At 37.1% G+C, this 72,089-nt stretch overlaps 1 protein-coding gene and 1 long non-coding RNA gene across 9 annotated transcripts in view; one reads left to right on the forward strand and one right to left on the reverse strand.

Moving 5' to 3' along the window:
• Window positions 1-35,195: 35,195 nt before the first annotated feature.
• On the reverse strand, window positions 35,196-39,909 carry LOC145576475 (uncharacterized). Its single transcript, XM_081634232.1, has 4 exons — window positions 39,725-39,909; window positions 38,386-38,479; window positions 38,183-38,287; window positions 35,196-35,635 (listed from the first exon to the last, which is right to left on the reverse strand). Exons 1-4 carry the CDS (start codon window positions 39,850-39,852, stop codon window positions 35,372-35,374), a joined length of 591 nt encoding a protein of 196 aa, XP_081490358.1. The 5' UTR covers window positions 39,853-39,909; the 3' UTR covers window positions 35,196-35,371.
• Window positions 39,910-63,918: 24,009 nt separating this feature from the next.
• Window positions 63,919-72,089, forward strand: part of LOC145574683 (uncharacterized) — a 9,359-nt gene continuing 1,188 nt past the window's right edge. For 3 of the 8 annotated variants that reach the window (XR_014098127.1, XR_014098131.1, XR_014098130.1), the window contains exons 1-6: window positions 64,593-64,726; window positions 64,986-65,086; window positions 65,513-65,599; window positions 67,238-67,356; window positions 68,334-68,480; window positions 71,804-71,900. This is a non-coding gene — a long non-coding RNA (uncharacterized LOC145574683). Of the gene's footprint in view, window positions 64,271-64,592; window positions 64,727-64,985; window positions 65,087-65,512; window positions 65,600-66,054; window positions 66,164-67,237; window positions 67,357-68,333; window positions 68,481-71,331; window positions 71,408-71,803 lie in introns of those variants that run through there. The other 5 variants (XR_014098132.1, XR_014098133.1, XR_014098129.1 and 2 more) reach the window with 5 other exon arrangements.

The following is a 72,089-nucleotide window of genomic DNA, read 5'->3' on the forward strand; positions in this document are numbered from 1 at the left end:
CGAGAGGCAACAACGATTGACCCGTGAAGGTTACACCCCATTCATAATCCATGAGATTACTAACTCCATATGCTTCAGAACCACTGGGATGATGGTACGAAGTGAGTCATAGAGTCACATTCACCCGTATTGGCCTCTACTCGATTCTTATAGGGAAAAGTGATTCCTGCGATCTCAAAGGCATACAAACAAAGATTCAGTTTGCTCCAAACTATTATAAGGCTAAATTGGTTGAATATTAATGCAACACATAATTCTAAAATATTAGTGATCACTTAAATTAATAACAAGATTAAAAAGGAACCTAAACCGGTCACCCAAATTATCTTATTAGGCATGATTTTCAATTACATATTCCCTTTAAACATGCAATATTGTGATCAATAAATAATAATAGAATAAACATTAATATTGGAAGCAATTTAACCATAATAACGTTAGTCAAATCAAATAGAAATTAACCTAATCATGATACTAGCAATATTAAAATAAAATAAGTAATTAAATTAATTAATTACTCACATTACGCGCGTTCCTTTAAAATTGCTACATCATGAATAAATTGCTAGTAACTTCAATAAGAATATCAATCAAATTGAAATTAAATTAAATTAAAAGTAGAGTTGATTTGGTCCAAACCTTCAGTCAATTCTACCTTTCACGCCTTGGTTTAAGGACGAAACCTCGGGTTAAGTATGGACTCCTTGGAATGCTTAAGGGAAGGAATAATGTAATTAGAAATACAGGTTTAAGGTTTAGGATATGAGAGAGAGAAGAGAATGATTTTTGGTGTAGAAGAGAGGAAGAGAGAATGATTTGGTGCCCCGAACTGTAGAAAGGAGGGGGGTATTTATACGGAAAATGAACAGAGGGAACGCACAGAACCCTAAAAAGATAAAAACCTTAAAAAACAATGCCGCGACACGGCAAAATATACCGTGACACGACACACTTTAGTGTGACGCGGTGAAATCTAGTGTGACGCGGGATAGAATTAACATACGGAAGGTAAAAGTGCAGAAGGGTTCATGCGGAGAAAACACAGAACAGCCCCGTGTCACGGAATGGGCACCGTTACACGAGAAATTGTACCGTGACGCGGTGCGAAATCCCGTGGCGCGCAATTGTTCCCGAGACAGGTGGATTTTCACGCGAAAAAAACACGGAAAAAGCACCGTGACACGTTGAAAATTACCGTGCCACGTCTTTGACGTGACACGGTGTTTTTCCACTGTGCACGGTAATTCCAGTTTTTACGCGTTTTTAAAACCATGATAACTTTTTATCCGTAACTTGGAATAAGGCATATAATATATAATTGGAAAGCTTATCAAGTCTACTTTCCAACAAAATTAGAATCAGGTCAAAATCATTTTTAGATTTTAAGATATGGCCATTTTAGTGAAAGGGTTTTGGTTTTGGGTCGAGTTTAGTATTTTGCTCATATCTTCTTCGTTTTAAATCGGAATTGGACTTATGATATATGGTTGGAAAGCTTATTTCAAGGACTATCCAAAAAATAATAATTAGATCAAAATTATAGGGTCACAAAATCAGTTTCTCTCGGTTTTGTGATGTGGACACAAAAAGTGGAAAGCAAGTTATGGTTTAGGGAAATGAGCCAGGAATTGAGTTGGGTCATAAAATTTATTGAATGGAAACATGGATTTAAGCACTCCAAAGATTAAATACTCAACCCGACCAACAATGGCGGTGAAAGGTTGTTCATCATCGGGTTTGGTTTTGGAGAGACACTTTTAGGTGTCTACAGAAGCCCACACTTTGACTGAGTTTGTAGTAACGTCAGTTTCGAAAACGATAGTCAAAGTAGTCGATAGGGACAGAGAATGATTTAAGACGTTCTAGGATCCTAAATCACTGTGTATACGCCGATACCTGCAGAAAAATGTTAGTTCCACATATAAAAGAGCTAAGGAATAGAATGCTTATCTGACACCATTGTATCGGTGGAAAATATGTTCGACAGTATTTGACACTAGTTTATCGGTGACAAATGAGTTTGGTAGCTTTCTATGCTTGAAGAAATCTACCGAATGATATTTGTAGTGATACTTTCCATGCTTGAGGAAAGTCGACAAATGATTTTGGTAGCTTTCTATGCTTGAAGAAATCCACTGGATGACACTTTCCATGCTTGAGCAAAGTCGACAGATGATTTTGGCAGCTTTCTATGCTTGAAGAAATCCACTGGATGACACTTTCCATGCTTGAGCAAAGTCGACAGATGATTTTAGCAGATTTCTATGCTTGAAGAAATCCACCGGATGACACTTTCCATACTTGAGGAAAGTCGATAGATGATTTTGGTAGGTTTCTATGCTTGAAGAAATCCATCGGTTGTGATACTTTCCATGCTTGAGGAAAGTCGATAGATGATCTAATCGTTGACTTCTTCACCTTGAGAGGTGGCAACGACCGACAATTTTCCATGCTTGAGGAAAAACTTGTCTGATGATGAGATTATAAGTCTCTGTTTATCGAGAACCTTACGCCGTGAATGATCTTCCCTTGGGAGATGATCACTAAAATGATGATGATTCGATTGTCCCCGAACGTGGGCTGTAGATGGTCCGCTTGTCCCCGAACGTGGGCTGTAGATGATTCGCTTGTCCCCGAACGAGGGTTGTAGATGAGACCTGCAAAATGAAATTTGCCAAAGGACTCGCATATATTTTGATTGACTTGACCAACTGACTTGACTTGTCACGACATGACATGTGTATGATTTGTGATTGTGTGTGTATAAGTATGATTTGGGTGTATGAGCAGACACAAGCAATCGACAATGCAAAAAGCAAAAAATTTCCGTCATTTTTGTCATGAGTGGAGGGTACTGACTTTCTCCCGAAAAAGAAAGACGTGAAAAAAAAATTTTGTTTTCAAATTTCCCTTGATGAAAAAATTGAAAAAGTTTTTGAATTTCCTCAAAAAAATGAAAAAGGGAAGAAGTTTTGAACTTCCTCGTTGAGCAAGACGAAATGAATCGTATGGATTGAATTGCTTATCTTGAAAATAATGTATGCATGATGCATGTCCGTAGGCCAGGAGGCTAAGGACAATTACATCATGTGACACGATTGATGAATGAACTTAGGTCATGGAGCTAAGCATTATATATGGTGTAAAGAAACGATCTTGAACATCACTTAGGTCTGGAAGCTAAGCACGTATAGATGAAGTGATTATTGCATAATGAACGTTGCTTAGGTTAAGGATCTAGGCACGATATGCTTTGTATGATTACAAATCATTGATATATAAATGGTACTAAGCACATTATGCGATGCGTGAAACAATGAACATTGCTCAGGTCAGGAAGCTAAGCAAGTATACAACGTTTCTTCTAATGAATGTTGTCTTGAAAGATGATGAAGCATGTGCGGTAGGGAAACAAAATTTCATGTTAAAGGGTTCCTAAGGGAAAGATGATATGGCTATGTATGTGTGAAAGAAGTGTGTGAAAGTGATACTAAGGTGAGGCTGCAAAGGCTTTGGTGAGGGAAATAGATGTGAAAAGTGTCGAGATGGTGACTCTTTAGGCTAGGTAGGCTAGATGATGTGGGTTCAAGCCCCTAAGTCTAGCTCTAGATGGATAGGGTCATAAGGATAAGCACTAGATATTCTTTAACTCGATCATGCATATGAATGTGGCCGCACCTCAATGTGAGGTTGCCTATGTATCCGTTAGGAATCAGGCCAAACGTGGCTCTGACGAACTTTGCACAAGTGTATGCACACCTCAAAGAGGTCTTTCAAGGGTTGTAATGTGGTTAAGCTGAAGGTTTAAGGAAGAAAGGGGTAAAAGGCTCAAGACCCGAGCGAAGCCCCCAAGATATGCAATTGTGTATTTGAAAATTTGGACTTTGCAAGTTTTATTTTTCATATTTTTTTTTGTTTTGAATTTATTTTCTTTTCTTTTTTTTCATTTTTTTGAATCAATGTAGACAATCTCGGATCATGTGGTCCATCACTCACTTAGCATTCATGTTTCTCAGGCACGGTACCAAGCACTCGATGAGAGACGCAACTTGAGACGTGTTTATATCGAAGATATTGGAACACTTGCCTTTAGACATTGCTTTTTATTTACTTATTCTTTTTTTTTATTTGAACTTGCTTTCTAAATGTTACACAAATTGCACACCTTCCCATCCCAGGGTTAGGTGAATGTGGGTTGAAGAAATGAAGGCCAAACGTTAGACGAGACTAAAAGTGGTTTGTGTGAAGAAATGGAGTGTATGTTTGAATGGTTAGTGGAAAAAACGGGTTGCAAAGGTTCCTCAAATCATTGGTATACCGTGTGTTCGGTTCGGAATTTTTTTTTTATTTTTTTATTATTATTTTTTTTTCTGAAAATGATCGAGATGTAAAGAATACTCAATTTATTGATGAAAATGGTGATTAAGCTAACAAAATTATCAAATTACAGAAAGGAAAATCTATGTTAGACTTGAATTGGGGAAAGGGAAACTAATAAAAAGAAGAAATCATGAAATCTCAAGCGAAGGGCTCGCCGTTCGCCTTGTCTTCATTGCTACTTGTCACTTCTTACCACCTGGAGGGATGAGAAGTTTATTGGCATCTACTAAGTCTTGAATGGTGTCCTTCAAATTCCAGCATTGTTCGGTAGAGTGACCCCTTCCTTGATGGTACTTGCAATGGGCATTAGGATTTCACTTGGCGCTCCTTTTTTCAGGTTTTGGCTTTGGAAATGGACCAATAGGTGTGATCAAGCCTTGACCGTAAAGGCGATCAAAGGCCGCATCATAAGTCATTCCTAAAGGAATGTAAGTTCTCCTTTTCTTGGGCAATGGAGCATCAAGAGCTAACACTTCATTGAGATCGACTTGTCTTATATTTTTGGTAGTATTATCGTGCTTAGAAGACGAAGGAAGGTCGTTCTTCTTGTTTTTCCAAGTGTTATTATTGTTACTACCAGCAATCTTTATTAGCTCATCCTCGATATTGATGCCGATGTCGTATATAGCTTTGAAAGTGTTCAGTGGAAGAAATTTGAGATGTTCCTTATACTTGTGAATCATATTTTTGATGAAGAGGCAAACCATCTCTCTTTCTTTGGGAGGATCTACCAAGAGTGAAGCCGTTTACCTCCACCTTTTCAGATAAGCGGTGAAGCCTTCATTCTCTTTCTGTTTAAGAATGGAGAGTTCATGTTCAGAAGTTTTGGTTTGAATGTTACACTCGTAACGATTCATGAAACTGTCGGTGACATCTTGCCAAGTTGCAATATGCTTGGCATCTAGGGAATAAAACCATTGTTGGCAAGCATGCTCTAAGGAGAGAGGGAACACCGTAGGGAAGAGTGTTACGTCCAATCCCTTAAGAGCCATGGTTGCAGAGAACGCCTTCAAATGGAATATTGGATTGTCAGTAAGCTTGAACTTTGGAATATCAGCAGTGGAGAACTTTTCAGGGAGCCTGTCTTTCATATTCGTAGGAGTAGGAGGCTGTTCCACATAGGTGAAATTCTCAGAAATCTTGCTTATCTGTTCTTTTAATTTGTCAAGGGTAGCAACAGTGACCTTGTTTTGTTCCATAATAGTAACCCTAGTGGTAAGGGTTTGCATCATGGTAGACAGTGCCTCGATGGATTTGTTGATTTTCTCAATATCTTCCTTAGTGGCCATTGGAACGAATTGAAAGTAGTTTAAAGGTGATAAATAATGTGGAGATGGCGAAGTTTTCTTTGAACTCCTCTTAGATCTGAGAGATTGTTGCTGTAATGACTTGAACCATATTAATCTATCCCTGCTCCTTGACCAAGTACTAAAATAAAACAATTCGCTTAATTGTTTGACTCATTGCTCAAGATAGGAAAGGAAAGGGAAAAATGGACATTTGAAAACATGTGAGAAAAAAACTTCACTCTTTTTTTTTTTTTTTAAAAAAAAAGGGGTGCATGAACCTAGTATACGATCATAAACGACATGGTGCACGACTCGAGTCGAAAAATAAAGAAAGTATGTGGATTATACTTGACTCGTGAGTGATTAAGTGATGTTATAAGACTCATGGTATGATCGTATGGCTAGACATGTGAATAGTAACCAAAATGACTAACGCGAGGACCAAATTAGCACGAAAGACTAAAGAAAAAGATGACTGGACTTATTCCCTGGGCACCGTGACACATCAAACTGTACTGTGTCGCGGTACAACCTGCCGTGACACGACACTAATTGCCGTGACGCGGCTTTTTTGCTGTGGTGCGGTGATCAGTTCTAGGTGTTTTTGTGTTTTTGCTGTGGTGCGGTGATCAGTTCCAAGGTACCATGGTCAAGAGTTTGGACACGTTAGCAAGGCAGCCTCCCTTGAGGGTGTATGCCAACGGGCGTCTCTGCGAGTTCATGATGAAATCGAACTCGACTCCATGGAATGGGTGGATTTAATAACTCGGATGAACCCTTATTGCCATGACCGTTTTTGGGTTGATAGAGCTTAAATCCCCCGGGGCTAAGACGTATGTAGAACACAAACGTTTTTTCAGAAAAATCGAAGGAAGCTGACTGTGAGAAGAGAAATAAAGCCACTGGAAAGATTTCAAGACTACCGCAACACGGCAGAATCTACCGTGTCACGGTGCTGGACACCGCGTCACGGTGCCCTGCGCCGTGACACGGCAAGCTCTGCCATGGCGCAACAGTTAGGAAATCTGACTGGTGCCCCTATTTTCTTCGTTCTCGACCAGGTTATCAAATTTTTCCTACGGGCAGACCTAAAATACGACATTAAAACGTCTATGCATATGCAAAAATTCCAATTTAATCACAGGAATATTTTCAAGAATCTTTCAAGTCTCATCCACTCATCTTAATTAAATACCAATCACTCAAATCGATAAATAACCAAGAATCCTCCCTAGTGGAGTCGCCAAATTGTAGGCGTCGTTCGAAGTGCGCCTTCATTAAAGCATGTTGTGAATATGTTGGGCACTCATAGGAAGTGGGAATTGACATATACGATTAGAGACAAATAAAGTAGGGAGTCGCCAACAAGTTTTTAAGGAACTTGTAAACCGTTCACGGATCATAAAAGGCAACCACGAAAAAAGGGATAACGAGAGGCAACAACGATTGACCCGTGAAGGTTACACTCCATTCATAATCCATGAGATTACTAACTCCATATGGTTCGGAACCACGAAAGGAGGATCGGGGATGATGGTACGAAGTGAATCATGGAGTCACATTCGCCCGTATAGGCCTCTACTCGATTCTTATAGTGAAAAGTGACTCTTGCGATCTCAAAGGCATACAAACAAAGATTCAATTTGCTCCAAACTATTATTAGGCTAAATTGGTTGAATATTAATGCAACATATAATTCTAAACTATTGGTGATCACTTGAATTAATAACAAGATTAAAAAGGAACCTAAACCGGTCGTCCAAATTATCTTATTAGGCGTGATTTTCAATTACATATTCCCTTTAAACATGCAATATTGTGATCAATAAATAATAATAGAATAAACATTAATATTGGAAGCAATTTAACCATAATAACGTTAGTCAAATCAAATAGAAATTAACCTAATCATGATACTAGCAATATTAAAATAAAATAAGTAATTAAATTAATTAATTACTCACATTACGCGCGTTCCTTTAAAATTGCTACATCATGAATAAATTGCTAGTAACTTCAATAAAAATATAAATGAAATTTAAATTAAATTAAATTAAAAATAGAGTTGATTTGGTCCAAACCCTCAGTCGATTCTACCTTTCACGCTTTGGTTTAAAGACGAAACCTCGGGTTAAGTATGGACTCCTTGGAATGCTTAAGGGAAGGAATAATGTAATTAGAAATACAGGTTTAAGGTTTAGGATATGAGAGAGAGAAGAAAATGATTTTTGGTGTAGAAGAGAGGAAGAGAGAATGATTTGGTGCCCCGAACTGCAGAAAGGTGGGGGGTTTTTATATGGAAAATGAACAGAGGGAACATATAGAACCCTAAAAAGATAAAATCCCTAAAAAACAATGCCGCGACACGTCAGCAGCATGCCGCGACACGGCAAAATATACCGTGACACGACACAATTTAGTGTGACGCGGTGAAATCTAGTGTGACGCGAGATAGAATTAACATACGGAAGGTAAAAGCGTGTGAAGGGTTTACGCGGAGAAAACACGGAACAGCCCCGTGTCACGGAATGGGCACCGTTACACGAGAAATTGTACCGTGACGCGGTGCGAAATCCCGTGGCGCGCAACTGTCCCCGTGACACGGTGGATTTTCACGTGGATAAAACACGAAAAAAGCACAGTAACACGTTGAAAATTACCGTGTCATGGCACCAGGCACCGTGCCACGTCAGATTTTGCCGTGACACGGTGTTTTTACACTGTGCGCGGTAATTCCAGTTTTTTACGCGTTTTTAAAACCATGATAACTTTTGATCCGTAACTTGGAATAAGGCATATAATATATAAATGGAAAGCTTATCAAATCTACTTTCTAAAAAAATTGGAATCAGGTGAAAATCATTTGTATATTTTATGATATGGCCGTTTTAGTGAAAGGGTGTCAGTTTTCTGCCGAGTTTAGCATTTTGCTCGTATCTTCTTCGTTTTAAATTGGAATTGGGCTTATGATATATGGTTGGAAAGCTTATTTCAAGGCCTATCCAAAAAAATAATATCTGGGTCAAAATTATAGGGTCACAAAATCAATTTCTCTCGGTTTTGTGATGTGGCACGAAAAGTGGAAATCAAGTTATGGTTTAGGGAAATGAGCCAGGAATTGAGTTGGTTTATGAAATGTATTGAATGGAAACATGGATTTAAGCACTCCAAAGAATAAATACTCAATCCGACCAATAATGGCGGTGAAAGATTGTTCATCATCGGGTTTGGTTTTGGGGAGACATTTTTAGGTGTCTACAGGTCCCAAATCCCTATTTCAATTATTTAAATTAATTGTTTGATTTAATATTTTCCTTGAAGTTACTAACGTGTGTATTTTGTTATTAGAAAGAGATACGAGGCATCGAAGTAAGTAATTTAATTGCTTAATTATTCTTTTGATATAGAAATCATGTTCTTTGTATTATATTAATTCTTAGTATCATGTTAGGATGTCTTTATTGCTTTCTAGTATCATGTTTAGGTTGCTTCCTATTTCTTCTATCATGCTAGTATCATGTTAAGGATAAATCTTTGATCTTTAATGTTTAGTGACATGCTAGAATTTGTTATTAATCATTTTAGTATCATGCCCAGGATCTTGCTAATATTATGCTTTGATGAGATTGAGATTATTATGATTATGATGATTTGTTGTATCAATATTATGTTGCTTGATATATATTATTGTTATTGCTTGATCACGCCCTCTCTTGCAGGATTAAAGGGAATTTGTATTTGTAATCACACTTAATAAGATCATTAATAATCTTGTTTAGGCTAATATGATTTTAATTCAAGTGCCAATAATAGTTTTGTTTGTTGATTAATGTTCAACCAACATAGATTAAACAAGTTTAAGATTAATATATTGATTGTATGTTACTCAGAAAGCGTACATGAATATTAGAAGAATAAAGTAGAGGCCTATTGTAGGGAATATTTCAAGCCATCCCACACTTGAACCCCACTGTGATCATACACTTAAGCATGGTGGTGTCCAAAGGGAAGGAAGCTAGAGCAAAAGAGTCGCCAACAAGTTTTACGAACTTGTAAACCGTTCACAAGGTGAAGATTACACCCATTAACGATCCACGAGATCGTTAACTCCAAAAGGTCTTGAACCAAATAGGGTTCGGGGATGAAGGTACAAATCCAACCTAAAAGAGATTGAACCTGCCCTATAAAGGCCTCTACTTTATTCTTCTCGTATTCACGTGCGCTTTCTGAATAACATGCAAACAATAGGTTAACCCTAAACCTGTTTATCTATGTTGGTTGAATAATGCACAAATAAAACTATTATTGGCGATCACTTGAATTATAACCATATTATCCCTAAAGAAGATTATTAATTATCTTATTAAGCGTGATTACAAGTACAAATTCCCTTTAAACATGCATAAATGGCGTGATCAAGCAATAACAATAAATAAGCATCAAGCAACATGATAATCACAATAATCATAACAATTATAATCATGTTAATAACAAACCTTAAATATAATAGCAAGATCCTAGGCATGATACTAACAAGATTAATAACAAATCATGGCATGTCACTAAGCAATAAAAATCAAAGCTTTAGCCCTAACATGGTACTAACATGATATTAAAAAAGAGTAAAAGGCACCCTAAACATGATACTAGAAAGCAATAATAACATCCTAACATGATGCTAGGAATTAAACAAATTTAAACATGCTTTCTACAAGAATAGAGCAACAAGATTACATACTTTGATGCCTTGTACCTCTTTCCAATAACAAAATACACGCATTAGTAACTTCAAGGAAAATAATAAAATCAAACAATCAAATCAAATAATTGAAATAGAGATTTGGGACCAAACCCTCAAAAATTATAACCTTTCACGTCTAGGGCGAAGGCAACTTCGAACTCGGCTAGGTGTTTCTAAATCTCGTGAATGCGGAATTTTGTTTTTGAAAAGCTAGAGAGAATTTAGAGAATAGACTGATTGATGATGAGAATTGATGATTGTCGATGATTAAAAACGGAGGTTCAGGACCCTATTAATAAGAAAATAGTCCGGAAATAGGTAGAATTTTATAAGGAATAAAACTCCACGCTGTCGCTGCAAAACCGACCTTGTCGCCTGGCGACAGGGTCTGTCGCGTGGCGACAGGCCTGTCGTTTGGCGAAAGCCTGGACTCCTACGCGCTTTCAAACACGGAGTCCACTTATCAATCAAAATTGATTCGTAAAGTCCGTATGAAAATTGAAATCGTATTTTTCATAAAATAATATTTTATTCCAAGTAAAACTCATCAAAATATAATTATTAATTCTAATTCTATTAGGATTAAAGAGATCCTTTTAGAGAATTCTAGAAAACTATTATTAATTCTAATAACTTTAGGAATAATAATTATCATTGGGCCCTCCCCTAGATCATTGGGCCGCATGTAAAAATCAAACCGGGGCCAGTTTAGTATTTTTGCCATAACTTCCTCATTATTCATCGGAATTATGCTTATAATATATCGTTGGAAAGGTATTTGCAAGCCCCATCCAACTACACTATTATTGGACCCTTGTCGTGGACCAATATAAATTGGATTGGCTGTTTTCATAAAATAGAGTTGTTTTTCGATAACAGAAAGAAAGAATTTTTAATAAAACCAACCGCAACACCTGACCTTTCACACTTTCACTTTGTTCGATAATCAAATGACGTGAAGGTATTCATCACTGGGTTTGGTTTTGGGGAGACACATATGGGTGTCTACAGAAGCCCCCACTTTGACTGAGTTTGGAGAAACGCAAGTTTCGAAAACGAAAGTCAAAGTAGCGATAGGGACGGAGAATGATTCAGAACATTATGCGATCCTAAATCATTCTTGTAACGCCGATACCTGCAAACTAGCGTTAGTTAAACAAATAAAAGAGTTAAGAAATGCGTATCTTGCACTGTCGAGCACACGTCTCTAAAGGTAACCGATTTGTTGCATTTGTTGAAGACCGCTCTGCTTGAAGCTGCCTCCTATTTCATCGAAGATGACTCTGCTCGTAGTCATTCTCCGCCGCTTTTGACCATCTTTCACATCCTAGGGAACATCGTCGAAGATAACTCTGCTTGTAGCCATCTTCAGTTGTTTGTGACAACCCTCCACAATCTTAGCGAATGCCGTTGAAGACTGCCCATCTCGTGCTATTTTCTCAAATCTTGGTGACAACCTTCACAATCTTAGCGAATGTTGTCGAAGACCGCCCATCTCGTGCTATCTTCTCAAATCTTGGTGACAACCTTCACAATCTTAGCGAATGTTGTCGAAGACCGCCCATCTCGTGCTATCTTCTCAAATCTTGGTGACAACCTTCACAATCTTAGCGGATGCTGTCGAAGACCGCCCATCTCGTGCTATCTTCTCAAATCTTGGTGACAACCTCCATAATCTTAGCGAATGCCGTCGAAGGTAACTTCGCTTGAATTCATCCTCATTTGTTATGATAATGTTCCAAAGAAAATTACCGAAGACCAACACTTGTCGATCTTTAAAGCTCGCTTGAACTTTGCTTCCGCTATGCCAGTATGTCGGCGCATTTTTGCTGTTTGTGAACCATTATGTTGGTGCCTCTGTTGTTTATGAACCATTATGTCGGTGTATTTGCTGTTTATAAACCATTATGTCAGTGCCTTTGTAGTGAGCCAATGTTCAGGCGCTTTAAGCTAAGTGAGACGATCGTTCGTCAGGTCGATCACTTGATTTAATCGTGATCGAGCCGATAAATAAATCATGTCAAGCCGCTTAAAGGGGCTAACTGGCATACCATGGAACCAAAAATTGCTGCATAAGGTCCGCATAATCACTTACGAGGGCCATGTATCCTGTCGCCGCACCGGCGCACACTGGAACATATTGTCGCTGTAATTCTACTCTGTCGCCGGTCGACAGATGTTGTCGCAAGGTGACATCCTTGTCGTCTGGTGCTGGAGTCGGGTCTTCCTTATTTTGCTCTTGCTGCAGCTGTTTGTTGCTCGGTTTCGCTCCGAACTTTGAACTTGGTCGTTTCCTTTCAATCAAATCCGCTCAAATCTTTTGTAAATTAAAGCTCTTCATCTCTCATTTACTGATCTATGTAACTCCTCTCATCCTGGGAGAATCTCATGTGTCATATTCGCGGTTTTTCGAAAAAATCCGGGAATGTTCTTGCTTGCTCGGATGCTCCTGCATTTATATTTTGGACTATAGGACTTTGCTTATCTTTCTAATTATCTTAGGGTTGACCTAAGACTTAGTGTTGCTTGACTCATTGACTTGACACAACTCAAGGTATAAACTTGACTCGCTGATGACTCACTTCGTGTCACTCGTGTGTGCATAGTGTTGACTCATGAAGCTTGATATGTACATGACTCGAAATGTAGAAAAACTAAAATTTCCGTCATTTTTGTGGAGGGTACTTGTAGGGAATATTTCAAGCATTACCTCAAACTTGAACCCCACTGTGATCATACACTTAAGCATGGTGGCGTCCAAAGGGAAGGAAGCTAGAGCAAAAGAGTCGCCAACAACTTTTTGGAACTTGTAAACCGTCCACAAGGTGAAGATTACACCCCTTAACGATCCATGAGATCGTCAACTCCAAAAGGTCTTAAACCAAATAGGGTTTGGGGATGAAGGTAAAAATCCAACCTAAAAGAGATCGAACCTTCCCTAATAATAGGCCTCTACTTTATTCTTCTTGTATTCATGTGCGCTTTATGACTAACATGCAATCAACAGATTAACCCTAAACCTGTTTATCTATGTTGGTTGAATTTAATGCACAAGCAAAACTATTATTGGTGATCACTTGAATTATAATCATATTAGCCTAAACAAGATTATTAATTATCTTATTAAGCGTGATTACAAGTACAAATTCCCTTTAAACATGCATAAAAGGTGTGATCAAGCAATAACAATAATAATATATCAAGCAACATAATAATCATAAATCATAATTATAAAAACAATAATTATAATCATAATTATCATAATCATGTTAAAGCATAATATTAATAGCAAGATCCTAGGCATGATACTAACAAGATTAATAACAAACCCTAGCATGTCACTAAACAATAAAAATCAAAGCTTTAAACCTAACATGGTACTAACATGATATTAGAAAAGAGTAAAATGCACCCTAAACATGATACTAGAAAGCAATAATAACATCCTAACATGATACTAGGAATTAAACGAATTTAAACATGCTTTCTACAAGAATAAAGCAATAAGATTACACACTTTGATGCCTCGTACCTCTTTCTAATAACAAAATACACGCGTTAGTAACTTCAAGGAAAATAATAAAATCAAACAATTAAATTAAATAATTGAAATAGAGACTAGGGACCAAACCCTCAGAAATTATAACCTTTCACGTCTGGGGCGAAGGCAACTTCGAACTTGGCTAGGTCTGTCTAGTGCTAATGAATGTGGAATTGTGTTTGTGAAAAGGGTTGGTTTAGAAAGAGAGAGAGAAAGAAAGCTTCTAGCTTTAGAGAGAGAAAGATGATTGTTGATTGTAGATCGTGAATGAATAAAAACGGAGGTTCAGGACCCTATTTATAAGAAAACAATCCGGAAATAGGTAGAATTTGATAAGGAATAAAACTCCACTCTGTCGCTGAAAAACCGACCTTGTCGCCACGCGACAGGGTCTGTCGCGTGGTGACAAGGCCTATCGCGTGGCGGCAGCCTGGTTTTCTACGCGCTTTCAAACACGGAGTCCACATATGAATCAAAATCGATTTGTAAAGTCCGTATGAAATCTGAAATCGTATCTTTCATAAAATAATATTTTATTCCAAATAAAACTTTATCAAAATATAATTATTAATTCTAATCTTATTAGGGTTAAAAAGAACCTTCTAGAGAATTCTAGAAGACTATAATCAATTCTAATAACTTTAGGAATAATAATTAATATTGGGCCCTCCCCTAGATCATTGGGCCGCATGTAAAGATCAAACCGGGCCCAGTTTAGTATTTTGGCTATAACTTCCTCATTATTTATCGGAATTGGGCTTATAATATATCGTTGGCAAGCTCTTTTCAAGTCCCATCCAACTATACTATTATTAGACCCTTGTCATGGACCAAACTAAACTGGATTGGCTGTTTTCATAAAATAGAGTTGTTTTCGAAAACAGAAGGAAAGAATTTAATAAAAATTAACCGCAACACTTGAACTTTCACACTTTCACCTCATTCGATAATCATTCGACGCAAAAGGTATTTATCACTGGGTTTGGTTTTGGGGAGACACATTTGGGTGTCTACAGAAGCCCCCACTTTTACAGAGTTTGGAGAAACGCAAGTTTCGAAAACGAAAGTCAAAGTAGCGATAGGGACAGAGAATGATTCAGAACGTTCTGCGATCCTAAATCATTGTTGTAACACCGATACCTGCTAACTAGTATTTGTTAAAACAGATAAAAGAGTTAAGAAACGTGTATCTTCCACCGTCGAGTACACGTCTTTGAAGGTAACCGATTTTTGTTGCATTTGGTGAAGACCGCTCTGCTTGTAGCTGCCTCCTATCTTATCGAAGATGACTCTGCTTGTAGTCATTCTCCGCCGCTTGTGACCATCTTCCACATCCTAGGGAACACGATCGAAGATAACTCTGCGTGTAGCCATCTTCAGTTTTTTGCGACCATCTTCCACATCCTAGGGAACACGATCGAAGATAACTCTGCTTGTAGCCATCTTTAGCTCTTTTGTGACCATCTTCCACATCCTAGGGAACATGATCGAAGATAACTCTGCCTGTAGCTATCTTCAGTTTTTTGTGACCATCTTCCACATCCTAGGGAGCACGATCGAAGATAACTCTGCCTGTAGCCATCTTCAGTTTTTTGTGACCATCTTCCACATCCTAGGGAACACGATCGAAGATAACTCTGCTTGTAATCACCTTCAGTTGTCGTGATAATATTTCGAAGAAAATTATCGAAGATCAACGCCTGTCGATCCTTAATGCTACTTGAATTTGTTGTTGATGCTTTGGGTGATGACAATCCTCTTTTCTTCAGGAACAGTTATCAACACGACTCTTGTATGATGTATGACAATCCGATTTAGGGAAAATTGTCAATGCCACGTAACAATCCATCCTTGGAAATGTTGCCACGATGAAGCGACAATCCGTATCTCAGAAATTTTGCCAAAATCCAATTTTGGGAAAAGTTGCCAATGCCTCGTAACAATCTGTCATAAGAACCTTGCTACACTCTTGAAAGCAATCCACCTTGGAAATTTGCCAATATTATGCGACAATCCTTTTGGGAAAATATTGCCACAATTGACAATCCGCGTCTTGGAACATTTGCGAAAAAGAGTCGACCGACAATGCACTTCGGGAAAATTTGCCACTTACTGAAATGAATGACAATCCACGTTGAGGAACCTTTGCCGAAATTTATGATGAGTAGAGACCTACGACAATCCTTTGGGAAATTTTGCCATAGGGAACTATGTGTATGACAATAATCTTGAAAAACTTGCCAGAGACGACAATCCGAACTTGGAAAAAATTGCCAAACAGAGAAGGAGTACGACAATCCACGCTTGGAAACTTTGCCAGAGATGACAATCCAATCTTGGAAAAATTGTCATTTAAGAAGAATGCGCGACAATCCACTTTTGGAAATATTGTCAATTGGGGATGACAATCCAATCTTGGAAAAATTGTCGTATAAGTGCTTGCTTTTGAACCGATGCCTTGGTGCTTGTAATGAGCCAATGTTTAGGCTCTTAAGCTAAGTGAGACGATCGTCGTCAGGTCAATCACTTACTACGATTGTAATCGAGCCGACTACTAATCATGTCAATTTGCTTATAGGGGCTAACTGGTGTACCAAGGAACCCGAAATTGCTGTATGAGGTCCGCATAATCCAATATGGGACAACGCATCTCATTGCTGCTCCGGCACACGCTGGAAACCGTTGTCGCCGCGTCCTCGCTCTGTCGTCAGGCGGCAGCCTTGTCGTCTGACGCTGAGTCAGGTTTTTATTCGCGGTTTTTCGAAAAAATCCGAAAATGTTCTTGCTCAATGAAATGTACCTGCATTTATATTTTTGATTATAGGACTTTGCTTATCTTTCTTTAGGGTTGACCTAAGATTTAGTGTTGCTTGACTCGACGTGTAACTTGATGTACTCAAATCGACTCGTGTGCGTAGACTTAACTCGATGTGATAACACGACATGACTCAATGTGTACATGACTCGTGTGTGCATTGTAATGTGATCGTGCAACTCGAAAAAGCAAAAATTTCCGTCATTTTTGTGGAGGGTACCGACTTTCTCCCAAAAAAGAGAGACGCGAAAAAAGAAAGAAGCGAAGTTTTTGATGGTGCATGTTGAATGAGCTTATTCTGTTAACGTTGTCTCTCACAGTACAAGGATTGTAACATCTTAGACTATCCTGGTTGACTCGATAATAAAAGTATTTAGGTAACTTAGGTGCGGAGGCTAAGTACTTCATACTTTTTAATGCAATGATGATTGATTTTGATTTTGTCATGACAAAATATGCTCCAACGTTGTGTTAAGATTTCATGACAAATGGTTCCTAAGGGAAAGACTATTTGGTCATGTATCTGTGTAGTGTGTGAAAGTGACACTAAAGTTAGGCCGCAAGGGCTAAGTGTGTGGAAAAATATTTTGAAAATAGTCAAATGGTGGTGACTCTTAGGCTGGGTAAGCTAAATGATGTGAGGATCAAGCCCCCAAGTCTAGCTCTACATGGAAAAGGATGAGCATTGGAGATCCTTTGATATGATCATGGTGTGAGTGTGTGAATGTGAATATGAATGCATGTTTATTACGGTCGCACCTCGATGTGAGGTTGCCTACGTATCCGTTAGGAGTCAGGCCGAACGTAGCTCTAGCCGAACCTCGCACAAGGGTGTGTATACCTCAAAAAGGTATTTTAAGGGTTGTAACGTGGTTAGGCTAAAGGTTTGAAGAAGAGGGGGATAAAGGCTCAACACCCTAGAAAAGCCCCCCCTAAGGTGTGCAACCTTGCTTTTGAATCTTTGTATTTTTATGCTTGAGTGTTTTAACTCTTTATATTTTGCTCTCTCTTTTTGCTTTATCATTTTTTAAATTCAAATCTTTTTTTTTTATAAGCGTGGGCAATCCCGATCATGCGGTCTATCACTCACTTGGCATTCATGTTTCTCAGGCACGGTACCGAGCACTCGATAAGAGACGCAATCTGAGACGTGTTCATATCAAAGACATGTTCATGTCAAAGACATTGGAACACTTGCCCTTTTGTACACTTTTATTATTTCTATTTTGCTATTTTAATCTTTTGAAGCCATTCAAGCTTTTTATGAAATTGAAAATTGCATAAGTTTCACACCATCCCATCCCAAGGTTAGGTAGATATGGGTTGAAAAATGAAAGGTCTATCGTTAGACGAGGCTCAAAGTGGTTTATCAAAAAAGGATTGCATATTTAAAGGGTGAAAGGTGATATGATGTGGCTACAAGGGGTGCCTCAAATCATTGGTATATCTTGTGCTTATTTTGACATGGATATATATATATATATATATATATATATATATATATATATATATATATATATATATATATATATATATATATATATATATATATATATATATATATTTATTTATTTATTTATTTATTTACAATGCGATATAATGAAATGATCATATGCAAGAAAATAAATGCTTATTTTATTATAGGGAGAAAAGAAACATACAAAATAAAAAAAAAAATCTAAGGAAGAAGGTGCCTATTGCTAAACTTATTGGGGAAAGGAAAAATGAAAAAGAAATAGAAAAAGAGGTCATGAAATCTTGTCGTTGACGCTCGCCTCTTGTCTTGTGTCGTTTGCTTCAACATCACCTAGTCTTCTCACTAGCTAGAGGCAATGGGATCTTGTTTGCTTCTATGAGATCTTGAACGAGATTTTGAAACCTGTAGCATTTATCGGTGGTATGACCATTTCCTTGATGGTACTTGCAATAGGAATTGGGATCCCATCTTGAAGATCGCTTTTCTGGCGTTGGATCCTCGGTAGGGCCAATGGGTTTGATTAATCCTCAATCGTAGAGACGATCGAAAGCAGCATCGTAGGTCATTCCAATGGGTGTAAACTCTCTTTTGGGTTTCTTTTTATATCCTTGATTATCCATAGCTAAGACACCGTTATTATCAAAGGTGCTAACATTGTTACTAGAGTGGGCGTTTCCAGAAGAAGAAGGATTGTCGTTCTTCTTTCCTTTCCAACCACTGTGGTTACTATCGTTAGTAGCTTTTTGCTTTGCGAGGTCATCTTCGATTTCAATACCGATATCATAGACGGCCTTGAAAGTATTCAAATTATGTTGATACTTTAAATGTTTTGAATACTTCTCTTGGAGGTTCTTGATAAACATCCTCACAGATTCTTTTTCGGAGGGCACCTTAATCATCTTAGCGGAAGTTTCCCTCCACTTATTAAAGAAAGAAGTAAAGCCTTCATTCTCTTTTTGTCTTAGCATCTCAAGTTGTCTATAATCAGTTTCGACTTGAATGTTACATTTATATCTATCAATGAAAGCGTTTACAATAGCATCCCAAGTAGAGGTTTTCTCTTTATCAAGAGAAAAGTACCATTGCTGACAAACAGTTTCTAAAGATAGAGAAAACACAGAATGAAAATCTTTCTTATCTATTCCCTTAATATTCATTACAGTTTCAAAGGCTCTTAAATGAAAATAAGAGTTATCCATTACCTTGAATTTCGGGATGTCGTTGGCATTGAACTTCTGCGGAAGAAGATCCTTGTCCACCGAGACCCCTTGTGAGCTAATGCCCTGGAATCTATAGTCATTGGATAATCTGTTCAAACTTTCTTGCATGAGCTCCATTTGTTGTTGTCTCACAGGGTCATTGATTTGGAGAGTTAGATTCTTCAACATTTCAGCCATGTTAGTCACTTGTCCCTTGAGTTCGTTGACTTCTTCCTGACTTGCCATTATCTTCTTAGATTTCCTTTTTCGATCGATTGGCTTATCAAAAAATTTGAACTTGAATAAAGGTGTTGTCTTTGATTAGTCGTCCTTCTCTCCTTGACCAAGTACTGTGGAAAGGGAAAGAAGGGATATTCGTTGTTAATTATTCGACTCAACTCTATTCAACATGCAATAGATGGAAGAAGGTAGGAAGAATGAATATTGTGATATGGGGAAAGCATGTAGAGAATGGAAAGATGATGTAGATGGAGAGATATGAAAAAATTAGGAATAGAATGTACCCCCAACTCAAATGACGGAAAAAACCGACTCATGCACGAACCTAAGACATGGTCATGGTGACATATACAAAGTGTGTGCTAAGACTAGTGAGTGTAGGTGACATGTTAAGACTCGTGTCATGACCATGTGGCTAGACTATGTGACTAGACTCAAGCAAAGACTAAGTTAAGACCTCACATAGGTGCACTAAACTTGACAGGCTCTAGTATTTTAGTCATAACTTTTGATTTGTGAATCCGAATTGGACGAAACCAACGGCAAATGAAAGATAACACTCGGGGCTACAGATCCATAGGTTATACGACTCGTTACTCTTCCTAGAACTCTGGCTATGACCAAAACAAGTTGACATTTGTGTAGTATACGGGAATAAAAATCCGAGTTGACTCAAAGGAACTATGACTCGATTTTAGACATATCTATTAGCCAAATTAATTATCTAATTAATTAAGAAAAGTACTTTAGTCTTTGGTTAGTTTATTTAGACTTAAACACAAGTCAAACAAACGGTTAGCACATGTAGGGTATGCACAAGCAAATAATGCACAAATAGTTCAAATAGTCACAATATGATGCAATGAGTTTGCAACCTAACCATGGCTCTAGTTCTCTAAAGTTCAGGATATTGGTTAGTCAAAGAGGGTCCATGGTTATGAGTCCGGATGCACCGCGCGGAAGCCTTACCTTTGGAAGGGTTGGCGCGAGTGGATGGGACCCCGCGAGTTAAACTCGCTTCCATGGTTTGGTGGATTCACAAACTCGGATGTACCCGTCGTTGCCAGGAGCGTTCGATTGGGTAGATGGAGCGTGAACCCCCAGAGGGTTATGTCCATATGTAGAACATATATGGGTTTCAGAAAAGTGAGAAAAACTCAATCAAGAAGTAGAATCGAGCCAACAGTGCTAGAAATGGTCAAAACAAGAAGGCAGAATTGTCTCGGTATTGGAAGAACTTGGCGCCAGACTACAGGGACTGTCGCCGCAAAAGTACCCCTGTCGCCAAGCGACAGAAGCACTTTACAGGCGACAAACCTTGTTTTCTAGACGCTAGTTCCTACATGCCTCAGCACGTATCTACGTTCTTAGAATTTTCCAAATTTCCAAGTATTATTTCAATTCTAGTTGTGAAAGATATTTCTCAATTTTCCTAAATGTAAGAATCCTATGTTTTTTACTCATTTCGGATGGTCTATCCAATGAGGACCTTTTTTATGCATATGACAATAATGTTAATCAAAATTACGCACATGAAATACTTAGAACTTTTCGAGTCTCATCCGCTCATTCTAAATAATTGCCAAAATAAATTTCAGGAATTAAAATAGAAATCCTCCCCAGTGAAATCGCCAAAAACTGTAGAGAATATTTCAAGTATTACCTCAAACTTGAACCCCACTGTGATCATACACTTAAGCATGGTGGCGTCCAAAGGGAAGGAAGCTAGAGCAAAAGAGTCGCCAACAACTTTTAGGAACTTGTAATCTGTCCACAAGGTGAAGATTATACCTCTTAACGATCCATGAGATCGTCAACTCCAAAAGGTCTTGAACCAAATAGGGTTCGGGGATGAAGGTACAAATCCAACCTAAAAGAGATTGAACCTGCCCTAATAATAGGCCTCTACTTTATTCTTCTCGTATTCATGTGCGCTTTCTGACTAACATGCAATCAACAGATTAACCCTAAACCTGTTTATCTATGTTGGTTGAATTTAATGCACAAGCAAAACTATTATTGGTGATCACTTGAATTATAATCATATTAGCCTAAACAAGATTATTAATTATCTTATTAAGCGTGATTACAAGTACAAATTCCCTTTAAACATGCATAAAAGGTGTGATCAAGCAATAACAATAATAATATATCAAGCAACATAATAATCATAAATCATAATTATAATCATAATTATCATAATCATGTTAAAGCATAATATTAATAGCAAGATCCTAGGCATGATACTAACAAGATTAATAACAAACCCTAGCATGTCACTAAACAATAAAAATCAAAGCTTTAAACCTAACATGGTACTAACATGATATTAGAAAAGAGTAAAAGGCACCCTAAACATGATACTAGAAAGCAATAATAACATCCTAACATGATACTAGGAATTAAACGAAATTAAACATGCTTTCTACAAGAATAAAGCAATAAGATTACACACTTTGATGCCTCGTACCTCTTTCTAATAACAAAATACACGCGTTAGTAACTTCAAGGAAAATAATAAAATCAAACAATTAAATTAAATAAATGAAATAGAGACTAGGGACCAAACCCTCAGAAATTATAACCTTTCACGTCTAGAGCGAAGGCAACTTCGAACTTGGCTAGGTGTGTCTAGTGCTAATGAATGTGGAATTGTGTTTGTGAAAAGGGTTGGTTTAGAAAGAGAGAGAGAAAGAAAGCTTCTAGCTTTAGAGAGAGAAAGATGATTGTTGATTGTAGATCGTGAATGAATAAGAATGGAGGTTCAGGACCCTATTTATAAGAAAACAGTCCGGAAATAGGTAGAATTTGATAAGGAATAAAACTCCACTCTGTCGCTGAAAAACCGACCTTGTCGTCGCGTGGCGACAAGGCCTATCGCGTGGCGACAGGCCTGTCGTCTGGCGACAGCCTGGATTTCTACGCGCTTTCAAACACGGAGTCCACATATGAATCAAAATCGATTTGTAAAGTCCATATGAAAACTGAAATCGTATCTTTCATAAAATAATATTTTATTCCAAATAAAACTTTATCAAAATATAATTATTAATTCTAATCTTATTAGGGTTAAAAAGAACCTTCTAGAGAATTCTAGAAGACTATAATCAATTCTAATAACTTTAGGAATAATAATTAACATTGGGCCCTCCCCTAGATCATTGGGCCGCATGTAAAGATCAAACCGGGCCCAGTTTAGTATTTTGGTCATAACTTCCTTATTATTCATCGGAATTGGGCTTATAATATATCGTTGGAAAGATCTTTTCAATCCCCATCCAACTACACTATTATTGGACCCTTGTCGTGGACCAAACTAAACTGGATTGGCTGTTTTCATAAAATAGAGTTGTTTTTGAAAACAGAAAGAAAGAATATAATAAAAATCAACCGCAACACTTGAACTTTCACACTTTCACCTCATTCGATAATCATTTGACGCAAAAGGTATTCATCACTGGGTTCGGTTTTGGGGAGACACATTTGGGTGCATGTTGAATGAGCTTAGTCAAACGTTTTTTGATACTATCTCTCAAGATGCAAGGATTAACTCATCCTAGGCTATCTCAATTGTTGACTCAATGATGAAAGTATTTGGGTAACTTAGGCACGGAGGCTAAGCACTTCATACTTTGTGATGCAATGATGAGTGATGAGTGATTTTGTTATGACAAAGTATGCTTCAATGTTGTGTTAAGACTTCATGACAAAGGGTTCCTAAGGAAAGGGCTATTTGGTCATGTATCTGTGATGTGTGTGATAGTGATACTAAAGTTAGGCTGCAAAGACTATGTGTGTGGAAAAAGTGTTTTGATAAGAGTCAAATGATGGTGACTCTCAGGCTGGGTAAGCTAATAATGTAGGGATCAAGCCCCCAAGTCTAGCTCTAAAATGTAAAAGGATGAGCATTGGAAATTCCTTGATATGATCATGGTGTGAGTATGTGAATGTGAATATGAATGCATGTTTATTACGACCGCACCCCTTTGTGAGGTTGCCTACGTATCCGTTAGAAATCAGGCCGAACGTAGCTCTAGCCGAACCTCGCACAAGTGTGTATACCTCAAAAAGGTCTTTTAAGGTTTGTAACGTGGTTAGGCTAAAGGTTTGAAGAAGTAGGGGATAAAGGCTCAACACCCTAGGTAAGCCCCTAAGGTGTGCAACCTTGCTTTTGAATCTTTGTATTTTTATGCTTGAGTGTTTTAACTCTTTTTTCTTTTTTGCTTTTGCATTTTTTTTTTATTTTTATAAGTGTGGGCAATCCCGATCATGCGGTCTATCTCTCACTTGGCATTCATGTTTCTCAGGCACGGTACCGAGCACTCGATAAGAAACGCAATCTGAGACGTGTTCATATCAAAGACATGTTCATGTCAAAGACATGTTCATGTCAAAGACATTGGAACACTTGCCTTTTTGTACACTTGTATTGTTTTTGCTATTTTAATTTTTTGATTCACTCAAGCTTTTGAATTTGCATAAGTTACACATCATCCCATCCCAAGGTTAGGTAGATGTGGGTTGAAGAAAGAAAGGTCAAACGTTAGATGAGGCTCAAAGTGGTTTATCAAGAAAGGATTGCATATTTGAAGGGTAAAAGATTATATGATATGGCTATAAGAGGTGCCTCAAATCATTGATATACGTCGTGCTCAGTTTGACAAGGATTTTTTTTTTTAAAATGCAATGCAATGCGATGATCATATGTAAGGAAATAAATGCTCATTTTATTAAAAGGGGAAGAAATAATGATCATACAAAATAAATCTAAGGAGAATAAAACGGTGCCTATGCTAGACTTATTGGGGAAAGGAAAAAATGAAAAAAGAAAAAAAGGTCATGAAATCTTGTCGTTGAAGCTCGCCTCTTGTCTTGTGTCGTTTGTTTTATCATCACTCGCTCTTCTTGCTAGCTGGAGGTAAGGGAAACTTGTTATTATCGATCAAATGTTGGATAGCTCCTTTTAGCTTCCAGCAACTCTCAGTAGTATGACCCCTACCTTGATGGTACTTGCAATGTGAATCTGGGTTCCAACTAGGCAGTCTCTTCATAGGTGCGGGATCTTGAATAGGTCCAATGGGAGTAATGAGTCCCTTGGCATGGAGTCGGTCAAAAGCAGCATCATAGCTCATCCCAATGGGGGTGAAGTCTTTCCTTAGTTGTTTCTTAGATCCTTGGTTATCCATGGCTAAGACATCACTGAGATCAAAGGTACTAACATTGTTACTAGAGTGGGCGTTTTCGAGAGAAGAAAGATTGTCATTCTTCTTTCCTTTCCAGCCATTGTGGTTACTATTGTTAACAGCTTTTTGCTTTGCGAGGTCATCTTCGATCTCGATGCCTATGTCATAGACGGCCTTGAAAGTATTCAAATTGTGTTGATATTTCAAGTGCTTTGAATACTTTTCTTGCAAATTTTTGATGAACATCCTCACGGATTCTTTTTCAGTAGGGGTTTCGATCATGTTAGCGGAAGTTTCCCTCCACTTATTAAAGAAAGAAGTAAAGCCTTCATTCTCTTTTTGTCTTAGCATCTCAAGTTGTCTATAATCAGTTTTGATTTGAACATTACATTTATATCTATCAATGAAAGCGTTTACAATTGTCTCCCAACTAGAGGTTTTCTCCTTATCAAGAGAAAAGTACCATTGTTGACAAACGGTTTCTAAAGATAGAGAAAACACAGAATGAAAATCTTTCTTATCTATTCCCTTAATATTCATTACAGTTTCAAAGGCTCTTAAATGAAAATAAGAGTTATCCATTACCTTGAATTTCGGGATGTCGTTGGCATTGAACTTCTGCGGAAGAAGATCCTTGTCCACCGAGACCCCTTGTGAACTAATGCCCTGAAATCTATAGTCATTGGATAATCTGCTCAAACTTTCCTGGATGAGCTCCATTTGTTGTTGTCTCACAGGGTCATTGATTTGAAGGGTCGGATTCTTCAACATTTCAGCCATGTTAGTCACTTGTCCCTTGAGTTCGTTGACTTCTTCCTGACTTGCCATTATCTTCTTAGCTTTCCTTTTTCGACCGATTCGCTTATCAAAAAGTTGAACTTGAATAAAGGTGTTGTCTTTGATTAATCGTCCTTCTCTCCTTGACCTAGTACTGTGGAAAGGGAAATTAAGGGATATTCGTTGTTAATTATTTGACTCAACTCTATTCGACATGCAATAGATGGAAGAAGGTAGGAAGAATGAATATTGTGACATGGGGAAAGCATGTAGAGAATGGAAAGATGATGTAGATGGAGAGATATGAAAAAATTAGGAATAGAATGTACCCCCAACTCAAATGACGGAAAAAACCGACTCATGCATGAACCTAAGACATGGTCATGGTGACTATATAAAGTTTGTGCTCACACTAGTGAGTATAGGTGACATGTTAAGACTCGTGTCGTGACCATGTGGCTAGACTATGTGACTAAACTCAATTAAGGACTTAACAAAGGTACTGTTTATTAATAAAATAATCGAACTGATTAGCAAACTGTTTAATTAGACTCGTCGTGATGACTCGAGTAAAAATCTAGACTATCGCCGGAACCACAGAACTGTCGCCACAGTTTGAAGCTTGTTGCCAAATGACAAATTTGTTGTCAGGCGATAAGCAGTAAACTGCGGCGCCACAGCCCAAACTCCTGCGCATTTCTGGAACATTAATCTGGGACAGTCGTACTAAGTTAGATTAATTAATTTATTAGTCTTTAATTAGTCAAATTAATTAATTAATTATTTAGGCAAAGTCCTTTTTAGTCATTAATTAGTTTATTTAGACTTAAACACAAGTCAAACAAACGGTTAGCACATATAGGGTATGCACAAGCAAATAATGCATAAATAGTTCAAATAGTCACAATATGATGCAATGAGTTTACAACCTAACCACGGCTCTAGTTCTCTAAAGTTCAAGGATATGGGTTAGTCAAAGAGGGTCCATGGTTATGAGTCCGGATGCATCGCGCGAAAGCCTTACCTTTGGAAGGGTTGGCGCGTATGGTGGGACCCCGCAAGTTAAAAACTTGCTTCCACGGTTTGGTGGATTCACAAACTCGGATGTACCCGTCGTTGCCAGGATTGTTCGATTGGGTAGATGGAGCGTGAACCCCCAGAGGGTTATGTCCATATGTAGAACACATATAAGTTTCAGAAAAGAGAGAAAAACTCAACCAAGAAGTAGAATCGAGCCAACAGTGCTAGAAATGGTCAAAACAAGAAGGCAGAGTTCTGGCTCGGTATTGGAAGAACTTGGCGCCAGACTACAGGGACTATCGCCGCAAAATTACCCCTGTCGCCAAGCAACAGAACTGTCGCCAGGCGATAGAAGCACTTTACAGGCGACAAGCCCTGTTTTCAAGACGCTAGTTCCTACATGCCTCATCAGGTATCTACGTTCTTAGAATTTTCCAGATTTCGCAGTATTATTTCAATTCTAGTTGTGAAAGATATTTCTCAAGTTTCCTACGTGTAAAAATCCTATATTTTTGACTCATTTCGGATGGTCTATCCAAAGAGGACCTTTTTTATGCATCTGACAATAATGCTAATCAAAATTACGCACATGAAATACTAAGAACTTTTCGAGTCTCATTCACTCATTCTAAATCATTGCCGAAATAAATTTCAGGAATTAAAATAGAAATCCTCCCCAGTGGAGTCGCCAAAAACTGTAGGGAATATTTCAAGCCATCCCACACTTGAACCCCACTGTGATCATACACTTAAGCATGGTGGCGTCGAAAGGGAAGGAAGCTAGAGCAAAAGAGTCGCCAACAAGTTTTAGGAACTTGTAAACCGTTCACAAGGTGAAGATTACACCCCTTAACGATCCAGGAGATCGTTAACTCCAAAAGGTCTTGAACCAAATAGGGTTCGGGGATGAAGGTACAAATCCAACCTAAAAGAGATTGAACCTGCCCTAAAAAGGCCTCTACTTTATTCTTCTTGTATTCACGTGCGCTTTCTGACTAACATGCAAACAATAGGTTAACCCTAAACCTGTTTATCTATGTTGGTTGAATATTAATGCACAAATAAAACTATTATTGGCGATCACTTGAATTATAACCATATTATCTCTAAACAAGATTATAAATTATCTTATTAAGCGTGATTACAAGTACAAATTCCCTTTAAACATGCATAAAAGGCGTGATCAAGCAATAACAATAAATAAGCATCAAGCAACATGATAATAACAATAATCATAACAATTATAATCATGTTAATAATAAAGCTTAAATATAATAGCAAGATCCTAGGCATGATACTAACAAGATTAATAACAAACCCTAACATGTCACTAAGCAATAAAAATCAAAGCTTTAGCCCTAACATGGTACTAACATGATATTAAAAAAGAGTAAAAGGCACCCTAAACATGATACTAGAAACCAAGAATAACATCCTAACATGATGCTAGGAATTAAACAAATTTAAACATGCTTTCTACAAGAATAGAGCAACAAGATTACACACTTTGATGCCTTGTACCTCTTTCTAATAACAAAATACACGCGTTAGTAACTTCAAGGAAAATAATAAAATCAAACAATCAAATCAAATAATTGAAATAGAGATTTGGGACCAAACCCTCAGAAATTATAACCTTTCACATCTAGGGCGAAGGCAACTTCGAACTCGGCTAGGTGTTTCTAGATCTCGTGAATGCGGAATTTCGTTTGTGAAAAGCTAGAGAGAATTTAGAGAATAGACTGATTGATGATGAGTATTGATGATTGTCGATGATTAAAAACGGAGGTCCAGGACCCTATTTATAAGAAACCAGTCCGGAAATAGGTAGAATTTGATAAGGAATAAAACTCCACGCTGTCGCTACAAAACCGACCTTGTCGCCTGGCGACAGGGTCTGTCGCGTAGCGACATGCCTGTCGTTTGGAGACAGCCTGGACTCTACGCGCTTTCAAACACGGAGTCCACTTATCAATCAAAATTGATTCGTAAAGTCCGTATGAAAATTGAAATCGTATTTTTCATAAAATAATATTTTATTCCAAGTAAAACTCATCAAAATATAATTATTAATTCTAATTCTATTAGGATTAAAGAGATCCTTCTAGAGAATTCTAGAAGACTATTATTAATTCTAATAACTTTAGGAATAATAATTATCATTGGGCCCTCCCCTAGATCATTGGGTCGCATGTAAAGATCAAACTGGGCCCAGTTTAGTATTTTGGTCATAACTTCCTCATTATTCATCGGAATTGGGCTTATAATATATTGTTGGAAAGGTCTTTTCATGCCCCATCCAACTACACTATTATTGGACCCATGTCGTGGACCAACCTAAACTGGATTGGCTGTTTTCATAAATTAGAGTTGTTTTTCGAAAACAGAAATAAAGAATTTTTAATAAAACCAACCGCAACACCTGACCTTTCACACTTTCACTTTGTTCGATAATCAAATGACGTGAAATGTATTCATCACTAGGTTTGGTTTTGGGGAGACACATTTGGGTTTCTACACCTATTTTTAGGGCAGGTTCAATCCCTTTTAGGTTGGATTTGTACCTTCATTCCCGAATATCCAGTCATGGTTCCAGACCACTATGGAGTTAGCGATCTCATGGATGGTGAAGGGGTGTAACCTTCACCATGTGAATGGTTTACAAGTTCCTATAACTTGTTGGAAGCTCTTTTGCTCTAGCTTCCTTCCTTTTGGATGCCAATATGCTTAAGTGTATGATCACAGTGGGGCTCAAGTGTGGGTTGCTTGAAAGATTCCCTACACTATTATATGATACTTTTACAATTGTACAAAATAGTAGCGGTAAACCTACCTCTATAAAATGCAAATTTTTTCTTCCGATTTCACCAAAAATCCCTTATCCCTTTCCACTTTTTATCCAAAAATCACCAAAAAAAAAATTTCACCCCCTTCTTCTTCGACATGTTCCCCAACGACAGTAACCAAAACACCCAGAACACCCACACCTTCAATTTTGAGGAAGATTTAAGGAAGATAAAACAATATTTCCTTCTAATTACGGCGCTCATAGTTTTATTAGTAGAAATATTAATTTTTGTCATTATATACAAGTAAAACTCACTTATTTTGTCGTTTTAGTAGATTAAAAGTTTATTTTTTGTTGTATTATGTTGTTTGTTGTTATTAATCATCATGTATAAAATTACCGTCATTATTGTAACTATTGTTACTACTGTTATTGTTGTCATTTTGCTATTTTTGCGACTAACATGATTTATTTTTACCTAATCATATAATTACATACTACAGTAATAAACCAAGGGGGAGAAAAGAACTATATTATTTATGGTTTATTATTGTTAAATTTAATTATCACGTGTTTTATTAACCTAATTATAAATATGGAAAAATTAAACGTTTATGTTGTACATATGATTTATTATTATAAACTAATTATCATGTAATTTGTTGTAGCTAAAATGGGAGAGCTTATGAAAAAACAGTTCAACATCTTAGATTTATCTGGAAAGAAATTCTGGAATGGAAAATGACTACAACGATGAATTTGAAAGCTTAAGGGTTGGAGCACACTGTTAAAGAAAATAAAAGTCCCTCTTGTCAGACAACTGATACTACCACTTCTGCAATGATGATTGTAAAACCTGTAACTGAACAAGGTAAGGTAAAAGCCTTAGTGTTGCTAAGGCGTCATTTACATTAAGGTCTTAAAACTAAGTACATGATGGTTGAAGATCCCAAATAATTATGGGAGTGCCTTGATGAAAGATTTGGACACCACAAAAGGGTGCTCCTTCCGAAGGCATTATTTGACTGGACAAATTTACTGTTCCAGGATTTCAAATTTTTAATTGATTACAATTCAACCATACATGAGACAGTATCTATATTGAGATAATGTGATCATCCAGTCACCGATGAATAGATGATTGAAAAAACACTCACTACCTTTCATGCAAGCAACATACTGTTGTAAGAACAATATCGTTAAAGAGGTTTTAAAAAGTTTAGTGAATTAATGAGTGTATTGTTTGTTGCGGAACAAAATAGTGATCTTTTGTTGAAAAATCATAATCTTAGACCAACTAGGTCTTTAACCACTCATCATGAGGCAAATGCAACAAATTCTTATCCATCCGAGGCAAATGCTACACGAAGAGGTAGACGTGGAAATTACAATGGCTGTGGAAATTGTCGCGGACGTGGTAGAAATAATTTTCAAAGAAACGGTAATTTCAAAAATTCTGAAAAACAGAAGGGACAGTCATCTGGAAGCCACAAACAAAATCCTTCAAAAGGAAAAGACACATGTTATAGATGTGGCATGAAAGGGCATTGGGGACGTACTTGTCGTACTGCCAAACATTTGGTAGACCTTTACCAGGCCTCTGTAAAAGGCAAAGAGAAAAACGCGGAAACAAATTATGTTAATGAAGAAATTGCTCCATGTCCTACCCTTGATGTGTCTAATTATTTCATGGACAATGCTAAAATTGGAAATGATTTCATCTTTGGAGAAAATAACATTGCTTAGATAACCCATCTACAAATGTAATATATACTATGTTTTGATGTATTTTTTTGTTATGTACTGTATTTTAAATGTCAAGTCATGTACTGTATTTTAAATGTCTAGTCATGTATTTTTAATTTTTATCATCAATAAAAGTTTGTATGATATTATTCTAAACTAATCTCATATTTATTCTATGAAGATATGGATCTGCTTGAAGTTAGTTTCGAATATCAATGCCTTTTGGAAAGTGGAACAACATATACTATCTTGAAGAATAGAAAATATTTTTCACAACTAAAGTTGTTTCAAGCAAATGTAAACACTATTTCCGGGTCAAAAAATTAATTGAAGGATCTGGAAAGGCTTGTATAATGCTTCCAAATGGGACAAGATTGATAATCAATAATGCTTTATATTCAGTAAATATCGAAGAAATCTCATAAGCTATATATATAGTTGTACGCCAAAATGGCTATCATTTAGAAACAACGACAACAAATCAAAAGGAGTATATATGCCTCATGGCAGACAAACATGGCAAGAAACATATTTATAAGAAATTGCCACCATAATCTTCGGGGTTATATCGTATAAACATAAGACCCGTGCAAATTAATATTATATCTAATCAGAAGTTAGATGATAAACATTTGATTATTTTATGGCATGATCTTTTGGGGCATCCAGCAACTGGGATGATGCAAAGAATAATAGCAAATTCAGGTTAACATTGAATAAGAAATGTCAAAATTCCTTGATCAGATGAATTAACATGCTTTGTATATTCACTTGGCAAATTAATAATAAGGCCACCTAAGAACAAAATTGCTACTGAATCTCCAAAATTCTTGGAAAGAATTCAAGGAGATAGGCCAATTAATCTAACATGTGGACCATTTCGATATTTCATGGTTTTAATTAATGCTTCTACACGATGGTCACATGTCAGTCTGGTTTCTAGTAGAAATGTTGCCTTTGCAAAATTGCTTGCCCAAATTATCAAATTAAGAGCACAATTCCCAGATCATGCAATAAAGAAAATAAGACTTGACAATAATGTTGGGGAATTTACATCCCAAACATTTAATGATTATTGTATGTCAATTGGAATTGATATTGAACACCCAATAGCTCATGTTCATACACAAAATGGTCTAGGTGAATCACTATTTAAGAGATTACTATTGATTGCAAGACCATTATTAATGAGGTCAAAATTGACATCATCTACTTGGGGACATGCTATAATACATGCAGCACCACTAATTATCTTGAGACCTACAGCTTATCATAAATTTTCACCACTACAACTTGTTTGTGGTCGAGAACCGAGTATCTCACATCTAAAAATCTTTGGTTGTGATGTACATGTTCCCATTGCTCCACCCCAACAAGAAAAAATGAGTCCACAAAGAAGGCTGGGAATTTATGTCGGTTTTGAATCCCCTTCTATTATCAAATATCTTGAACCATTGACTGGTGACTTATTTACGACTAGATTTGCCAACTGTCACTTTAATGAAACAGTATTCCTAGCCTTAGGGGAAGAGAAAATGGACCCACGCAAGAAAGAAATAGCACTTTTTTGGAATGCAACACAACTTTTGATGTTAGATCCACGAACGAATATGTGTGAATTGAACAAGAAGTCAAGAAAATTGTTCATTTACAAAGTGTTGCAAATCAATTTCCTGACGTATTTGTAGACACAAGGAAAGTGACAAAATCACATATACCAGCAGAAAATGCCCTACACTATTGAAATTCCAACTGGCAATAAGACCATTGAAAATGAATCTCAAGCACGTAGAAAGCATGAGAGACCACTTGGTTCAAAAGATTCTAGACTAAGGAAGTTGAAAAGATTGGATGAAATAGAAAATGAGACTAATGATGTTCTCCCGTCAGAAGAAAGAGCAAATGTGGATGAAAGTAAAGAAAATAATGATAGTTTAAAAAGGGATGAACAAGAGAACAACCCTACGGGAAATGAACAAGATGTTCAAGACATCGATAAAAATGAAATTTCAATAAATCATGTCTCTACCAAGTCGCAGTGGAATAGGAAAGATGTTCTCATGGATGAAATATTTGCAAATTCCATTGCAATCGACATTGTGTTTGATGAAAATTATGTTGAACCAAGAACAGTGGAAGAATATCGACACAGGAGTGATTGGCCAAAGTGGAAGGAGGCAATGCTGGCTAAGTTAAAGTCACTTGAAAAACAAGAAGCTTTCGAAAAAATAACTCTTACACCAGCAGGTGTAAAACCCGTAGGACACAAATGGGTATTTGTGAGAAAATGTAATGAGAAAATTGAGATAGTTAGATACAAGGCAAGACTTTATTATACTAACACTTTTTTTAAAGGAAGTAAAAAAAAAATTATGTAAAAGATAATTTGAGTTTTTCGATTATCTATATCTCGAGCTGAGTTGGGTTAGCTACACAATCTAAAACTAATCGTTCATTTCAGTTGTGCTTGGTTATTTTTCCCTTACATATAAAACTCAATGTATAAGCCAAATAATCGCGTGAAAATAGAGTAGTAATTTAAATGGTGCAATTCTCTAAAAAAGAATGTTGGTTTTATCTGAGAATTTCAATGAGGGAATGCGAGGGAACCTATTTAGTGAATGATATTTAGAGTGAATAATTAACCCTTGAATGATGTGATGGATCAACATTTATGGGGAAAGATGAATGAACTTGATTAGGGTATTTGGCACTAATGAGCTGTATAAATTAGGGTTTCTTAGGATTTGATCCGTGGTCAACTCATGGGAGCCCACCATCAGAGGGTTTGCATCGGGGGTGTTTGGGCAAGTTCATTAGCCTACTTAGGGGGTCCAAATATTAGCCCCACAACAAATTCGAAAGGAGTCTCTAGCGACTCGTGAGTTTGTCGGAAAATGATATTTGTGAGCGATGACTGCCATGTACGAATGAGCGATGGGATAATATTTGGCTAGGTGGTGGCAGAGGATAATGACTCACTAAGCAACGATGGCAACCCAAATCTGGCTAGGCAACAAGGAAAGCTAGGCCAAGAGGGGAACCTTTGGCCTGAGCAACAAGAGAGCCCTTGGCCTAGTTGGGCGACGAATTGCCCAAGACATGGCAATGAGGTGCCCAAAGGGTGCCCTCATCTTGTTGGGCAACGAGGTGCCATTGGGGGCACTACCCTCGTTTGTTGTGTGCCAAGGTGCCTTAGTGTGGCGCCCTCACCTTGTTAGGCAACGGAGTTTACGACTCGCTCATTGAGCTTGCTAGCCCCTTGATTTATGATGGTATGTATTGATTTGCCTTTTAGATAAGTGATTGGTGCACGGTTCAACATTGGGGATAATGAGCCCCTTGGATAGGCAATGTAGTGCACAATTCAACCCTTGGGACTAATGAGTACCTAAAATCCGCAATGTGGTGAACAAGTGAATATTAAATATTTATAAAAAGAAACAAAAAGAATAAAGTTAACAAAAACAAAATCGTAAGAAATGAAAAGTTAACAAAGGGAATATAAAATTTAGGGCCTTGTATAGTTTACATGGGATATACATCAGTATCATAGATCTCTTCCTAGACTATTCCCTCCCTTTTTTTTTTTTTTCCTTTACAAAGCTATTTTAGATAACATTTATCTTATCTCAAAAAAAGTTGTTTAAGATCTAGTAGGCATAATTTTTGTACCTTTCTTAAAGTCCAGACTCATTCTTAAGCAGTCCTATTTCAGGTGCAAGTTCATTAATTTTTTCCTCAGTTAATGAATTTTTCAAAGCTGAATTTTTATGAAAGAAAAAATGGAATAAGTTTAATTCAGTAAAATTAATTTCAATTCAGTAAAAATTATTTCACTTCAGTAAAAATCAATAACTTTAACGAAAAAATATAATAGAAATTCAGTAAAAATAATTTCAGTTCAGCAAAATTAATTTCAGTTCGGTAAAATTAATTTCAGTTCAGCAAAAATAATTTTAGTTCAGTAAAAATAATTTCAATTCAGCAAAAATAAGGTGAATAGAACGGAGCCTAAAGCTTCACTCTTTTTCTTAGGAAAATTCAACTAGTATTATATGTTATTGGCTGATAAATTGAGCTGTTACAACGAGGGTAAAAAAGTTACTTCTGCACAGATTAAACTCCCTATCCCAACAATATTCTCTGATTTTTTTCACAACCTAGACAGTTACTCACTCTAGGGCAGCTATTTCATATCTAATTTCTTCTAAGTGTTCATTTATAGAGGTCACTGCCTCTTGCACACCTTGAACGGCTTCCTTAACAGCATTATCATACTCTGCATCTGCCTCTGCTTCTTCAGTCCCAGCTGCATCGGTTAACTCATGGACATGCACACATTCATGATGCATTGGCTTTTTAAACCTACAGTTTTCATGAGTTACAAGCCATTCAGACGGTCGCCCAGCCTTCTTCAACACCTGAATTGTTGCAGTCTTTTGACCAACAGAACGTGTCAGATTAAAATAATAAAAATTGGACACAGTCTATGTCTATTGAATTCAATAGGAACAAGTCCATATTATTACAAGCCCTGTAGGATCAATGTTATGTAATTTGCAGTATGCTCAGTTCACAGATATGGTATGCATGATTCACTATAAATAAAGGGATATTAGAACACTGGGGTACCTCAGATTAATAATATGCGTTCTTGGCATGAACAAATCTGGAACCAAAATCCTATTAGGTTATTTGTACAGCATATGATTGGTAACTTAGTACAGATTTTAACCAAAAAATATACTTCGTATAAACCAACTCCACAGCACAAAGTTTAGACAAAAGATTTAACACCTAAGGAGGACACAAGGGCAAACATAAATTCTTAGAGCTAAGAATATATCTAAAAAATCTACAGCACAAAGTGTATCAGCCAGAAATTACCTGCTGACTGATTGCACTTTCCCAAAAACAACAACATGATTCATCAACTGTGACGTCTTTCAATGAAAATATATAGGATATCCATTTCAAACTCTAAAATTACATGATTCATCAACTGCAACGTCTTTCAAGGAAATTAGCATGGCACCACCAGAACACAATTTTGAAAACACTAAGGATGCGTATGCTGATAGGAAAAGTTCATGCCAAATTTCCAGCCTCTACGTATGCTAAAGTAAGATCCACATTACAAATTCAGTAACAAACAGAAACCCTAGATATCTTCCAATTTTTTAAAATCTGCTGATTCTCCATCTCTTCCTCTCTTTACCCAGTTGATTACTCAAACTCCATCCTAGGAAGCATCGAGTTAGGTGAATACAGGGCATACCGTGCCTTGTGTTGCCATAGTGTGATGTCAACACAAACACCCCAAGGGATAAGTTACGAGATACACCAAGATATTACATATGTTTCTTGTTGCAAATTAACATTAAGAGCTGATATGCTGATATATATGCACTCTAGGATACAGCTGGTTTCAAAATATGTTCCAATAATAAGCGCTATAGTTATGCACCACCTTGTACGTTTCACCCTTCCACCATTAGGGTCGGTACTTAGAAACACATTTGCAATTTCATAGCAACTTGCTTGCCTTTCCACCTTTAATAATTTCTTAGTTTTTACAAATCCATTTATAGTTTTCTAAGTTTTTATGAACAAATATTGATTCTAGCTACCTTAAGAGTAAAATATTTAAACAACTTAAGTTTCCTATTTCCAACTCATGTTCAACTCAGATTTTTAGGTGCAAAACTATCAATCTAAGAAGGAGTGGGAATGCATAAAAAGTAATGGACATAGCTCCACCAAGTAGCTCTTTAGTGGAAAAGAGTTTGGCATGTGCCAACAATGACTTCGAAGCATCCAATCACAAGCAGGCAAAAGAATATGACATTTACCCTCATCTTTACCATCCTACAACACCCCCCCCCCCCTTCTCTTCTTTCCTCCCTTTTCTTCAACAGACTAAGACTAACACAAAAATCAGACCTATTGTCAAACTACTGAAAAAATTTCTGCGAGAAAAGTGCAGCACTGCAGCCTCTTCCTAAATTTCACTGAAATCACCATGATTACATAGATGTATGCAATAGTAATACATATTACTGCTGCTGCTACGGAAATTAAACAAGAAAAGCATTCATATGAGCAAGTCAAACATGGAACGAAATTCTATAACACCCAATAGGCCAATGTAGATAATCATATCAAACAGGAGAATGAGCAGGGAGAGAAGGCAGTGTGATATGACATTAGATAAATGCACATTGAGGAAAAGAACCAGACATTATCATTAGATAATAAATATCAGGATCATCAAGCCAAAAAAAAAAAAAAACAAATCCTTTTTTAAAGACTTCTTATTATCATGCTCAAGAAAAAATTGCATTGTCATTTTTTTACAGAGTACAAAATGATAAATTTAATCAACAAGCAAGATGCATGAATCAAATGGTTAAGGATAATGTTCTCCTCATCTTATTTTCACTTATTTAAGGTTTTATAAGTTTAGATAAGTACAAAGAAGGTAAGATAAGGGTTAACAACTTCATATTAGATAATATATGATAATGGTTGGTAAGTTCAAATAAGATAAGATAAGGGTTAATAAGTTCTAATAAAGGTTGATAAGTCCTGGAAAGTTTATTTTCACTTAACATGTTTCTTTCATTGGCAAATTTTAACATTACACTTTTCCTTATTTACCCTCACCTTTTCAATTTAATAAAAACATTATACCCTTTACTACCCTTCCCTAATCTTCTCACCTCAGTCAGACCCATCATTCTTCACTGATCACCACCACATCCTCTCTCCCTACTCCACGTTTTCCATGGAAGACACCACCCATATCTCTCCTCTTCACCAACGAATAAGATAAGTGAAATTCAGTGAAGAGAACACTACCTAAGTATATCAAGTTTACACATTGACAAACTTGAGCAGTATATACAAACCCAAAACAGAACCTAGGAAGGACTCCAAGTCCTTGTAATAAATGTGTAAAAGCTGTAAATTAACATTCTTACCAAGTGCAGTTTTTGCTTCTCCAGCTCTTGAACAGACCTCAATAATCTAGCTAAATCATCTCTAAAGCAGTCAGGATTCAGAAATTGGGATTCAATCTCACGAACCTGCATCAGAAAATGAATACAAGGATTGTTCAGGTAAATAAAGAAACAATTACCAGCACAAAAGGCAAACAGAAACGCAAAATATAGAGAGGTCTTACTCGTTTTGAGCAATCACTGAACTCTATCGTGACCTCACTGCAAAGCTGTTGGTAAGTTGACTCCACCCCTGAGATCATGTACTCGGAAAAACCACTGTTGTGTTTTGCAATAAATCAGATTAACGAAAGAAGATAAATTAACATTAAAGCTAACATATTTTATAAGCAATGAAAAATCATCACCGAGCAAATTGTGAAATCATATTCTGCAACAATACAACTTTTTGCAGCACACTACCATTTGAAAAGGGAATTGACTTGTATGTTTCATATGCAACATTTTTAAAAAAGAAAAGACTTGAATTCAGTAAAACATCAATTAGATTTTCCAAAATTCACTAAGCAATGATTACTGATCATAGAAATGGCTATTCAAGCATGAACCCATGATAACATATTAACATGTAAAAAATTTTACTTTTTAATTCTCGTCTTGAACCAGTTTCATGAAATCCATAACCTTTAGCCTTTCAATGCTAAAGCTGTGCTTTTCCAACTTAGAAAAAATGTACAAACGTGGATACAAGATTTGACCTTTGAATAGACTAATATTTAGGAAATTTCACTTGATGAGGAGCACAATAAATCATTCTTTCTTACCATAATATTCAATATATGATGATGCGAAGTGCAAGTGCCTAAACGAGTGACCATCAACAATCTCATGCAGAGGGTTTAAATACAAAAATTTTTATGTAACCTATCTTTATTCTCCTCAAAAAAATTAACCTCCCCTGCCACCGACGGAATCGGGAGTTTATAATTTGACATAAAGATGGACACTAAGTTTAAAATTCCATGTCAACTAATTCACATCCCATGTTGACATAGCAAAATTCTCTCATTGAACACATCACAAAACAAACTAAGCCAAGATATTGATAAGCAGCTTTGATGATAACAAAGAAGTAAATATCTTAGAATCAAATACAACTGTCGATGGACATTCAATATTATTTATAAATCTTCAATAGGATGCGAGTATTTTGGCACTTGATCAGCTAATACAAAGTTACAAACCATAGTAAATTAACATACCCAAATCTAAAAAACTGTAACCCAACTGATCACTTGTCATAAACATCTTAATTATTTCCACCAATTTAACAACATAAAGGGCATAAACCATATTAACTCCCACAAAAACTCATGGGAGCCTAATTAATTAAAAAAAAAAAAAAAACACAGCACAAAGAAACTAATATTATGCCTAAATTTTTAGAACAACGATTTCAATATGTAAACTCTATGAATTTAATTAAATTGCTATTTAAAGATATTATCAATAAATTCAAACTAAAATTATGACAATTGATAAAAAAGGGTTTAGGGTTTATACTCTCGTAATTTGGCATAAGCTTCGGCTCTTCGTTGCTGAAGAGAGAGAAATTTGCGAAGCAGATTGAGGGTAATCGAACTTGAATCTTCCATTTTCTCTGAAATTGTCACCTTCTCAAAATTTTCCATGACTGATTTTGTTTTAGAGGCCTCAATGTATTGTCTTCTGTACTCATATGATCTCGTTTTATTAGCCTTGTTGCTCACCAATCCAACGACAGATTTTTAACTAATAACTAGGTAAAGTCCTGTGAGAATAAAAAATGGTTGTTAATTTAACAATAATTTATCCAAAAAAAAAAAATATTTGTGACAAAATAATTTAAATTTTAATTTATACCAAATGCGTAAAGGTTATTATTTTGAATTTTATAAAAAAATAATTTAGTGATAGAAATTTAGAAGCTATTAGGTTTTATATAAGAAAATGAAAATATAAGCTTAGGTTAGTACCCGTATATGTGTTCAAAAAAAAAAAAAAAAAAAAAAAAAAAAAGAGAAAAAGGTTAGTGTTTCGGGGTTTATTGGAATCCCTTGGGATACTGGTCACGCTCTGATCTGGCAACGGGACGCGGACACCTGCAAAACACGAATCTCCGGTTAGCCTCTAACGATCAAGTTAGTGACCGGAAACGGAATAAATGTAGAGAGAGAAAGTAGAGAGAAGTTGGAGCTTTTTGTGCTCTATCAAATGTTATGTCTCAATCCCCCCTCCCATCAGCAATGATTGGGGTATTTATAGGGGTGGGGATTTGTGCCCTTTAGGGTAAGTGACCTAGAATTTAGGGTTATTGATTGGCTGCGCAATCAGCGAAGGACATGTGTCCTCTGGGGGCGCCGTTTTGCGGCATTCTAATTGCTTTTGGGCCTCCTGATGTAAGGAGGCCTTTATGACATATTTGATTTCAGGTGCTCTCTTATTCATAGTACGTGCCATCTTCCTACGGTGACATGTGTCGCCCTTTTATTGGGCCACGTGTCATCACGGGATTGGACCACGTACTTGGGGTATTTTTTACCCTAAACATTTGCCCCTCAGAGGGGGTGGCTCGTCCCAACTGGGCCGCCTCCTCAGACCTTCACTCGTTCGAGTACCTTGGGCGCATTGGAAGTGTTTCATATTGTAAACAGGAGTCGGACAGGAGCGTCCGTCCACCTTATCGGGCTGAACGCCTGGTCGGAATGGGCTGTCGCTCTTTACGAGCCTGGCCGAATCGTTCGGATAGAGTGGGCCGAGCGGCCTGGAATTGGGCTGAGTGCCTTGATTGCCTTGTCTTGGCTCTTTTAAGGAGTATTGTCGAGTGATCGGTCGGTCATCAGCGGTCGAAGAGACTTTTTTCTGTCATTTATCTACATTGCACTTTCCAAGGAAGTGGTTCAACTTCCGAGGTACATGCAGAGAGTTACGGGTGTTTATGACGCCCGTTCGCATTCCGTCATAAATAGTAGGGCATTTACACGGATTCCGTCAAACAGAAGAGTTTAACCGTTTGACTTCTAGGTTAAATTCTTTGAATTTTAATCCTTTGGCATTCTTTAGGCGGGAAATTTTTTTACCATTTTACCCCTCCAACTTTTGCCTATAAATAGCAAGGGTTTGACCTTAATTTTTACTTTGGATTTTTGCTTTCTAGAGAGAAGTCGGAGCCTCTAAAGAGAGAAAGTTACTTCTTCCCGGATTCTTCAAGAGCTCCGCCGCACATTCGAGTTTTCCGCTCAAGACTTTGAGTTTTCCGGCCTTTCTTCATCCAAGACCTCCCAAGCACTCTTCAAGTTTTTCAACCTTCGACTCGGACGAAGGTAACCAAATACTCTTCCTTTCTTCTTTAATTTTCTTTTCATTTTTCGCTTAATTTTTTCAAACATCCTAGATCAACACTCGGCCTCGTCCGTTTCTCCTCATGAGGCCGTATGTTCGCCTAGGACTGAGGAATCTAGAGTGGACGGAGACGAGTCCTTGTCTTTATGGAGTGGGTCCATTTCTAGTTCAACCTTCATGCCGCCAGAAATCCTAACGGCGCTCTTGTTCAACCTTTGGCCTCCTATGATCCGAACAACTCAAACGTGGGACCAACCCCTCAAACACAAACACAGACACCACCGCTACTATTGATGGTAGGCGTGCTCGATGGTCGAGGTGGCCACCTCTTTTGAAGAGCGACAAAATCAATTAGGCACCTCCACTTTTGGGAGGGGTCCGAGTGTAAACCGTGCTTTATTTACTAACTCGATCCTTGGAGCGGACGAGTTACCGACTTCTTTGCCCCGCTCTCCTCCTAGGACGGTCGTAGGTCGACCTGAACAAGATCAGCCCGAGCAGTCATTACACCACCACCATATTCTATTTGGCTAAAATCGGCCATAGACTTCGGTGGCTGCTCAAGCACAATACCAAAATCAGCCAGGCCCTTCTGCTGAGGCCGGGCGAACTCTTGCTCCCCCCTTCTCTCAAGCTCTCAGATCAGCAAGACCTAGGGTCGGCATAGTAATTGCCGAACCCACCGACTCCCCCCACCCCGTTCCATTTGGAAGTCACAGTTCTGGGGTTGGGGCAAAAGACAAGGGCAAGGCCCCTTTAGTGCCCGAGGAACCAGGAATGGCCGAGATAAGGCAGGGCTTGGTCGGAGAAAGTTCCGCTGAGGCGGACGAGCTGGACAAGGTTTTATCTCAAGACTTTGGTTCAACGAGGGACCTTGAACCTCAGCCGGCCGAACAGTAGGCTGAAAATGCTACTGCCGAGGCAGAGGAAGAATAGACTGAATTTAACAGCCCCTTCGGCTGTATGATTGGGGATGTAGCCCTAGCATACCTCAACGAACGGTTTGAGGAATGGAGGGAATTCCTCATGCTGGGGGAAGGCTTTCGGATAAGGCCTCCTTGAACCTCTGGGTCGGTTGCTGCCTCGGACGACCCTAGGATCATCCGCCGAGGCTTCAATGTATATAGGGCAGCCCTTAAGGTTGGTCTCCGCTTCCCTCTTCACCCATTCGTCCAGGAGCTGCTGGACGAATATCATATTGCCATGGTCCAGCTTGCGCCGAACAGTTGGGCCAATATTTTTGGATACTTGGTGACTTGTCTAAGGATGGGTTTCACCCCTAACTTCCCAGTCTTCTGCGCCATGCACAACATGGTAAAGCTGGACGCTTTCTTTGACGGTTGGTTTGTCCTGAGCACTCGGCCAGATTTCATGGTGTGCATGAACAAGCCGTCCAAGTGGCGCGACTGGAAGCAGAGGTTCTACCTCATAAAGACGGGGGACAAGGAGTTCAATAGAAAGATGAACAATTTCAACTCCTCCCTCGTTCAGCTTGGACGAGGGGATCAGTGGCCGACTCGCCCCCCAATTCACCCGGACCATGTTGATCAGCTTGACTATTTAAGGGTCAAGCGGGTATTTAGAGAGAGGCGGCAGCGGCAAAGGGGGTACAACTGTTTTCTTTGCCTTGAGTTTTTACTTCTTTCTTTTTTTTTGTTGCGTTCGACTTGCTATACTTCAGTGGACTTCGTTTTTAACTTGAGTCGGTCGCTGCATATTTCCCACTTCTGGCTGAGTGAATTTGGATTGTAGGTCTCTTGCTACATTCCTACTCGAATGGCTAATATATTAGCTGAAACTTCACCCTTGGCCGAGTGAACTTGAATTGTACATTCTTTACTGCAATTCTACTCGGCCAAGTTCTTTAAGTACTCATGCCGAATAACTTTCTGTTCATGTTTCTTTCCCTTAATGCTATTTGTACGGTGGTTTCTAACTGAACCCTTTTTCTATCTTTTCAGTCAGCTGCCCCTAGACCTGCGAGGAAGCGGCTAGCGCCTACTTCGAAGGATGATGAGTCGTCCAAGGCTCACAAGGTTTCGGCATCCAGAACGCCGGCGGCCAGGGCAAGGTCGCGGGTTGCGCTGGCGCAACCTAAAGGAGAGCAACCCCAGCTGGTTCTTGGTGGAGACTCCAAGCCCTCGAAGCCACCTTCGTCCGAGGTGGCCCGAAATGAGTCCGTCTGCAAGGACGGAGGGGATGTGCCAACCCCGGACAACACGGCCGGCCAAGACTCAACTCCGCATGTTGAGTTTTTGGGAACTAAGCCTTCTGGTTCCCAAACTGAAGGGGAGCTGCCCTCTCCGCCTAAGGCGGCCAAGCAGACTCAGCTGACGCCTCCTCCTGAGGGGCGTCCGCGCTTTGAAAATCTCTCAGAAGGTACTTGTACCTCTTCGTCCTTTCCTTTCTAACTGTTTCTTTTCTTCAGAGTTCTAACTTGTTTTTATTTCGCAGAAACTTCTGAGGATTTGGACGTTCGTCCCCCTAGTTCCTCCTCAACTGGGGCCGAACGCAAGACTGTCCGAGACGCTATTCAAAAGGCCGTCCCGGCCGAGACTCAGGGAAAATACCGGGGTATCCATGATGGGCACCTCGGTCCAATGATCAACAGCTGTGTCGAGGTAGTCTTCTGGTTCTTTGGCCAATTTACCTAGCCAAATTTCTGTTATCTTGTTTTCCTTTGCTAATTTTTCCTGTTCTTCCGCAGCTTCTCCTTAGGCTCTTCGCCTTCCAAGACTGGCGTCCGAGGCAGAGACGCGAACTTGAGTCGGCCTGGGCGGATCTCCATAAGCTGCAGGATGAGAACACCGGTCTGCTGGCTATAGAGAGGGCTCGCCATCAGACGGCGATGAATGCTCTGTCCGAGAAAACTACTCGGCAGACTAAGGACCTCGTCAAGATGGGCGATGCCCTTAAGCTGGAGAGGCTGGCGAACGAGGCTCTCATGAAGGAGAGGGATAATGTCGTTGCTCTGGCGGCCAGTAGACAGGAGGCGGTCGAGGCCTTAGACCAAGCTGGAGACCAGCCGGGAAGCCTTAAATGCAGCTCTTCAGGCTGCGGACGAAAGCAACCAGGAGGCCAAGCGTCTAAGGAAGGAGGTAGAAGAGCTGAAAAATCAGCCAAGTGCTCCAAGGTCTATAACTCCAACTGACGTCGTCCGCATCGAACAGACGACACTCACTCGCCTCAAAAACCGTTTTGAGGACGCCTTTGCCATGATGGTGGAATCAGACGAACTTGTTTATTATTATGAGCGGTTCACCAGAAGGCTAGACTTCCTCACCATGAAGGAAGAGTGCGAGGCTGTCGGTCTGCCCTTCTCTCCCTTTGTCGAAACTCCCGGCTACAGTGATAACGAAGCCGAGGGTGCAATGAAGAGGCAGACAAAGATGAGGCCCCCTTGATGATAATGCGGCCAATGTCGATGATGCGGCCAATGCCGATAATGGGGGTAAAGATGGGGCCGAGTGAGGAGCCTCTTCTGCAGCTTATTTTAAGCTTTTCGTCTTTAATCTTTTTATTTTATTTCTGAACAATTTTTTATTTGCCGCCTGTTTTGAGCGGTTGTTGTAAGGATTTTGCCGCCTTCTGAGCGGTTTTAATTTATGCCAATTTGCCACCTTCTGAGCGGTTTCTGCATTTTCGTACTTAGCAAAAAAAAAATTTATATGCTTATTGCTTATTCGTACGAGTACTGAGGGTATGCCCCTTTATTCGGCGTTTGCCTAGTCCAAATTCCGAGTGGTTTGATTAACTTAGTAGATTTATACCTTGAAAGGTATGACTACTAGTAAGTTAATCAAATCATATATAATGATTGCCCTTGGACTAGGTGAACGCCGAATCAGTTTTTAGAGTATACGGCCTTTGTTGGTATTTGGTTGAGTCGTCCGTTGAAGCTATCGCTCGAACAGACTCAAGAAATTCCAAGTATGACCTCAACTTGTGAACTTCCATTCATTGGGCTCGGTTGCCTAGGGAAATCTTTGCCCTTAGCTGGGCAATTTTATGCCTTAGGAAATTTTTATTTCCCTTTTGGTCTACTATTCGTCCTGATGGGGTTGAACGGTTAGACTGGCCCTTAGGCTTTTTGGCTGAGTGGCTAGTCAAATTGTGCCCATGCCACATTCATCAGTCGACATTTTATCAGAACGCGGACGAGTGATTTGGTTAAGGATGCCCTTTCTTGACTTTTTAGTCGGCCAACACATGGTTGGTGGCCGAATATCTAGTGTTTGGATTTTCACTCGGCCGATGCTAATCATCGTTCGATTCAATGTGGCCGAGCCAATCTGTTATGTTGGACTCTCATTGAGGTCCTACTCGACCCACACTTTTTGCCCTTCTTTGGAAAGACCGAGTTGCCATGTTGCGGCAACGTTGGTTTCTCTTTTCAGGCAGCCGACATGCTTATTTTGTGGTGGCCGACCAGCATATCTGTGAGCTACCATGCTTTCAATTTCATTCAGCATTTCCAGCTTACTATAATTATGTCATAACTATAGACAATAAAATTAACAAAAAGCTTGACTTTTCATTAATATTTGTCAAAACTTTACATTGTTGGTGGCCGTTTGGCTTAATTACATCATTCAGCCATGAAGGCTTAGTTAAACTACTTGGTCATAAAGACTGATGCAAAATTTGGCCGGTAAGCTTTAAACAAAATATTTTTCAGATTGTCCGTATTCCATGTTCGAGGAATAAGACGGCCATCCAAGGCTTCAAGACGATAGGTTCCATCTCTCACTTCTTTGGTAATCCGGTAGGGCCCTTCCCAATTTGGAGTCAGTTTCCCATCTTCGTTAGCTCGGCCTACCGCTTCCATCTTCCTTAGAACTAGATCCCCCATCTTTAGCGGACGCTTAGACACTCAGCGGTTATATGCCCTTGTCATCCTCAAACGATTGATTTCGTGCCTGAGTGCCGCATTGCCCCTAGCTTCTGGAAGGAAGTCCAGAGCGGTCTTCATGGCCTCCAAATTGGTCGATTCATCATATAACATCACCCGAAGGGTAGGCTCGTACATTTCAATTGGGAGTACTGCTTCGGTACCATAGACAAAAAGAATAGGGTCTCTCCTGTGGAACTTTTTGTTGTTGTTCGTATGGACCATAACACATTAACCAGCTCATCTGCCCACCGGTCGCCTGCTTTTTCAAGCTTGCGCTTGATGCCATTGGAGATTAACTTGTTATAGGCCTCAACTTGGTTGTTGGCTTGTGGTTGACCGACCGAGGCAAAGCAATGAGTGATGCCCTGGTCTCCCAACCATTCTTTGAGCTGGCACGTTTCAAATTGGGGTCCATTTTCGAACACCATTGACTAGGGCACTCCATAGCGGGTAGTTATATTTTTCCAAATGAAAGCTGACGTCCGTCCACTTAATTCCTCGGACGGGCTCGACTTCAACCCACTTTGTGAAGTAGTCGACTGCTACTAATACATACCGCCTTTGTCCTGACGCTGGCTTATACGGACCCAAGATGTCCATGCCCCATTTTGCAAAGGGGAGCGGACTACTTATGGCCGGCAGACTGTTGGCCGGACAATGAATTAGGGTTGCAAACTTTTGGAATTTGTCACATTTCTTTACCATCTGCATGGTGTCTGCGTTTAAGCTCGGCCAGTAATACCTTATGTGGGTGGCCTTCTCGGCTAAGGCTCGTCCTCCAATATGCGAACCACAACGTCCCTGGTGGAGATCGTCCAGCACATCATGCCCCCTCCCTAGGGTAATACATTTCAGGTAAGGTTTCACAAAGGCTTTTTTGAATAACTCCCCGTTCTTCATCTCGAACCAGGTCGCTCTCTTTTTCATCAACCAGCTCTCTTTCGGATCAGCCGGAAGCAATCCATCCCTCAGATAGGAAATAATTCCGTCCATCCAAGTTAAGCTTCTATCAATGGCTTGTACTGGCTCGGCATCAATACTCCTCTTTTCCTTCACTTCCCAAAACACCGATCTGGGAGTATCACATGATGCCGAGGATGCTAATTTGGAGAGGGCGTCCGCTTGATGATTGGACGAACGGGGTACTTGCTGCATAGTAAAATGCTCTAGGCTATCGACCTCTTCTTTAACCATTTTCAAATACTTCATCATAGACGGCTCCCTAGCCTCATAGTCGCCATTCACTTGGCTGACAATTAGCTGGGAATCAAGCTCATATCAATCTTTGTTGAACCTGCCGCCTTACACATTCTAAGGCTGGCCAGGAGAGCTTCATACTCAGCCTCGTTGTTAGAGGCTTGGAATTGAAATCTCAGCGCATATTCAAACTTATCTTCTTCGGGAGACTGACAGATAATTCCAGCACCGCATCCGGTTACTGTTGCACTTCCGTCCACATAGACCTTCCATATCTGATCCCCGGCCGGCTGTAAGTCCGGCCTAGTCATTTCTGCCAAAAAATCAGCAAAGGCTTGCCCCTTGATCGCTTTTCTAGGTTCGAATGTGATGTCGAAACCCCTAAGCTCCAAGGCCCACTTAAGCATTCGACCACTGGCTTCCAAGGTTACAAACGGCTTCTTAAGCGGCTAATCAGTATAAACCACAATCAAGTGGGCTAAAAAATACGGCCGCAGCTTCTTGGATGCCATAAATAAGGCCAGACCAAACTTCTCGATGGGCGAATACCTAAGCTTGGCATTACGCAGCACGTGGCTGATGAAATAGACTGGGATCTGATTGTCGTCCCTTTCAACAAGAAGGATGGCGCTTAAGGAGTGATCTGAAATAGCGAGATATATGTATAGCTTTTTCATCTTTGAGTGGACTGACGAGCCGAGGCAGTGTATGCAGATGGCTTTTCAGCTGTACGAAGGCTTCCTCGACTTCTTTGGTCCACTCAAACATATCTTCTTCTTGATAGTCTGGAAAAAGTATCGGCACTTATCCCTTGATTTTGACAAAAATCGGCCGAGTGCAGCTAAACAACCAATCAATCTTTGCACTTCTTTGATCATTCTCGGCGACTTCATGTCTAAAACAGCTTGAATTTTTTCAGGGTTGGCCTCAATTCCTCGCTGATCGATCAAAAACCCGAGAAATTTGCCGGACTCAACACTAAAGACGCATTTCTTTGGATTTAGCATCATCTTATGCCGCCTAAGTTCGGTAAATGTTTCTCGGAGATCCTTGAGATGGTCGGACGGCTCTTTTGACTTGACAATCATGTCATCGATATACGCTTCCATATTTCGGCCGATCTGATCTCTAAAAACTAGATTGACAAGTCTCTGAAAAGTAGCTGGGGCATTCTTGAGACCGAACGGCATAACTTTATAGCAGTACAGTCCTTGCTCGGTCACAAAAGCAGTTTTTTCTGGATCTTCCTCCCATAATGGGATCTGGTGGAATCCAGAGTATGCGTCCATAAAACTCATTAGGGCATGTCCGGCCGTAGAGTCGACCAGTCGGTCAATTTTGGCAAAGGAAAGCTATCCTTCGGACATGCCTTGTTTAGGTCGGTATAATCAACACACATTCTCCATGTTCCATTCGGCTTCTAAACAAGAACTACATTGGCTACCCAATCTGGGTAGTAACATTGCCGAATGAAACCGGCGTCCAGCAGCTTTCGTACTTCAGCTGCGGCCGCCAGATTCCTCTCTTCCCCGTGATTCCTTTTTTTTCTAACGGACGGTCTTAACAAGTGGATTAACAGATAATTTATGCATAGCCAGGTCTGGGCTAACACTCGGAATTTCACTTACTTCAAATGCAAATACATCTTTGAACTCTCTTAGCAGCTTGACTAGGTCGTCCCCAAGCAATCCTACAGCTATAATGCCTACCTTAACCGTCCGATTAGGCTGGTCAGGATCCGGCACTATATCCTGGTGATCGCCGGCCGGCTGGGGCCTTAACTCTTCTGGCCGGCCGACGGTCATTAATTGCTATGCTTGCTCTTTCTTGGCCGCCTTTCTCTCTTGGCCGACCAGGTATGCTTAGCGTGACCCTTCATCTGATTTTGGTTCGGACGACTTTGCTCGACCACGGATAGTCGGCTTCACAACCAATTGATTACACTCTTTTGCCATTTTCTGACTTCCCTAGATCGAGCCAATCTGCCCGTCCGATCTTTCAAACTTCATCAACATAAGGTGCGGCCCAATGACTACCTTGGCTGCGGTTAGAGTAGGACGGCCGAGTATGACATTGTAGCCTGTTAGCTCTTTGACCACTAGGAAGCGGACCACCATGTCCCTTCCTGCCCCTTTCTGCCCCAACCGGACCGACAAGTCAATCTGGCCGGCCGGGTGGATAACTGTCCCTCCAAATCTAGCAAACGGGTGAGAGACGCCCTTCAGAGCATCTTTTGGGAATTTCAAATTTTTCAGACAGGAGAGGCTGATGATGTCGGACGAGCCGCCCATATCGATCAGTATCCTCTTAACCTTCAAATTGGCTATCTTCAAAATAAATACCATTGGATCATTGTGCAAGGCGTTGACCTCTCCTCGGTCAGCCTCACTTACTGTTACCTCTGGGAAAGGCTCGGCCTTAACTCCTTACTGTTCGGCATGCATTACTTCTTTTCCCAAATTCCATGCATCCTGCTTAATTCCCCTCATGGTTGGGCCGCCTGCAGCAAAGCCGCCTAATATGACAGCCACAAAACCAGAGTCCGTGCTATTTCCATCTTTTTCCTTCTCATTTTGCCTTTTCTTCTCAGACTTATTGTCTGTCCGAGTGTACGTGAACTTGGACTTCATCACGTACGAATTGAGCATGCCCTTCTCGGCAAGCTTGTCTAGCAACCTCTTCAAATTGTTGCACTCGTTTGTATCATGCCCCACGTCCTTGTGGTAATGGCAATACTTGTTTTTGTTTCTGTACTGGACCGAGCCTCTCATCGGGGTGGGATTCTCAAATTCAAACTTATCTTTGATCTCCATCAAAATTGAATAAGAATCCTTGTTAAACTCATACTGTGGTTCGTATGTCTTTGGCTTCTTTGACTTGGTTTCTATGTCATCAGACACCCAGACTTCCTTTCTCTTGTTCTTTCCCTCTTTCTTTTTCCCAGCCGAGTCTTGCTGAGAAGATTGTTTCTTCTCAACCCCCTTGGCCGGTACTTTAGCTTTAGTGAGTGAACAGAAGTCTGCCGCCTCAATATAGGCTTCGGCTTCCCGCAGAACGCCTGCGTATGTTCGAATCTTTTTGCAAACCAAGTCAAATTTGAAACCATTATACCTTAACCCCCGGAGAAAGTCCGAATAGGCCATTTCATTCGGAAGATTATGAATTTGGGCTTTTTCTTGATTAAATCTCTGGACATACGAACGCAAACCTTCATTCTTGGCCTGAATAATTGTAGCCAAATTAAGGCCAGTCTTCCTTGGTGGGATATTGTATGAAAAGTTTTCAACAAACAGGATGCTTAATATAGTAAAATAGTTGATGCATTTGACTGGCAGACTGTTGAACCAGTCTTGCGCCACACCCTTGAGGGTGGCCGGGAAGCATCTGCACCAGGTGGCATCATCCACACATTGCAAGTACATAAGATTTCGATACGAAGTGACGTGCTCTTCCGGGTTGCCCGTACCATCATAGGCACCTACAGGTACACTTTTCACCTTCGCGGGCTGAGGAGTGTTAAGGATCTCTTGAGAAAACGGAGGCAACTTGTCTCAAAGGTTTAGCATGCACATCTGCCATTCGATGGGCTGCGGCTGAGCAACTGGTCTGGCAAAGTAAGCAGCTTGGTCGAACGGCTGACCGAACTGCCCATACTGTCTAAAGACAGCAGGGTTAGTCGGCGGAAAGGTGTTAAAATTCTGGAGAGGTGGATATTAAAACAGTTGCACTAGAGCAATTGGGACTGACATTTGAGTCCGATGAGCTTGACTCCCACTGGTCCTGTCGTGCTGGTACGCTTGGAGGAGGTATAGTTTGAGAGATCATCCGGCATTGAAGGTGTAGAGGTTGTGTCCGAATAAGCTATTCGTTCACGCTGCTTGTGCCGAAGGTAATCCCTAGCATCCTTCCAACGCCGAGACGGCTCAGTAATCTCTTTCTAAGGCCGTCTGGCCTGCCCCCTAGCCGACTGCGTTTTGTCAAGGGGCCGAGTCATATCTGCCCTTAGCACCCTCGACACACGCTCATGCCGGCGGTATGGGGTATTCCTAGCATCTTCGGCATTGGTCACTTTGTTCTGGGTCTTCTTTTGTTGGCCCTCTCCTTCTCTCCTAGGCGGCTGCCTAGAAGAAGATGGTCGCTTACCCTCCATTTCCTTTCGGAGCTTGTTCAAAGCAACCAAAAGCGAACCTGTAGTAACTGGACAGTCCTCTGCCTCTTGGAATGAAGCAGATAAAGGGTCGCTAGAATGAATTTTTATGACTATGTTCTCAACAAAGCCATCCTCACCGAGGCGAGGGCTGACACCTGGTGTCTAGCCATCCATTGCCATAACAGACGAGTATCCCCACAAACGGCACCAAATGTTTCGGGGTTTTTTGGAATCCCTTGGGATATTGGTCACGCTCTGATTTGGCAACGGGACGTAGACACCTGCAAAACACGAATCTTCGGTTATCGGAGATTTGCCTCCGACGATCAAGTTAGTGACCGGAAACGGAATAAATGTAGAGAGAGAAAGTAGAGAGAAGTTGGAACTTTTTGTGCTCTATCAAATGTTATGTCTCAATCCCCCCCTCCCATCAGCAATGATTGGGGTATTTATAGGGGTGGGGATTTGTGCCCTTTAGGGTAAGTGACCTAGAATTTAGGGCCATTGATTGGCTGCGCAATCAGCGAAGGACATGTTTCCTCTGGGGGCGCCATTTTGCGGCATTCTAATTTGCTTTTGGGCCTCCTGATGTAAGGAGGCCTTTATGACATATTTGATTTCAGGTGCTTTCTTATTCATAGTACGTGTCATCTTCCTACGGTGACATGTGTCGCCCTTTTATTGGGCCACGTGTCATCACGGGATTGGACCACGTACTTGGGGTATTTTTTATCCTAAACAGTTAGTACCCATATACGAACTCATATACATTTGTCCTTATATTTTTGTTGACACACTTTGACCGGCATCAAATGAAAAATTAGTTAATTTTATATTACTTTAGGATAATTAGTATTCCGTAATCAACTTTTTAAAAATATATTTATAGTGAGTAGTAGCGGTTTTTATTTTAATTTTAATAATCACATTGCATAAAATGTATAGAGTAATTAGATTGAAGTTTTCAATATATGTTGAGTTAAAATATTTTACACTATTCATGTGTCTCATTTACTTAATTTATTTTACCAATATACAATATAAATATGATCATATAATATGTTGTTAGATTTGTCATATTGTCTGCTTTTATATATATAAAAAAATGATAATTTTTTATAATCTCTAATTAAAGATGTTGATAATTAAAGTTGTGTCTCGGCAAATGTGCAAATCCAACTCTAGCCTATAAAAAACGGAGGGAGTATAATATAATAAAATAATTTTGTTCAGTTGTTTGTATTAACGTTATGTATAATTTTAAGATTCATACAAATTACGCTACCAAAATGATTTTTCAATTTTTAACTAAAATAAATTTTATTGTCAAATGATTAATGTTGGAGGAAAAAAATTGATACTCCTTAATATTATAATAATCTTGGACAATGATATATTTCAATACCTTATTTTTAATCTATGTTAGTATATTTGTAACTAAAAGATTAATAGTATATAGAATATATGTTAAAAAAAATTAATTGAGTATGATTGGATAAGATATGTTGTCAAAATAGAAATAAGTATTATTGTAGCTTATAAAATGGAAGTCATTAAAATTTGGCGCAAAAAAAAAAAAAAAAAAAAAAAAAGGAAAGTGCAAAAAGGAGGGAAAATTATTAATGACATTATGACAAGTGTCATTTTAGGTTCGCTTTTAGTGTAGGTTAATTGAATTGATATAAATATGAGGAAGTTCCAATTAATCAATTTGATAAACAAAATTTGTTTAGTATATGGTAAAATAGTAAATAAAACAATATAAATGTCCAGTCAGCTTGGCATTTTTGCAAATATATCAACAACAACAATAGGACCCATATTTGATAAAAAGTTGTTTTATTTACCATTTTGTCATTTGATAAACAAATTTTGTTTATCAAATTGATTAACTGGTATTTATCTCCATTAGTTTTTTATTTTAATATATACTTATACAGTATATACTAGATGAAACCCGTGCGATGCACGATTTATTTGTATTTTTTAAAACTAATATTTTTTTGTATATATGTGATAAAATATGTTATTTTATATATTCGTTGTACACAGTGTATTAAGATAATATATTATATTTAATTAATTTAAACTTTAAATTCTCATTCGCCAATTTTGCTTATGTCGCAATTTAATTATTTAATTGTAAAAGAATTTACAAATCTCTTATTTGATTGGCTATCACTAAAATTTATAATCCTATATGGCGCGTTAAGAAAATTTTATCCTATGTGGTTCTCTAAAAACTCAAGAAAAAACTCCCCTTTATATATATACTAGTACATGCCTCGAACGTTACCCCGGTTACCCATTTTAAAGAGTGTACTTATTTGTGGGCATGTTTTGTATTATTATTATAATTATAATAATAACCATAACAATAGTTATTATTATTAGTATTTATATTTTTTTAAAATGTTATATACAAAATGAGAGTAGAAACACTACCTATTATTCTTTTTTACATTTGTTATTATTTTCTGTTTTTCTAAGTTGCACTATATATATATATATATAATCAGGATCATGTGAGAACCAAGTCCTATAATAGGAACTAGGAACTCATCTAGACCGTTGATCGCGCTCAATCTAACGGCCCATATTCCACCCGTCTCATTAAGGACATTTTTGTAATTTCATGCATTGAATGACCTTTGTTCTTACTCCCAACACTGCTTCATTTTCTTTCTCTCTCTTCTTCTGCATTTTCTCTCTCTTCATTACATTTTCTCTCTCCTCCTTCAATTTCTCTATTTCGATTTCTCCAATCTCGTCTCACGTCGTCAATTTTGCAAATTCTTATTACTAATCATTGTTGCTTAGGCAAATTAAAGGTTTGGTACGTGGATTTATTTTCATTTTTGTTGTTTTCTTTGATTCAATTCGATTTTAAAACAAGTTTTTGCGAATTTCATTGCGAAAGTTAGGGTTTCCCAATTATTTGTTTGAGTATTTAATTGTGATTAATTTGAATTCATTTTTTGTTTATTCTGTTTTCGATTCAATTGCGATTTGCATTCAATTAGTTATTGCGTTTTTTTATCAATTAGTATTAGAATTAGGGTTTGAATTAGTATTTTCCTATTTTTTTATTCACCAATTAGTGTTTACATTCAATTGGTTGTTGCATTTTAATTAATTATTAGTTGAATTTACGCCTTGATTAGTATGTAAATTTTGTTATTCAGTAAGGGTTTGTAATTTTACTTAATTTGGATTATTTGATTATGATGATCAGTTTTTTTTTTCAATCACTTTACTTTTGAATTTATACCTTTTAGCTAGAGGTTTAGATTCACTTTTACATGTTTGATGAACTGCTTGAAAGAAGAAAGACTATAGCATGATGATGAATTGGTGGAGCTCTGTTAGTAGGAGGTGTTAAGCTACCTGTGGACTGAGAAACCCTCTGGTAGTAATGGAAATTGGGGTTTGTTGTAGTTGTTGGGTTTGCAGTACTTTTTATCTCTTGGACTGTGAATCAAAAGGGCAGTTGGTTAAAAAGATTTCTCCCCTTCTTTATGTTGCATCATTTGACATATTTTACTAGCAGAGCCTTTGGATGTTATCTTAAGTCAATAGGGATGGATAATGTTATAGACTCTTGATAGATAACGTTATGGATGTATTTTGCTGGTTATGGCCAGTTGCACAATCGTTGGCCTATTTTGTATAAGCAAGCCTTTCTTATTGATGTGTGTCGATCTTATTAGCAAATCGAAGATTTGAAGGAGATTGGTAGTTTGAAAAATTATAGTTATTTTATTGGTATTAAGAGGGGTAGACATATACTTACCAGGTATATATCAAGTATACGGTTATGTAATTGGAAGTTGGAAAGTATGATTTTTCTTTGCATTGTCTGATGTTACTACTTAGTTTTTCTATTACTTCTTAGTTCTTGTTGAGCAATTTTTTGTTGGTCATCCATTGGAATATCGAATAATGTAAATCATTCTCTTGACTATGCCCCTTTATGTACAAGGAAATCATTTTATACTATTGTCTCACTATCATTATCTTTCAGATAAAGCTGATCTTTAATGAGCTAAGCTGTTGTTATTGCAAAGCACTGTTTCATTATCCTCCTGGTTTGGTTTTGAGAATGAAAATTGATGCACGCAAAGTCAAGTGATTGTATGAAAAGTATGTCTACCCCTCTTAATACCAATGAAACATTTGCTGGAAATTGTGTATAAGAAACCCAAAGAGCTCATTTAAAAAAATAGTTGTTTACAACAATGTAGCTACTTTTATGCGTTAAATGTCCCATACCATGATCATCAAACTATATATCTAAGCAAATATGAGGAGTTTTAAATATTGCATTTGTAGCCTTGTCTTACATTTTATAGATTGGTTTATTTACTTTAAATATTTTTTTATTTACTTTTATGTAATATTGATTAATTACAAATGTTGAATATACTAGCTCAATTTTTTGATTTATTTTGATTCATTTTTCATTTACTTTGAGTAATTTTTTTTATTACTATACATTAGCCTACTAGCTCAACAAGTAGAGCATTATGTAATTGCACAAAAGATGTGGGTTTGAATCCCACGTAGGTTTAATTGTGTAATTTGGAGACTAGGCTTAATCATTTCAAGCTAATTTATTGTTTGCATACTTTAGCGTTAATTTGATTTACTTTTTAGTTGATTCGAAATACTTTATAGTTAATTTGATATGGACTAGGGACTAGGCAGGGGATAAGGATTTTTGAAATCAAATGTGATATTGTGGTGGACTTTTAGACCTAAATACAATTACAGCAATCTGCAATTCAGTTTTGCATATATATGAACCCGGGCTAGCAAAGGAATTCAATCTGCCCCATAGCATTGGTTCTGTTGTACTCTGTCATGGTTCTGCTACACTCTGCAATCGTGCTGCTGTACTTTTCCCTGGTGCTGCTGCACTCAGCGCTGGTGCTGCTGTACTTTTCCCTAGTGCTGCTGCACTCGGTGTTGTTGCACTTACCCCTGATGCTGCTGCACTCAATATGTTTACTTTAGAGTATTTTTTGTTCACTTTAAGTACTTTTTTATTTACTTTAGACAACTGATATAGGAATCTACATTTTCCAACCTTATTCATCTTTTGTGTTTTTAAACCCAACGTAAACCAAGATGAGCTATTAACAGCCACACTAATGTGAGAGTTCCCTGCTTTTGCTTTATTGCATGACATGAGACTTGGGTGAGCAAAGCATAACAACATCACATAACAGTTCCACCCAAACCTTGCTTGTTATCTATAATGGTGCAGTAGTGTCATGATAGCCCATCCACTTTGCAAATGCTTTTGAAATTTTGAAGTTTACATAGAGCTACATCCAAGTTTCAAGTTTCAACTAATAAAATTCACCTATTTTGACAGCTAAGCAACCAACAACTACCCATGTTAGACCTATGTATGTATTACGCAGAGCTACATCCCCTAGACTGTAGTGTTGTTGCCTTGCCAAGGCTGCTGCAGCTGCTGCCCTGCCAAGGCTGCTGCAGCTGCTGCCCTGCCAAGGCTGCTGCTACAGCTGATTCCCTGCCATGGCTTGCTACTGATTTGCTATCACAAACCTCGCGCACACCAGCACAATACATTGCAAAACACTCAAACTCCAAAAATAGAAACACATGGATAATCCTCGATCAAGAACTCACACACATCAACACACAAGCATCTATCTCCCCTCCCCCCCTCTCTAAACCTCTCAAACCCCAACCATCAATGCCCATTTGGCTGCTGCCTGCTGGAAACCAGGTGGGGTTGGGTGCAGTTTTAAGGAATGATGCTAGGTGTATTGTTGCTGCTATAGTAAAGCACTTGAGGGCAAGGTGGAGTGTGGAGCAGGCTGAAATTGCTGCTGCGAGGCTAGGTGTGTTGGTGGCAGGTCAGTTGGGGTATGCAAAGGTTGAGCTTGAATGCCATACTTTCAATGTTGGTTATCTTGAAGAGTTAATTGGTTATGGTTGAAATGTGGGTTCGTAATGTTTTATTAGATTTCTTCTTTTTTTCGTTTACTTTTTATATAGTTTTATTTACTTTTATTTTGAAAACCTCTACATCATATTGAACCAATATATTTGTTTCTTATAATTTGACTCATCTTGTAAGGATATGAAAGTTAATGACTCGGAGTTTTTGTGCTATAACAAAGTTTCCATAGTCATTTTGCATTTTATACTTTATAGTTAATTTGATTTACTTCAATGATACCTTGATTTACTTTTTAGCATTATCTATTTACTTTATAGTATTTATGATTTACTTTTGAAATATATTACTACCTCCGTTTCATGTTTTTTGCAACTTTGGGCATTATTTGTGAGATATAAAATATTGCAAAGTTGCAAAAAACATGAAACGGAGGTAGTAATTTACTTTTCTTTAGTTTTTCTACTTACTTTTGAGAGATTTTGATTTACTTTTCAGGTATTTTGAGAGCATTGAAAGTAGCCATCTGCACTTCAAACATAACTTTAATCCAGTTAGGGATCGTAGAGTGGTCCATATGACCAACGACCATTGTGATTCTAAGCTTAGCAAGACGACGTGCCATTATCCTTTCTCCTTATGTATTCAATTTCCATAACCTCGAACTCCGTAGTCAGTTCAGCCACTTCATTGATAAGAGCAACATCTTGTGATGTACCTGGCTGCCAATGGTATCAAACATCACCTTGAGAGAAAGAGCATCTGTTTCCACAACCACCTTCTTGAATTCCAATAACCTTGGCAATGTGCAGGCCTTCCTTGACAGCTAGAAGTTCAAATTCAAGAGGGGAGATGGCATTATATTTGCTCAAAAATCCAATACACCAATCACCATTCTCAGCCCTCACATAACCACCACCAGTAGCGTTGTTGATTGAAACCTAAGCACCATCAGTGGTGACTTTAGCATAACCCGTAAGGGGAGGAGGATTTTTATATTTACTTTATAGCACTATTTTTTTACTACTTTTGACATATATTAATGTACTATTTTTAGTTTTTCTACTTTTGAGATATTTTAAATAACTTTAGAGTGTTTGTAATTATTTTTTAAAATAACCTATGTAGGAATTGAACCTATACCTCTATGCATCCGCATAGTGCTCTACCACTTGAGCTAATAAGTTTACTTTAAAGTCTTTTTTATTCACTTCAAAGTCTTTTTTATTTACTTTTTCATACCAAAAACCACTTGAGCTAATCTGATGTGTTTGGATACAGTAAAGTGTATGGAACCTTAACCAGTCCCTGTTGATTTTTAAGTGTCTTGTTATTTTTCCGTTTTGTGATATTCTTTTCAATATCCAATAGCTTCATTTGAAATCTCTGGAATTGTACAACAATTTAGCTTCTTTCATGCATAAATACACACATATTAAAAATAGAAGTGTATACCTGCAGTTTGGCAGCTTGTGCTTTAAGTACACTGCCTTCCGTTTTTCTAATTCTTTTTCTTTTACCTACAACAAGAATAGGTATCATTGCAATTAGTGTCATGCCACAATTAAGGATCATAGCTATAACTAATTGTTTATCAAAGGAAGAAGGGAAAAGCAGAGATTGAAAAAATCAACACTCAGCAGCAGCTGATATACAAACTCAAATGTAAGAGAAATGAGTAGGTACAAGAAGGTAAAATAATGACAAGAAATGTTAAATCTCAACCTAAAATGCCACCCTAACTCATTTTTCTTAGCTATTTTCTGAAAAAGGATAGAAACATTGAATGGCATACACTCAATGTTGCATACCCAATTACTTTGTATATCCAATTGTGATTGTGTAAATATAAGGGTCTACGCCTCCCAAAAGCAAACTTTACGGTTTTGTTTAAACTACAATAGAATTGTTTCGACATTTCCACCCATTCGTTCTGAAACAATATTCTGCAGCCAGTAATTGTTATTAACTCTTGGCTTTCTCAGCAAACTAAATGTGAACTTGCAATAGAAATAAGATCTTTCACAACATTGGTCTCAAGTATACAGAAATACAAAGTTGAGAATACCTACATTTACACGTCAATATAGCCTTGGTTCTCATTAATCTAGTTGTACATGAAGCCAAGAAAGCACAAGCACACTAGCACAACACATAACAAATTACTCAACCTTCGTAGAGTGGTCTATTTGATTATCTACTTTGAGAGGAGTTTGGTTTACTTTAAAAGATATCTAGTTTACTTTAATACATTAAGGGCCTCCTTTAAAGTTTAAACCTCAAAACCTCCTGCCATCTACAACAACAAACATAGCAGCATTTCTTTTAAGCTAAATTCCCCACAATAAACCCCAAAACAAATCCCACCAGTTCTTATTCTTGAAAATAGTAACAATGGAATTTAACCTTTCAAAAGAAGAGCATGAAGAATTGTCAGGAACAACTAAACGAGGGGGGAAACATACCATATCATCTGAGCTTCAGTACACTGAAAAAGAGCATACATTATCGTTTCCTGGGCCTCCCGCAACACGGACATATAATGTAAATAATAGTTTTACCTAGCAAAACAACATTGACAATCATTTCAACCCAACCAGCTTCCAAAAGTAGTCAAAATTAGCTAAAATAACTGATTATATATCAGAATGTCAAATTTTCAATATACATTATAATATAATTGATTTACTTTTACTTTGTTTCTATCTACATTTTCAATTGATTAAATAATAAGATTCATTGATGCATTTTCTCAAACAGTTAGTGTGCACTCAAAAAATTTTATATGCACCAACTTATCCTCTATCTCCCAAACCTTGGCAAATTCACCTAAAATCATTCCAAAAATCACACATACTCAATAATAATAAATTCGTACAAGAATGAACTTAATTCGTTCAAAACTAACCAAATTTCACAAAAAAAAAATAAAAAAAAATAATGAGAACAAAGTTCCTAGCAAGAGCAATATTGTGTTCTAAACTATCAAATCGAGTGATATTTGCAGCACAATCCAGTTGCAAAGAATTATCACAAGCTAGCTAGCTTATAAACCTAGAAATAATACTGCTAATTGAACTAAAATTGCAATAAGAATAAAGAAATTAAACTTTTTATGAAACGATTAATTTATAATCAATCATAACCTTAAATTGTAAATTAAAATTCGATTTACTCTATGAAATTGATGAAGCTTGTTGATTTAAGAAATAGAAGAAGAAAAAAATTACCTTAAATGCCGCTCAAAATTCAGTCGCAGAAGAAATTTGACCTGAATTCACCAAATTAAACAAGAAAAATTGAATTTCCAACAAGATCTTGACGAATTTGAAGCAATTTCAACAAGATCGAGACGATTTTGCAGCAAATTATATCCAATTTGATAGAGAAAGCTCATTGCAATGGAGGAGAGAGAAAATGGTTGAGGAGAGAGAAAGTGCGTGGAAATGAATTGAATGTTGCGTGATTTAATTTGGGTAGTCGATCGCGCTCCTTTTTTGTGTAAGATCTGACGGTCCAGATTAGTTCCTAGTTCCTATTATAAGATTGGTTCTCATTATAACCTGGTCCTATATATATATATATATATATATATATATATTTATTTATTATCAAATTTCTATGTCGACATATGTGCTAAATTTCAATGGGATACTAAAATAATAGAGGGAGTATAATTTTGTGAAAAGAAGAGTGCATTAGTACAAAAAATAATAAATTAAGTAAAAAGTTAAAAGTAATTATTTTTTTAGCACATAAAATCAACAGATTATATTATTGGCCTAATTGGACCATTTGCAATAATATACGGCTGATAAATGGGCTACGGAGGCTTTGTAAAACTCGTAATGCTCTAAGACCTTGCTAAAATTTATCTGAATTGACCACTTCAAGTTTCGCTTATATTGTATAGTTTTTGTTGTGTCCTAATTTTAGTAGTTTGACTTCTTTAATTTCATTAACAAAATCACAAACATAAACACAAATATTATAACCGAATATGAAGAACACCTTATTTCAAAAGCTTAATGTAAATCAATGGTAGACTAAAAAAAATGATACATGACCATATTTATAATTATAATCACGTGGTTATTTATATAGGAGTAAAATTCTATTGCTTATTGGATATTGAAATTTTTTTAAATTACCACCAAAAAATGTATCCATTTTCAAAATAACCACCCGTTTAATTTTTTATTTTATTTTACCACCCCTTAAATTAAAAAACTATTCAGATTACCACCCATTAAATTATGGTGGATTTTTGTTATGAGGACCTACCCAACAGCTAGTAACGACTATGTATAAGCATTATAATTAGTCCTGTCTTCACTCCACCTCTCCCTTAAACCAGTTTATTGAGTACAAGACAAGCTAACATCAAAAGAAAACAACTAGAAAAACCAACAGCTTGCTGTCTGAATTGCCACTACTACTGATCATCTTCTTCCCGTCACCACTAAGAGTCGTTGGGTGAGGCCCACATAAAACAAATCCACCGGAATTTTGAAATGGGTGGTAATCTGAATAGTTTTTTAATTTAAGGGGTAATAAAATAAAATAAAAAATTAAACGGGTAGTTATTTTGAATATGAATACATTTTTGGGTGGTAATTTAAAAAATTTCCTTGGATATTCATATTAATTATAATATGTGGTGTGTTGTTATATATAAAATTCTATTGTTAATAAAAAGATAATTCTTTTTCAAAAAAATTATATACTTGTATTATTTTATATATACTTTTTTTATCCTAAACAAATATATCCAATCTAATATATATATATATATAAAGGGGAGTTTTTTCTTGAGATTTTAGAGCGCCACGTAGGATTTTTATTTTTAAAAAATTATTAGAGCGCCACATAGGATTAATATTTTTAAACGCTACAATAGGATTATGCCACCTATTATAAGATTAGTTAACGTGCCACGTAGGATTACAAATTATAGTTATATCCAATAAATAATTCAAGTGCCACATAAGCATAATTAACCAATGAGATTTTAATGGTTACATTAATTAAATACGAAATATTATCTTTTGAGATTAGGAATTTTATCTAATATTTTAAAACAAATACGGAGAAAATGATATATTACGTACAACTGATAAAATAACAAATGTAATCACATAAATATGAAAAAAAAAATTTAAAAAATAGATCGAACCGTGCATCGCAGTGCATCGCACGGGCTTCATCTAGTCTAATCTAATTACAATAATTTTATTTGTCGCTTACCTGACTCGACACTTTGCGAAAACTAAAATGTCAAGCGTCCTTGTGTCATGGAAACACTTTGACAAAAAATGTTATCTTAAAATTTTATCAATCATCTAGGCATCGCCCGGGCACAAAACTAGTTACTAATATATAAAGCGGGTCTCACAGTCAGGCCACGAGATAGCGACATTTGACATTCTAATTTTTTGCCAAGCTAAGAGTCGCGCCACGTAGACGACAAATAAGTATTATTGTGACACATATAATGATAAGTAAGCCATTTTTGGATAGATTTTCAAGATGAAAAATGTTGTATAGAGTTTTATTATCACTATACTTTTAATATTTCGTATTTACAAAATTAATCATAACTTTTAATAAATATCTTATAATTCAGTTTTATTTCTATCATAAAATTTATTTCGAAAAGTTCTTTAAAATGAGATCCATTTATAATATATTTAATTTAGTTAAAAAAATAATAGAGAATTAGTAAAAAATAATTTTGGTTTAGCAAAAATACTTTCATTCCATTAAAAATAATTTAACTTCAATAACAATAATTTCAACTCAATAATAACATAGATATCTATTTACAACAAAACTACAAAAAATACACTATTTTATAAAAACAAACATTTAAAAAAATTGGATGTATAATAAAATATTGTACATCCGATATAAAGTTATCTTAAAATGATAAAAATTATCCTTAATTGATGAAATTTATCTAGTATATATATAAGTTACCCTGATATAGATAAAAGTTATTTATACTGTACTGATAAAAGTTATCCAAAAAAGTCTAAAAGTTGCCGTAAATCTTTACCTTTTCTTAAATATGAGAACCTGCCTACTGTAGCTTAGGAACATTATTTTGGTTACTGTTGAAAATGAATAGTGATAGGACTTTTTTGCCCTTTTTTTCCAGCTTTGATCGGCAATGCTTTCCCTCACAGCCATGTATTTGTACGACTCCAATTTTTCATTCCATTTTTCATCAACTTCCCTTTCTCTCTCATGGCGATTGATCCTCTCCTAGAACTGAATCAACCAACTGTTCACTCAAATTGAAGGAACTGTATCAAGTTCATGCTCCTTCAATTAATCAATTCCAACTCCAATTTCTTCATTCTCAACCGCATTACTACAAGTAGGGTAAAAGTACCCAATTCCATGATTATCCTTCTCTATGATATCTCCTCTCCTTTTAATTCACCTTCTCTCTAAATCAAATCAAATTGTACTAGAAATTAAGCTTCAAAGTAACCTAGGTTTTTGAATTATAATGATGAAGTTTCAGATGATATTCAAGCTGTACAGGTATTTGCTCTCTCCTAAATTCGGGTTTCTTGCTTTAAAAAAAAAAATCGGGTTTCTTTGGAGTTTTTGTTGTGATGATTTCGCCATTAAATATTCTCACGTTTTGTTCTTCGATTCCCTTCTTTTACGTAATTATCAGCTCGATTTCAAGCTTGCGGATGATCTAAACTTGCTTTACAAGATACTAATTGCTAGAAGTAATCATCGAAAATCCAAGCAATCATCTTTTATTTTTAAATTTCTGGGTTTTGATTATTTATCTTAACTTTTGAATTTTTTTCCCCTTAAATTTTCATTTTCTTTTATTTTTAAAGCATTTTCATTTGCTGGGATTAGTAGCAACAATAGTGCGTCGTTCAGAGACCCTGATGTAATTGAAATTCTGCGTTCTTCTACTTAGAAATCGAAGCCAAGAAAGCAAAATTCGTAAAATCTTGTTAATTTGAATTGAATTATGTAGGTTGTTCAATTTTTATCTGAATTTTCTCGGTTTGAGTTGGGTGATTGGGATTGTTATTTTATCAATGTAGAAATCGGTACTGTGGTACGAAGAGGTTTTATTGTTATCATACATTTAGTTCAAAGAATTCCATTTATTTTATGGCCTTAAGTATTAAACAAACTTAAATAATTCGACACATGATTTTTGTTAAAACTGTTAAAATGCTTTTCTTAATTTTACCTAACATCTGGATTTTTTAAAATGATTGTTCAGGCTGACATGCATGTAAGATAGAAAATTTTGGCACTTCTGGATTCATGGCAAGAAGCATTTGGTGGTCCTGGTGGAAATTATGGTCTTGTGATGAACTGAGGGTAAGCTCATTCAACTTGATGTTTTCAGTTACGACTTCTCAACCTTAATCTAGGTCCGTAGGATTGGGGAGCCATTATTAGTATAGGGGCAAGACATCACTGTGCATTTTTTAGCTAAACTTATTGACTCATGCTTTATTGCCATCATAGCCTATAATGTGCAACACACATGAACTTGAAACTAGGTGAAAATATGAGATTTAGTGGAGGCAGTAGATGGTACCTGGTAGGGACTTGAAATGTATGAGGATTGTTTTTGGTTTCCTATAGTTTTAGATACATGATTGATTCACTTTCGACTTAGAGTCCATAAGGGTGAAGCTTTGTCTATACCAAAGATTTTCTTTTCATTAAAAACATGGTTGTATAAGTTCTAACATATAGTTGATCTTGCTTTCTTGTCTCTTTATTTGTGATTTATGCTAGGCAAACAATTGTATTGAAGCTAGAAATGTAGGATACTATGGCAGAGGTGATGGTGCTTTTGACTACAAGTTTTAGCTTGAAATAGATGTAAGTCTTGTTATTTATGTTATTATTAGTATATAATTTTAAAGAAGGCCTTCTGTTCTTCACCCGGCAATGTGCCAAATAATGTACTTGGGATATCTCTCTGCAATATTGGAAATTGAAATAAATTAAGAATCAGAAAGAACAAGGCATACATATTTTGCAATCCGCAAACAAAAGTACTCATCTGTATACTGGTTAAACTGAATATACTTGGTAGTCTGTGTTTCCAATGTATTTTAATACAGACTCTCACTATAGTGTCTTAACTCATCCTGCTAATGTTGCACAAAAGATTGTTGGTTGTGGACTAAAGTGAAGGATTGAGACCAAATTTGGCCTTGGTCTTTTTCTTATTTCCTCTCTCTAATGTGGTTTGGTAGAAGTCTCCATGGTGTAGTACATCTGTTACGAGTGTTACCTATAAGTCTATGACCTCACTGATTCCTCATTAATAGATCTCCAAACACCAAAAACCATCTTGACAGCAAGCCAGGGGAGAAGGACGAAAATAAATACAAAAATTAAATCAGGCCACAAAAAGCAGGCCACAATAACCGCCTTAAAGTAATTTCCTCAATTTAATTCTTCGTAATTTACAATTTGTAGTATTCGTTCTGAAATTTCAAATCTTTCAATAGGTTTGGCAAACGTCTTTGTACAATTTGATGCGCGGTTACGCAATGTAGCTTTGTTAGTTGTCATTTAGTACTAAGCATCCCAACACTGTACGTGATTTTTTCTTGTGCAATTCAATTCAATCTAATTTGTGTTTGTTTGTTTGTTTTTTTCTTTTTTTGTTAATTCAATTTGATGTCCGTGATTTTACAATTTTGTTTTGTAATATCCCATTTTATTTTGGTTCTATTGTTGATTTCAGTTTAGAGGCCTTATGACTGCTGAAATCGTCTTGTTTTGGGGACCTAAGTTTTCATATATCTTCTGCTTTATTGTATATACACTGACCTTTGTAATTATGTATGTGGATAAAGTTCTGTTGCTTTATGTTTTTAAGGTATATTGGGTATTAGATTATTGTGTTATGAATGTCAAACAGATGAATAATGGGTAGTTCGAGAAATGAAACTCGGATGATGATTATGGTTTATCGAGTCCGTTATGTTTGTCGTCTTGGGGTGACCTTGATGTATATATTTGCGATGGATATGTATCCAAACTTGTTAAGGCTACCAATTTCCAAACGTGTATTTGTTTTCGCCTAAGCTTAAGTTTCTGAGTGTCCTAATCAAAGCCTGATCTTCAGGTGGTTCAATACAAATATTTGAGATAAAATGAAGATCCCTTGTAATATAACTAAAGAATTATGCTGTCAATTCTATTCTATAAGAAAGCTTGAGTATGAATTATCAAGAAAGTATTCATATTGCCATAGGAATCCTAATGGAATGTGGATCATATTGCTGCACTACTTGTTAATTTTGGCTGTTATTGTGGTTCATGGGTTGCTTAAAGTGGTTATAAAGTTAAGAGCTTTCACCCCTTATGACCATATACTCGGATGTGTGAAGTATTGGTCAAATCATGTGTCTAGTTGCTTGATAAAGAGAATTGTGACACGTGGTGCATATTTGATAAAGAATTGTGTATTACATATTATTTACCACTGATTTGTTGATGCAGTCCTATGTCCTGCGAGCTGAAGAAATATAAGAAGGATTTCTCTAGCTGGTGTAGGAGTGTCAATGTGAGATTGTGAGAAGGAAGAAAGGCAGCACCTATCAATTGCTATAATGAAAGAAGTAATTTCCACTGCCATACATCTACATTTCCCCCTTTAAAGTCGATGTGCTTTTAGTATAAAATTTAGATTCTTGAAATATTTTCAATTGTTTTCGAGTAAAAAATATACAATTTTATCATGAAAAAAATTGAATTTATACTAGGCCAAATACAAACTAAACACATTATTACCCAAAATTCCAACTGCTTTGAACTTTAAGTTAAATGCAAGTATCTAGCTCATTGCATGATATAATTCACGTGTTTTAGTTAGAGAGAGGAAATATCACTTAGGTTGAGCATTCCTCTAAATATGTCATTAAATTAATATTCCTTTTCCTTGATAATTTGTATATCACTTTGGTTGAGCATTCCTCTAAATATGTCATTAAATTAATATTCTTTTTCCTTTATAATTTGTATATGTTCATGATGGGCTTCTATGTCACCCACTTAGCTCTTTCTTACAAGTAATTAACTACATAGTACTTCACAAAATGCATTATGTGTAAGATTAGATTGTCTTTGGGGATAAAAGGTATAAATGAGATAGAACTTACATTTTGCAAAAAAAAAAAAAATTTAGCTCTTTCTTATTCTTTTTTTTTTTTCAAGAATTTTAATTAGTGTGTTCAACACATAGGTGGTATTGGATGTGGCTTTTTAGGTCCTAATATCTTGTAAACAAGTTTTTGATCCACATATAACCTCAATTAGTCTAATTTAAAGTAGGAAAAGTATGAAATTATAGTTGGAACCAAAACGGAACCATTTAAGTCATAATATCTTGTAAATTCTTCATTCATATATAACCTTATTTAAACCAATTAAAAGTATTTAGTTACTCTGTAATTTCCGATTTCTTGTTGTAATCTGTAAGCTGCTGAAACCATTTTAGAATTGGGGAATTAATTGGGAATATTTTTTTATCCTTTTAATGTTTTTTTAAAAGGTATCGACTTTCCTTATCCTAATACAATGATGAATTTATTCAAAGGAAGAAGGTCGACAGGTTGTCTGTACCTCACAAGCCAAATTAGGTGATAGAACAAGTTGATAGCGGGACAAGAACCGCATCACCAGGCCAGTACCATATGATGTGGAGCTAGATGAAGTAGAATCCTTCTTTTGTCAATTCGCAAAGGTAATCTAAATTACTTTTTCTGCGTGTACATCCTTTTTGGTGCAATTGTTGTAACTTGAGTTGTTAGTTATGACAGAATTACAAGAGTGAGTGAGTGAGTGGTGAGTAGTGTTTATATGGCATAGTATGTGATTGATAATCTAGGCATCAAATATCACAGGTGAAAAGTGGAAAAGCATGTCAGAAGAGCCAAAAAAAGAAAAAAAAAAAAAAATCTTCATAGCACGTAAAAAAAAGAAAAGTATATTTGTCTATTTGATTGATTGATATATTTGTCTGTTTGGTTTCCTTAAAATATTAATGGTGGTGTATTATCCTAAGCATATTCTAGCACGAAAACTTCCTATTTGTCAATTTGAGTGAATATTCAATAGAGAGATGAGAAGCACTCATACTCTTGTTTGAAAATTATGAATTTCAGTTATTGCTACTTTGTAAGTTCTTTAAGAAGAAATTATAAAAGCAGGCAACAACTTTGACACACGTTGGTTGTTTGGTTTTGGCTGCTTTGTAAGTCCTTTGACATATTATTGCTTCACTTTTTTGGGTGTTAAATAGCTTAGTGTGGGTTTTTTTTTTTTTTTTTTTTTTTTTTTTTATTAACCAGTTGCTCTTACACCTACTTTTAGGTTATGTAGTGAAGAAGGAGAAGCAACGTTGTATTATAAACATAAAAAACAAAGATTTTGGTTGTAATATAGAGGAGAAGAAATTGAATCTTTCTTAGAAAGAACTATTATTAGACTATATTTATGATTTATGGAAATCCAAAATCATGTAGAAAGTGACTCTAAGTTGTAAAAGTTGGATTAGAATTTGGCGAAAAAAATAGGGAAGAAGAGAGAAAAGGAAAGAATGAAGGAAAGGAGACAATGTTAGGTAATGATGATACGGAAAAGATACTTGTAAGAGATATTTTTAAGGTATAAGACTAAGAAATAAGCAAAAATGAAAATGACTTTCTTAGACGCACATAAATCATAAAAGAAAATTATAGAGAGATAAGAAAGTATTTGGGAGGGGGCTTAGTTGGACAAGGCTCATTAAAAGATTTAAATTAAAAAAATAAAAGGAGGAATAAAAGAAAAGGTATAAGAAAGAAAGCTTGAACAACAGGGAGGTAACGAGAGAGAATGCATGTATAGGAAAAGGAAGAGAAAAAGAGAAAGGTAAAGGAAAAATCGACACATAATATAATAGAGCACTTTAAAATAGTAGTAAGAAATAAAGTACTCTTTTATACACTTATATAAAACTATAATTAAAAAATAAATTAATAAATAAAAATAAATAAATAAATAAAACAAGAAAGGTGAGTGAGTGAGAGAGGTGAGGTTATAATTAGGGATCGGATATGCAAGTATGAATTGATTATAAGATAAGGAGAAAGAGAAATATAAATAACAAAAGAATAAGAGAAAAAGAGAGCACTTTTAAAAGACCACATCCAAAGTGAAGTTGGGGAAAAGATATCACTTAATAAAATCTTATTAAAGAGGGTAATTAATGGTGGGAAGAGGGGGCAATAGGTAAAAGGCTTATTGAAATGTTCAAATTATAAAAGAAGAGTACATGGGTGGGTGGAAGAAGGAACACAAAGGTGGGATAAATCAAGGGAAAGATAGGAAAAGGGAAATATGAGAGGGAGAAGGAGAAATATAAGAGAGAGTATAGACACAACGATGAAGGAAGAAGAGGTAAGAAGAAAAGCTAAGAGAGATAAAGAGGTCGGGGGGAGAGAGAGAATATTTTCTTTTTCAAGCCGGTAAAACATTGAGTGTAAGGAAATGACAGTCAGCAGATGGCGAACTTGATATAATCAAAACACTTGGTAAGATACATCGCGAGGTGAGCTTGGCCGAAAAGTTTATCAACTTTATGTATGCCGATATTCTATTCATCTACTCTTAGTTGCATTTTTAGCCCTAAGACTTGTATTGCTTTCAAAGATTGATCATATTCTAAAAATGACATGGTTATCTGTAAGTATCTTTGAGTTCTGCCGTTTGTTATTAATTTATTATTGTGTATCTTATTCTAAAAATGACATGGTCATCTGTAAGTATCTTTGAGGTCTAGTATCTTTGAGGTCTGCCGTTTGTTATTAATTTATTATTGTGTATCTTTAAACGAAGGGGGAAAGAGAGAGGAAAGTTGTGGGATAGAGTAAAGGGAAGGAAGGTGTATGAAGAAGAAACTTTTTATCACAAATTACGAGTGAGTAGAGAAAAAAAAGTGATTATGCATAGGGGGAGGAGGCACGTAGCTCATATTATATTTCCTAAGAAATGAAAAAACATGGAATACAGATAATAGGAAGATAGGTAGATGGATATCAAAGGAGGGAAGGGGGAGCTACTCTTATTATTTTTTTTTTCCTCATTAGAAATGGATGATTTAACATTTCCCCAACATCTTAGTTTTAACCTGGTGATTTTATAGATTCAGGTTTCTTCTATTTTATATATCCAACTTAACTTATTTTGATATTGAGGGCATGATCTACAGCAGAAACCTATATGTGAAGGACTACCAAATCCTCCATTTAGGTTGCAAATCTAATGAAGAAGGCAGCTCAACATATCTGCAACGTAGTCTGTTGCTTTGTATCTCATTGTTACTCTTAATTAATTACCATGTGGCCAGCATGCTTATCTTTTCTTTGGAAATCTGGTCTGTAGGTGGTAAAACGTGTGGCCCTTGTGTATTTTTGTAGTATAGAGTATGATGCAACAACAATTTATTTATTTATTATTATTATAAGTCTTGTGATTTGAGTTAAATTTTGTTTCATTTCTTTCATTGTTTGAATTATGGTTTTGCTAATTGAGATTCACCGAAAGATGTGTAGGAATGGGGGATTGTGAAGACAAGTGCAAGAGTGTTTTCTTTGTCTAATGTCCTCAAAGATAAAATGCTTGACCAAGGTGATCTTGGTCTATATACTGTTCATAAATCTAAATATTCATTAATGGAGATATTAAAGCAAACAATGCTTGATCACGAGTTTGCTTTTAGGAAGCAGATATTAATTTTTTATTCAATTTGGACAAAATGGTTGATTATGATGCTTTCCTTAGTTATGTATACTCAAGTTATGACAGCTAACATTTTATTTTTATTTTTATTATTTTTAAAAAAAATAGATTCTCAAGTCCATAATTATATCAAGCAAAATTTTTATTTGATTTTCAATATCTTTTTGGCATTCTAGATTATTTGTCGTAGAATGTGGATGTCCTTTGTGTCCTCTGTTTTTGTGCAGATATGAGAATTTACTCAACTTTTTAATTATTTTCCATGATTTTTCATGAACTTTACAGAGTACAAATAGCTAGGATGGAAGAATTGAAACGAAAGGGTTTATATAATTACAGTATGAACGAAGGAGACTTCATCAATAATTTAAGATGTTCAATGGTGAGTTTAAAACTATCTTATATGAAGTATTTCAATATCCCTTCATGTTAATGGTAGTGCCACTTTTATCTTTTCTGCTTTTGCTACTTTTGTTTCTGTAGTTCAGGAATTGTGGTTTGGGATGGAATGTTTCTTATGGATTGTACAAATGTGATGTCATCTTGCTGCAGTAATATTTGTAAATATTTG

The sequence above is a fragment of the Chenopodium album genome, chromosome 13, assembly GCF_948465745.1.
Source record: "Chenopodium album chromosome 13, dcCheAlbu1.1, whole genome shotgun sequence".
NCBI classification, from domain to species: Eukaryota; Viridiplantae; Streptophyta; class Magnoliopsida; order Caryophyllales; family Amaranthaceae; genus Chenopodium; species Chenopodium album.

Excerpts from the sequence above, each read along its gene's own strand:
- LOC145576475 (XM_081634232.1), bottom strand. The coding sequence starts at position 39,852 with ATGGAAAATTTTGAGAAGGTGACAATTTCAGAGAAAATGGAAGATTCA. Across the intron at positions 38,288-38,385 it reads TCAGTGATTGCTCAAAACGA|GTTCGTGAGATTGAATCCCA; the intron begins GTAAGACCTCTC and ends TTTCTGATGCAG. Across the intron at positions 35,636-38,182 it reads AGAAGCAAAAACTGCACTTG|ACTGCAACAATTCAGGTGTT; the intron begins GTAAGAATGTTA and ends GTTGGTCAAAAG.